We start from the raw sequence: 72,089 nt of genomic DNA, 5'->3' as shown, positions 1-72,089 counted from the left end.
GTCATGCAAGAAAATAGAGTGGTAGTTGAAGCCACGTGATATGCATCTTGGGTTAACTTGTAAATAGAATCTTACTACTCTTGCGTAACTCCAAAAGCGGCCACCGAAGATCTTTATTGGATTTGTTTTTCATCACCAGCACGTCGAGGTGAAAGATGTGCAGGTTCAGTGGGTCCTCTTGCGTTTTCACTAACATGTGGGACCGCATATGAGCAAACAGACGATGGGCTCCGCGCGTCTGCTGGCTGGCTGAGAAGAGAGATAGAGGAGGGCTGAGCACGGACTCCAGGAAATTTGTTCTACGTAACCAGCACCTCGATATAGTGGGGTGGCATGGGCCATAACTAGCATTCATGTCTAGCAGTACGGCACACACCACCCACACGAGTCCCATCCGACACCAATTTTCTTGGAGTCCGTGCTACAACCATCTCTTCTCCCTCCTGTTTTCTCAGCCATCGCGCGGTGGGCGGGGTGGGGGTTTGCCGATAGTCGGTTTGCTCAACTGCAGTCCCACTTGTAAGTGAAAATGCAACACAGCACGCATTCCCCCTTGAGCACCTTGCTGGACAAACCGTGTGGGGGTGCGACGCGAACACGACAGGCTTTTCCTTTTGAACTTGTAACTTGTAAAATTTGGTTCCGCTCCATGGCGCGACCGATAGATAGAAATAACGATTTTCCCTAGAGTAATGAGAAGTTTGGTTTTGGCGCGGTTAATGCATGGAGTACGTAGGAAAATTATGAAGTTGATGCGAAAGGTAAGATAATTACTAGTAGTACCATATACTACTACATGGATTTGACGGAAAGATAAAGATACATATGAATCCATCAACGACATCCTCGTGCCCTAGTGCACTGGGTCACCAACCGACGTGTGAGGAGCAGCGGCGTTGGCGGCAAGCTCAACGTGCTTCTGAACAATGCCGTCCAAGGTTGCCCTGCGGTCCAAGAAGGCCAGCGTCCTATCGTCCTCCTCTTGCATGTAGTAGTCCTTGTGGACGATTTGCGCGTAGACGTGGGTGATTATGTCGATGGTGTCTTGCTGCGCCAGGCGCTGCGTGGTGAGCGCGACCTCGAGGTGGACATTCTCCGGTGTGACGGCGGGCAGTCGCAGGGCCACCAGTGCGTCGAAGAGGTTGTCACCATAGAGGCTGTTGAGGGTGGCAGGCATTGCAGAGCCTGGGCGCGTGGGCTGGAGGCGTACGTCAAGGTCGTCCGCGAGCTTCTTGACGACAGTGAACTTGTCGAGGAAGCCGACGAGGACCTCGTCGAACAAGGATACGAAGCTGTCGTCCAAGCGGCCCCTCGCCCTGGCGGCCTCAAGCACTACCTGGAGACGTTCCTTGGTGTCGGGCCGCAGGCCGACGTTGTGGACCATCTGGCACAGCCGGCTGATTCTCGCGCTGATCGCCTCCATGGGTCTAGCTTCTAGTCAACCGATCTTGCGATTGGAGTGATCACTCTTGCCCTTGGGTGCGTAGGTGCGTAGGATTTCGTAGATTGGACTGGTGGGAGCCTTTATATGAGAAGTGCAGACTGCGTTGAATTCACGTGCGTGTTGGCCATCTACTCCTCGCCCCTCTACTGCACCTGCCTTTGGCTGTATGACAGGTTGGCCAGCCACCCGTTGGGCCCACGTGTCATACACCCAAAGGCAGGTGCAGTAAGTCAATGAAGCTGCGTCCCCCTCTGTGCCCGTGCATGCTTTCAATGACTTGAGACTACCAAACATCACATGCAGTGGTTAGTTCATTGCATGTAATCCTATTAAGTAGCAAAAAGACATTAAGTTATCTCACCGATAGGAATAAAACAATACACCATGTATTTATTTACAGAGGGAGTAGTACATTTTTTGTGACATGCATGAATAGATATTGCTAGTCAAATACTAATTCCAGATGGACGTGGTAGTACTACTAAATCCATACGGTGGTGCTAGTAGTAGTAGTAGTACTACTACTACCAATGTAGTAGCACTATACTACCCGTTGGTCAAATTATTACGTGCTGCTCCTCACAGTGAAGTGACAAGACCCTACGCCGGAGATGACACCTGAGTATAGGCGCCGTGTTTGGCATACCATAGTCAGCCTCACCGTCTGCAGTCACTATCATCATGGATGTAGACCTAGCCTGCTTACAACTAGCCGTGTTCGGCATAATTTCCCGTGCGTAGATGCCCGTGCATTGCACGGAACACCAAGATTGGGGGGTGGACGGCGCGGGCAGTGGCCATCGCGCCAGATTTTTCCATGGCCTTCTAGAGCCCAGTTCTTTTGCCAGAATCTGGGGATTCTCCCAGAATTCGACCCATTCCCAGCTTCTCCCAGAATGTTTAAGTCCCATTTGTTTTACAATCCAATCTAATTAGATCCTAACTAGATAGGATTGTAAAACAAATGGGGCTCAAAGATTCTGGGAGAAGCTGGGTAGGGGCCGGATTCTGGGAGAATCCCCAGATTCTGGCAAAAGAACTGGGCCTAGATGTGGTGGGGAGGAGATAAGGCTGATTGTGAGAGACAAGGAGTTGTTTGTAAATAGGGAACAAGTGCGGGCATCTTTTTGCAAAACTGGAGAAGTTTGGTTTGTATGCGTCAGATCTAGATCCGACGGCTATTGGTGAAAGATGGCAGGCACAACATCATCACCAACTTAGGACCTGTTTGATTCGCAGGATTTTGAAAACGCAGGAATAGGACACGGCAATATTACAAGTTTCAAACTGATATTACAAATGTTAGGAGTAATGCTGCACCTACGAAGAGGGAATTACTAGGAAGTTTACGTAAGAACTTTCATTACTTTAGGTGGATGCAGCATTATCGTACAAACTAAAATCCACCGCCCTAACAAGTCACTAATGGGCAAATAAGTTTTCGAGTCTCTGGCCACTTGATGTTTCAAAAACAAATTTAGCTTCTGCGGAGACTTTGTCATTTAGGCTGTGACGCTTGCGGTGATCAGCACGCCATTCATTGTTGCACCAGAGAACGCCAAACCTCATTACCTTGAGCACACTTGCCTCCAGAACAAAGAACCTGGCCAATTTAATCTCATATGTGCTCCCTAGGTAGTCGATCAAATCAATTTCTGTAAGATGGAGATCAAGGCATTCGATGAGATTGTTATAGTGCAGCACATTTTTCACTTTCGGGTCTTTGTTTATCTGCAAAAGAAGAGAACATATTAGAGCAGCTGGCTGTATAAGATTGCCGTGTCATCAAGAGGTACCAATATCATTCGCTCATACGATAGGGTTGGCTGGCTAGTGATATTTTTTCACTCTCTCTCTCTCTCTTTCTCTTTCCTCTCATTTACCTAGGAGTACGTGAAGAGCTTGGGCATTTGTTGCCTTCCACTATGTGGCCGATGCCATAATACGCATCGATGTCAAATCAAAAGATTTTGGCACCGCTCTCGCGATGTGAGAGAGTTGGCACCACTGTGCACACAGACCCACATGTATAAACAAATCAATCAAACCAACTACACCAGCCTCTCACTCTCCCAAACAAGTGTTTTTTTATTTCCTCAGTCCTCTCTCTCTCTCTCCCACGCAAGTGTTTTTTCATTGCGTGAGTTAATTTGGCACCGAAGCAAAGTAGGTGATCCAGATTGGGGCACCAAGTGAGCAATGGAGGGGCATCGATGCCAAATGCATCACAAGTGAATTTGGCACGTGTTTTGGCCTACATAGTGGAGGGCCATTATAGCCCACTTTTGTACTACCTCTTATTTAGTATAAAATTTTGACCATATATTTATGTAAGAAAATGCCAATGCATGTCACTAAAAATTACACCATTTGAAATTATGTTCAAATACGAATCCAAGGATATAGTTCTTAGTGACATGCATTAAAATTTTGTGAGTTAAATCTATGGTCAAATTTTGATACTACAAAATAGGAAGAGTAAACCAGGACGGAGGTAGTACTTGCTCTTAGGGTAACCATAGAGTTACTGGAGTAGTCTAAGTTACTTTCCACTATGACTAGCCTAGGCTACTATAGTAGTACAACAACAAAACGATGCAGGTGATCACGTGAGAAAAAATACTAAAAACATTTCTTTCGGTGCAGTGCGTAGATGCAGTTTTGAACACTACACTTGTCATCGTAATTTGGGAAAATTACGAAAAATTTGAGCTACGTTGTGATTACCGTTTACTAATAGGAAAGAAGTTTCACCTCGATGAGTAGCTTCTCCATGCACGGAAAGCATGTAAGGAATCCAATAACTTGATCCAGATTGGGGCCGATAGATTTTATTGCCAAGATCTTCACTGTGCGCATAGACTGGGTCAAGCTTGTGGGAATCATTTTCTCGAAGACGGTCGTAAATACATCAAGAAGAAATTTAAAAATGTGAATTTCAAGAAGACGGAGAAGAAGATGAGTGTTGTACCTGAACGATTACGGATCCAATAAAGAGTTCGGAGAATTTGGCAGACGAGTGCACCAACGCTGTCAATTTCGGCGCATCAATGATGCTGATTTTTGTTGGACCTTCTAGATCCGATACAAGCAATCTCTCAAGGAAAGGCGCATTCTCAATGACCATAACGTGGAACAGCTGGAGTGATCTCTTCCCAATTGATGTCTTGTTGCGGGGCCAGCAAGACACATAAATCCATCGGAGATTCGTCGAGGCGATGTGGAGGCTAATGAACCTGTGGATCTGCTCAAGACGAAGGTACTCGAGCGCAGTACAGCTGCAGAGCAGGTGCTCCATAGCCTTCTTCGAGATGACAACGTCGAAGAGGTCGAGCTGCTTGAGTTGAGGGAGAAGAAGGGCGTGCGCGGCATTAATCTGGGGAAGATAGCAGGAGCTGAAGCTGGCGCGGCGCAGCGTTGGCGTGAGGCGGAGTGCGGACGGCGGCAGAGAGCGACATCGTCCAGCTTCAAAGCTGAGCTCCTCGAGCTGATCTAGGGCAGGGGATTAGAACCACTCGTCGAACTTGGGTTGGACCTTGCAGTTGGTACTGAACATGCGGATGTCAAGGCGTCTGGCTGGCCCAGGGTGCGATGAAAGGATCTTGGAGACTGCGGCCATGCGTTTGCAATCCCCGTCGCAGAGGCAGCTGTCGGCGATGAGGTTGAGGGGGACGCGGTGCCAGAGGGGGCGCCACCGCCGGGAGAGTAGGGCGGTCCGCACGGCAGATTTGGTGGGGAGGAGGCCGATGATGACGAGCAGCATGCGTCGGGGAGGCTGCTGATGAAGTCCAGGCTCGCCGAATGCGGTTTTGGCTCGAGCCGCCTCCGCTTGTTTGCTGCCTCGCCGTCCATCTCAACCGGCGGCGACGCCTGTGTACACGTGTGCTGGTGTGTGTTGTGTGCTGGGTGTGCGCGAGTGCATCCTTCTATGCATGCCGCCGCACAGTGGTGAATTGTGCGCGAGTGCGTCCTCCACGCGGAAGAAGTGTGTCCTCAATGCGCCCTCAATTTACTAGCGTGCGGGGTGCTACCCCGAGTGGTTTCAACTTTGTTTACTTCACCGCGTGTCAGATGGGCCTCTAGTTACTTATTTTCACCCACTGCCACATGGGCCAGACACGAAGATACAGAACACGAGCTGACAAGGCAGCATGTGGACTGGTTGACTGGTCAACTAAACAATATACGGAGCTATACGCTGACACAGTGAGCATATAATCCGTCGGTATAGAGTGTTCGTGTGAGAGGGGAGGCCCGTGAGAGATAGCAGAGAGAGAGAGAGAAAGAGCTACTCCCTCCGTTCGATAATGTAGTTCCAACATTTTTTTAATGTCAAACTTTTGAAACTTTGACCAAGTTTATAAAGAAATTACTTATATCTACAACACCAAAGATAAATGATAGTATGAAGTAAGTACATGTTGTGATGAATCTAATGATCTTTCCAGATGTAAATGTTTTTCTCCACATATACCTGGTCAAACTTTTTGAGGTTTGACTTTTCAAAACATCCATATGCTTATGGACGTGAGAGAGTCCCTAACTAGAGAGAGAGAGAGAGAGAGAGAGGGAGAGTGAAATAGAAAGAGTGAGTGAAAAAAGTGTGTGTGCATGTGTGAAAGAGACATGGACAACTCTCGATAAAAGTCGAGAAAAAACGTGTGTGTCTTATGCAAACATATCACACATGCATCTTCGACAACGGAAGCAAGGTGAGGAGATAGTGTGTGGTTGTTTGCAACCGAGAGAGCAAGACCCCTAGCACGTGGCCAAGAGGGGTCTGACAAACAAGGGAGAGAGGTCGAGAGAGATGTACTGAGAAAATGCAGACATGGGGAGGAGAGAGTGTATGTTTGTCATAGAGAGATCCCCTGGAGATCGTGATGGGACTACATGGGTGGGAGATCGAGTGACAAGGTGTGTGCGCGATAGAAGATACCCGAGAGATATCGAGATAGACGTATGGATGGAAGGAGACAATACGTGTGTTCCTGATGGCTAGTGAGAGATAATCATACTTAGGGGGGGGAGTGCTTGCGCCTATGATGGAGTGAGGGATTATGGTACTTATTAGGGGGTGCGTATCACATAGAGAGAGAACAAGGGCGGAGAGTGTTGGATGGGTCTATATGTATAGCGCGAGCGAGACATGTGTATGTGTGAACCAGGGAGATATAAAGTTTGAGAGAGATTGAGGAGCCCCGATAAGGCTGAGTGGTGCATCAGATAGCTGAGAGGGGGAAAGAGATATTCCATCCGCTCGATAATGCAGTGCATGTAATTTTTTTAGAAGTCAAACTTTGGAAACTTTGATCAGGTTTACACAAATGTTATTTATATCTTCAATACCAAAGATACATCATACGAAACTACATCTCATGGTGAATCTAATGGTATATGTTTGTCGTTCCAGATGTAGTTGTTTTTCTCCACGTACATGGTCAAACTTTGTGATGTTTGACTTTTCAATAAATCAATATGCTATGGACCGAGGAGAGTGCCTAAGTCGAGAGGGATCAAGTGCGTGTGAAGGTTAATGAGTAAGTGTGCAAAAAGAGTATGTGTGTGAAAGAGAAAGTGACAACAAATGACAAATTAGAGAGAGAGTGTGTGTTTTTTCGTTTCTTAGGCGAACAATCACGCATGCATCTCCGAGATAGAAAAGCGAGGCGAGGAGATACACGAAGATAGCTAGTGTGTGATTGTTTGCAACGGAGAGAGACACCCCTATAGCACATGTCCAATAGAGGTCTGGCCAACAAGGAACAAAGGTCGAGAGGGACACATGGAGAACATGGACGCATGGGGAGGGCGAGAGGGTGTGTTTGTGATAGAGAGACCCCCTCGAGATCCTGAGGGGACTATATGGGTGGGAGATCGAGGTTGGTGCGTGCGCGATAGAAAGATGCCCCGAGAGAAATTGAGATAGACCATGCACATGTTTGTGATGGAGACTAAGATTAGCTAGTCATATACATATAGGGGGGACTGCGTGTGCCTACAATTGAGTGAGAGACCATCATACTTGGCTAGCTAGGCATGAGATTGTGTATGTGTGCGTGTGAGATGGAGAGAGAACGAGGGAGAGAGATAGAGTTTTAGATGGGCCTATTGAGTGCGAGTGAGATATGCATGTGTATGTGTGACCCGGGTGGATGGAGAGTTTGAGAGAGAGGGGGAAGAGCTCTGAGACGACAGAGTGGTGCGTGAGAGAGTTACGGGCAACGAGCCAAGGAATTTGTGTGCGTACGATGAGTGCACCCAAGATATCTAGCTTGGACTAGAGAATCATACATAGTGTGCGAGAGAGACCTATAGATGGAGTATATATGCATGCGAACTAGAAAGACCCCCCCACGCACACACACAAAGAGAGAGAGAGATGGAGATGGAGAGAGAGAGGACCAAGAAGGTTTGTGTGTTCGATGCGTGCGACAGAATTGAGGATTGTCGGCGAGAGAGAGAGAGAGCAGGAGTCCGAGAGAGGGGGAGGTCGTATTTTATGCATCAAAGACTGATATAAACCATGTTTCAATATAAACTTGCATTCAAATATTTAAATTGGAGAACATGCTGTCTGCAATCCACACATGAATGGATATATGCGTATATCAAACAAGTTCATTAATTTGACTTTCAACATGTTCATGGAGTACTATAATACTGTACAACATGCTATTCGATTGAGGTGTTCAATTTTGGATTTAGTTCAGTATTTTGACCTGGTGAACGAGCTATTTCATTGAATCGAGATATTTCATTTTGGGTTTGATTCCCGTTTTTGAGTGGGCCAACTATTTGTCATATAGTAAATCGCTAGCAACGAGCATGTAAAAACACATTACTCCCGAGCATCATCTCTCCATCTAAAAAAGAAGTGGCAAGCGAATATTTCTAAATTTGATTCGAATCGACTTGGTAAGGTAGACGTGGATGCTCGTTCTCCCAAATTTTGAACGAACCGTTAAACATCCTCTGCTCGGTGGAATTCGCCCGAGCAAATAAATGGGAGACGCAAAATTACCGTCCTATGTGGGAGACGCATTAATTGGCCCGTTGTGCATCCAGGGTAGGTTCGTAACTTCATCCAAGTGCGCCTTCTCCTCGGGCGAAATGACATGTGCCGAATAATTCATAAACCATGGTCGGAAAAACACGCTCTCCTCGCCCGAAATAGCTCGCGCCCACTATTTCAAAACACGCTCTCCTCGCCCGAAATCGCTCGCGCCCACTATATTTCAAAACACGCCCTCCTCGCGCGAAATCGCTCCCGCCCACTATTTGGGGAGAAGCAAAGTTACTCTACTATCCCCGACCCTCAGTACACAGACCCAAGCCGAGAAGCCTAAAGGCAGGGGTAGAACTGTAACTCCCCCTCACATTTCAGACAAATGCGTCCATAAAACATGGTTCCACTCGCCTCCCAATTCCCCCCCTCCATTCATACCTCGTGGGCGCCAAATCACCTTCTCCCGAGCCGCGAAACCTCAGCCCCTCCTCCATGGCGCCCCCACCGCACCAATTTCATAGCCGCCCTCCTCCCTAATGCCGGAGACCCTGTCCATTTGCCGTAGTGCACTGGGCCGTGTGCCTCTTACTCCGTGCTGCTGGAGCTGCCTCGATGACGGCCACGTGAACCGTACCGGAGCCGATTCACCCCCGCCGTTGTTCACAGCGCCGGAGCGGCTCCAACTTCGGATCCGTCCAGAGTCCCGGCGCTGCTTCCCCGTTGCCGTCGACCGTCGCGACATCGCTGTTTCCCTGCCGCCGGTGGCCACCGCAACCGCGCCGGCCTCACCGACTCGGCAGCTGGACCTGCCTACTTCACCATGCCGCCAGATAGGTCGCACCCTCATCTCAAATCACTTTATTTAGGCGTCAGTTGTCTGAATTTTTATTCTGGGCCAATCGATTCCCAATGGGAAGCAGCACCCCTCGAGGCGGCGGAGCTCCTAGGCTGCCGGTTGGCTGGTGTCTAACATAAGGGTGTGGGGCCGCAAGTTCGCCGCGGAAGCAGCGCTTAGATGGCTATCTTAGAGTTGTCTGGGTTCAAGGTACTGCCGCCGCCGGATCTGGATGACGGGGAGTCTTTGTGGATTGGCCCGGGAGCGGCGCAACCACGGCAGTGCGGTGGGGCAGGGAGCGGGGTTTTGGCCGGGGCCACGGACGGCGGAGGCAAGCTGCTCTGCCGTTGGTCGCTGGCTCTTCGGGGAAGATTCCTAACAGTGTTAGCCGGGAGGCACAAGACAGCCATCAAGCCATCCGGCGTAGATCGGATAGTACCAAAATAAAATAAAATCGTGTGACCCCAATTTATCTCAGTCAACAGACGTGTGACCACTCTCGTACCTTGCTGTTGATCTCTTAGTGTATTTCTTCAGATCAAAGAGATGTGTCGTTCTTGACATTATGCGTTATCTGCATCTTCAGCCACACCGTCTTCCGACTCACCGCAGCTGCTCCAACAAGGGAAGCATACACCAGAAGGTAGCTATAGTCCCCACTCAACAGTTCCCTGCATCGAATGCGCGTTCCCGACATGGACAGCCACAACAACTGCAGGGCCATCGACAAGTCAGCACATGATGCTCACTCCTATGGATGGCGGCCAGATAGGTTGTACCCTCATCTTACTTGTGTGCAACATTTATGGCTTTGTTATTCATCTAAGCATGGAAAATAGATTATCACATTTCACTGTATATTCATGCTGATCTCTTACGGGTCTTGTTCCGGAGTTAACACTGTTCCATAGTTCAGCTAAGATACTTGTTCTTTAGGTAACGTTGTTCCATAGTTATCATCCATCAGCCAATGCTATCCCACAGGCTGGTGATTATAGTATTATACCACTTCTAGTATTACCTATGTTGTTCTTTAATACTTTTGTGTGCCATCTAGTTAATCTCGAGTACAAACGATACATATTCTGTAGCTTTCATCTGTGTTCTCCCTTTAGTTTTTGAGACCTGTTGCTGCTAGTTAACCCCAGTCCTACTATTTATGTCGTCTCCTACATGCACTCATTACATAATCTAACTACTAGTTGTCTTCCATGCATGTCAGATATAATTGCACACACTGATATATCCACAAGAACCTCACGGAGCAATGTAAAGGCCAATAAACTTGATGTCAATGATACCCAATATGATGGAACATGTAAAGGCAGTTCTTCAGAAGACTTGCAGAAAGATGTTGAATCCTCTTCACCCCACAAGGTCCTTGCTCTATCGCAATGCCATCTGCTTAATTTGGACATCATGCTTCTGAATATCTTATGCATTGTTATTCATCAGTATGTACTTCATCTGTCTACCATACCAATACATTGAAGTGCTGTTCTAGTGCTCTGTTGCAATGCCATCTTAGTTTCCCAATCATACACGTGTATGTTGCCTTAGTTTTTTCTGTACGTATTCCGCTAGCATACAGTTTTACATTCAACTAGTGTTTTTTTACTGTGTTGTCCTATCGTATCCCTAGCTCTTAGACCATACTCCCTCCATCCGGATTACATGTTGCCGAAATGGATAAAAAAGGATGTATCTAGAACTGAAATACGCCTAGACCCATCCATTTTTTTCCGGATGACTGGGACACCAAGGATGCAAATATGGCAAGCTATCGTTTCCTCGTCCAGCAAATCAGTGGATACTTCAAGGGGTGCAAGTTCCTCCACGTGCCAAGTGCCGACAATGAGCAAGCAGATGCCTTGGCACGAATCGGCTCCACCCGGCAAGCAATACCAGCCGGTGTCTCCCTTCAGCGCCTCCTCAAGCCGTCAATCAAGCCTTCCCCAGAATCTGAGTCCATCTTTGTGCCGGCTCCTCCTGAAGCAGTCATATCCGACTCGAGGGTTGTAGCAGCCGGCTCGCGGACCTCAGCAGGCGGCGCGGGGGCTGTGGCAGTCACACCCGGCCCGGGGACTTCACAACCCGGCTCGGGGACTGCAACAGTCGGCCCAGGGACTTCACCAAGCGGCTCGGGGACTTCACCAAGCAGTTTAGGGACTACAGCAGTCGCACCCGGCCCGGGGACTGCGGCGGTCAGCCCAGGGACTTCAGCCACGCAGCAAGCAGCAATCAACACTGACCCGCCGCCTCCCGGCCCAACCGCCCTCGTACAAGTGGTTGTAGTGGCAGTAGAAGAGATTCAAGCACCATCATGGGCAGAGCTCATCCTCAAGTTTCTGGTGAATAGAGAATTGCCGGCTGATGAGATCGCGGTCCAGCAAGTACAACGCCGAGCAGGAGCCTACATGATAGTGAACAGAGAGCTCGTCAAATGCAGCGTGACTGGAGTTTTCCAGCGCTGCGTAGAAGTAGAGAAGGGCCAAGCAATCCTCAAAGATATCCACCAAGGCGAGTGCGGCCACCACGCGGCTTCCAGATCACTCGTGGCCAAATCTTTCCGCCACGGTTTCTTCTGGCCGACTGCTTTGGAGGATGCCAAGGATCTAGTCAAGCATTGCAAAGGGTGTCAGAAGTTCAGCTCGCAGCAACATCTACCGGCTTTTGCACTCAAGACCATTCCCCTAGCATGGCCCTTTGCCGTCTGGGGCTTGGATATGGTGGGACCATTCAAGACAGCACGCAACGGCTTGACCCATTTGCTTGTCGCCGTGGACAAGTTCACCAAGTGGATCGAAGCAAAACCAATCAAGAAGTTGAATGGGCCGACTGCTGTGACTTTCATTGCAGACATCACCACTCGGTACGGAGTACCACACAGCATCATCACTGATAATGGCACAAATTTTGCCAAAGGAGCCTTGGCCCGTTTCTGCGCGACGCAGGGCATCCGACTGGACCTAGCGTCCGTTGCCCATCCGCAGTCAAACGGCCAAGTTGAGCGAGAAAACGGCCTCATCCTTTCCGGCATCAAGCCCCGACTGGTCGAGCCTTTGGAGCAGTCGGCCGGCTGCTGGATCGACGAGCTGTCGGCCGTCCTTTGGAGCCTCCGCACCACTCCGAACAAGTCAACCGGCTTCACCCCATTCTTCCTCATGTACGGTGCCGAGGCCGTCATCCCAACTGACATTGAGTTTGACTCACCTCGCGTCACCATGTACACTGAGGCAGAAGCGCGAGAAGACGGCTTTGATCTACTCGAGGAGGGTCGGCTATTAGCACTCAGCCGGTCCGCCATCTACCAATAGAGTCTACGCCGCTACCACAATCGGAAGGTCAAGCCAAGATCCTTCTAGGAGGGAGACCTTGTGCTCCGGCTGATCCAGCGAACAGCCAGCCAGCACAAGCTCTCGGCCCCTTGGGAAGGTCCCTTTATCATCAGCAAAGCGTTGGGGAACGACTCCTACTACCTCATCGACGCACAGAAGCCCAGAGCACGCAAGAGAGATGACTTGGGCAAGGAATCGGAGCGCCCGTGGAATGCAAACCTCTGTCGGTGTCAAAACCGGCAGATCTTGGGTAGGGGGTCCCGAACTGTGCGTCTAGGATCGATGGTAACAGGAGACGGCGGACACGATGTTTACCCAGGTTCGGGCCCTCTCTATGGAGGTAATACCCTACTTCCTGCTTGATTGATCTTGATGAATATGAGTATTACAAGAGTTGATCTACCACGAGATCGTAATGCTAAAACCCTAGAGGCCTAGCCCGTATGACTATGGTAATGAGTATCCGCCTATCCGGACTACGCTCTCCGGTTTATATAGACACCAGAGAGATCTAGGGTTACATGGAGTCGGTTACATAGAAAGGAATCTTCATAATTGGTCGCCAAGCTTGCCTTCCACGCCAAGTAGAGTCCAACCCGGTCACGGGTACAGTCTTCGGCCTTCATATCTTCACAGCCCATCAGTCCGGCCCACTGATAATAGGCCGGATGCCCGAGGACCCCTTAGTCCAGGACTCCCTCGGTAGCCCCCGAACCAGTCTTCAATAATGAAGTGTTCGACACACAGATTGTCTTCGGCATTGCAAGGCGGGTTCCTCCTCCGATGACTTCCAAGTAATATATTCGGCTATTGATTCAAAGTCGCTTCCCTCGGCTTCTGTGCGTTAATACCTTCGTCTTCCATGTGTCGAGAGAATGTGGAAGGTCAGGGTGTTTTTGCAAATAACACCCCGTCCATGAAGGCCGGGTGCCTATTTAAAGAGACTGGATCTTAGATCCATTCGATGCTACGCCGAGAAAATCCCAGTAGACTGCTAGGAGAGACCATTCCAACATGGCTAGCATTCCCAGCTCCTCCTCCTGTTCCGGCCCAGAGAAAGGCGGGTGGGTGAAGTGCTCTGTGTCCCACAACCAACTGACGAAGTTGCAAACGCAGGGATTTCTTCCTCCCGTGGATCTGGTCCCTGTTCGAGCAGGACTGGCCTCTTTTAATGGCGAGACTCAGTCGGAGGATTTCCCCGACCCATCTGGGGGAGAGCGAGTGTGTTTCGTCCCCTTCCTGCTAAGAGGCGTCGGATTCCCAATCCATCCGTTCCTCCGAGGGCTTCTGGAATATTATAGCCTCCAACTGCACAACTTCACCCCTGCCTCCATTCTGCACATTGCGGGTTATGTTGCTTTATGCGAATTGTTTCTGGGCGTCGAGGCCCATTTTGAGCTGTGGAGGAAGTTGTTCTGCCTTGTCCCGCGTAATCACAAGGGGTCAATATTTGAAGTGGGTGGAGCCGAAGTGTGGCATATTGCCGATACCGGATATCTGTCCAGCACACCAAGGAAGGCGTCTGACGAATGGCCTTCCGAATGGTTCTATATTGAGGGCGTTGCACTTCCTGACCCAGTTCAAAAGGGTCTTCCCGAGTTTGCGAGCGTTCCGCTGAAGAAACACCATAGTTGGCGTCCCCGGAGTCGCGAAGAGGATGACAGTGCGGAAGTTCGTCAGCTCATGTGCAAGATAAAGACGCTCGCTCAGTCCGGACTCACAATAATCGAGGTAATGGCGACCTCCATAGTGCGAGGGGTTCAGCCGCTACAATATAGAGGGCTGCCAATGTGGCACTACAATGGGGAGGATGACGCCTCCCACTATGGCCGGAAAGGTCCGTATACTCCCGCCGCTCTAGCCAAGATATTGGCCGAGCTATTTAAAGGGGAGGAAGAGGAATTTCTTCACATTAAGCGCAGAGATGGGTATTCTATGTATGATCCTCCCAGTTGGGTAAGCTTCCACCCCTCTATTTTCATTCCTTCCCTTGCCGGATTCCTATTGATAAATTTCAAATCCGTTTGTTATGACAGCACTGGCGAAAGGCCACCGAAGGACTTCATAGTCCCGCCCCACAGCCGGAAAACCACAACCGGGAGCTTGATCCTGGGTTTGAGGAGGATCCGGATATATTCGTGGTGCTCGCCGAGGGAGTGTTTTACCAGACGAGCTATGATGGCACAGAAGTGGCCATCATCACCGACTATCCTGGCCTTCTTCCTGCTTCAAAAGTAAGTAATCAAGAGACACTTTCTCTAAAAGAGTGCTTTTATTCTGCCTCACCCACCGCACTGTCTCGCGCTCCATAGGGGAGGCGTTCGACGATTCCGAAGAGATCGGTTCCTGTGCCGGGCAGGCCTTCGAAGAGGAAGGCCGGTGAAGACACAACCAGGCCTTCATCGAGGAGGTATGGGTAAATATGCTTTGTCAGCGGCCGCATCCAACTGTGACCTGTGCGTTTGTTTGATTACAGGAAAAAGGTTCGCCGAACTGTGTCCGGGGGCCCGGCCGGTCGTGCTCCCGACAACCAGGATTTAGATCCAGTCGGAGAGACGGGGGCCAGTGTGGGAACAATGCCGGACTGTCCATCGGCCGAGGTTTCGGAAAATAAGTCCATTACCAACTCGGAGGTAGAGAGCGCCATGAATCATCGGCGCTGTAGGGCGGTCTTACGGGACCCCAAGTTCTCGGAGGAGGCATTCGATGCCTTTAGCTCGGGTGACGCATACATCCGAGCTGCTCGAGATGGGCTTAGAAGAGCCACGAAGCAATATTTGGCGGATGTGCGGGTAAGTTTTCTTTCTCCAAAAAAGGATGACCATATGCCCGTAGCCCCCGAGACTGAAAGCAGTTGGCACAACTGATTTAAGGATCGTTGTATGACCAGGTCCTTACAGAGAAGAATGGCTTGCTAGCTCAAGAGCTGGAGGAGTGTCGGGCGCAGCTAAATTCTGCTACCGCCGAACTAGAAAACTTCAAGAAGCCGTCCTCTGGTAACGTTCCCCTCCATCGAGGAACAATAATTATATACCAACTGTGCTAATACTGCCACTGATCGCATAATAGGGTCGCCTGATCAACTTGAAAAGAAGTTGAAGATCGCCCAAGAGGGAGAAAGAGAGGCAAAGAGGCAACACGCCGCAGACGAGCGTGTGCTGACCCGCGTCAGGGATGAGAAAAACAAGCTACAGGATTCCAACACTGCGTTGGGTGAAGAGTTGAAAGATGTGCGGGCCCAGCTAGCCAACTCCGTGAAGGAGAACAAGAAGCTGCGGGGCGGCATATTCAGTATGTATCCGAACTTTTTTTTAAGTAGTTCGGAGATAAATGGAACTGATATAGCTATGTTTGCAGGTATATTGACGGGCTGTCCTGAAGAGGAGGTGTCCGGATCATCAAGTGATCTGCTGCAAAGACGGTCGCAAGTGCACGAGCATGCTCGGCTGGCCATGCGGAGTGTTGCCAAGGCCTTATGGCCATCCGCCTCCCCTCCAGGAAGTATGGAGGAGCATGTAGAGCTGTTCAAGGGAGCGCGGCGGCGTATCCGATTATGGAAGATATCGGCCTGCCGAGAGGGTGCGCGAGAGGCCTGGGCCATGGTGAAAACGCGATATACCAAGCTGAATCCTAATCACATGGCCCGGGTTGGACCGCTAGGGCCAAATGGGGAAGAAATTCCCGTTACTTTAGTATATGACCAAGTAGAGGTGGCCGCCAAATATTCCCAACAGGATTGTAAGTTAGACTGCCTGTTAGATGGTATAGAGGAGGAAGTGTTTGAGTCCAAGTGACTATGTACTTTCCTCACCATGTGGAATTCTAGCTGAATTGTATATCATTTGTCATGGCAGACCTTTTCGCTTCAACCTCTGGACCCGAAGGTGTGGAGTGTTTCCGAATACCGTCACGGCCGAATAGGCCGGGGTATGCGTGGAAAACTAAGCGTAGGGGTCATAGTTGCTTGAACAGACAAGTTGTATCCGGCTAGTTATGTTATATTACATTGAGATTGTAAGAAACATCTTCCAGGGAGAATAGTTTCGTTAAGGGTTCCATTCCCTGGGTGTGCATGCATTAGTAGACATGTCCGAATTGTGATGTGAAAATCACAATGTGTATAGCTTCTAGGGGTTCACAATAGAGTGAGTGCAAAAAACATTTTTCATCCACTGACCAAATTAGCTTTCGGCTTCACCCAGTCTGAGGTACACATCCGGATGACCCGGCAGTAACAATCGCAGAGGTGCTCCCTTTACCACCTAGCCAAACAATCAGGAACGTAGGGGTAAGCACAGGAGCCAGGCAACCCAGCTTGGCCAAAACTTAAGTCATATCGATGCATATAATGTTGAATAAAATACATACGGGAAAAACGCGTATGTGTGATGAGCTTGACGCTCGGAAAATAATATTAACAAGCTTCTGTTAAAGAAGCCCCCAGGTATAATGGACGTACATATGTAAATATGTGTACGTCAGCAGTGTTCGGTCGAGCCGTATGAGAGCTTTAAAGCGAAAAATATAGGTGGAAAAGAGAGAAAAAGTAATGGAAACTACAAGGGAGAAGGGGACGAACAAAGAATTCGGCGCTAGGCATAAAACCTTCGGAGTCTGGCCGCGTTCCAGGGGTTCGGCTCTAGGCGATTGTCTGATGCATCACGAAGACGGTACGCTCCGCCGGTAAGAACTTCGTCGATTATGAAGGGACCCTCCCATTTGGGCTTGAGTTTGTCCTTTTTCTTCTCCGGAAGCGTAGAACAAGTTCGCGAACGTTGTAAGTCTTGGCCCGTACTTCTCTGCTTTGATATCTTCGAGCCTGTTGTTGATAAAATGCTGAACGGGCTTTGGCGACGTCGCGCTCCTCCTCCAGGGCATCTAGGCTGTCCTGCCGATCCTAACTTGGCCTCTTTCTCTTCGTACATACGCACTCGAGGTGAGTCATGTATAATATCACAGGGCAACACAGCCTCTGCACCATACACCATGAAGAAAGGTGTGTATCCGGTAGTACGGTTGGGCGTGGTCCGCAGCCCCCAGAGTACGGAGTCGAGCTCCTCAACCCAGTGCTTGTATGATTCTTCCAAAGACCGCACTAGCCTGGGTTTGATGACGCTCATAATAAGACCATTAGCCCGTTCTACTTGACCATTTGTTTGCGGGTGATAGACAGAGGCGTAATCGAGCTTGATGCCCAGATTGGTGCACCAATTTTTCACCTTGTCGGCTGTAAAGTTGGAGCCATTGTCGGTGATGATGCTATGTGGAACACCATAACGGTGTACGACGCCAGATATAAAGTCTATCACCGGTCCGGCTTCGGCCGTTTTAACTGGTTTGGCTTCTATCCATTTGGTGAATTTATCCACCATGACCAGCAGATATTTTTTTCTTATGGCTGCCTCCTTTAAGGGGTCCGACCATGTCCAGCCCCCAAATCGCAAAAGGCCAAGTGATGGGGATTGTTTGTGGGGCAGTTGGGGGCAAATGGCTTTGGTTGGAGAAAAGTTGGCATCCGACGCAGCGTTGGACAAGGTCCTGCGCGTCTGCTCGGGCCGTCGGCCAATAAAACCCTGTACGGAAGGCCTTGCTAACAAGGGCCCGGGCTGCGGCGTAGTGTCCGACTAGACCAGCATGAATTTCCGCCAAACGCTGCCGCCCCTCTTCCTCGGAGATACATCTTTGAAGTACTCCGGTAGTACTTTTCTTGTAGAGCTCTCCGTCATGAACCTTGTAGGCCTTCAAATGCCGGACAATGCGGTGGGCCTCATTCTGGTCTTCGGGAAGCTCCTTCCTATTAATGTAGGCCAAGAAGGGTTCGGTCCATGGGGCAATGACTACCATAATGAGATGGGCCGACGGTGTTATTTCGGTGGCTGAGCCCCCGATGATATCGGTGTGTTCGGAATCTGGGGTTATGTTCGGATCTGGACTGTTGGTGTCGCCCTCCCCGTGCCACACCACGGATGGCTTAAAGAGCCTTTCCAAGAAAATGTTAGGTGGGACGGGGTCGCGCCTAGCGCCAATGCGAGCAAGGACGTCTGCCGCCTGGTTACTTTCTCGGGCGACATGATGAAATTCAAGCCCCTCGAACCGAGCCGGCATTTTTACGACAACGTTACGATAAGCTGCCATCTTCGGATCTTTGGCATCAAAGTCTCCGTTTATTTGAGATATTGCGAGGTTTGAGTCCCCGCGCACCTCCAGGCGTTGAATGCCCATGGATACGGCCATCCGGAGACCATGTAATAAGGCTTCGTATTCGGTTGCGTTGTTTGAGTCTGTGTATAATATTTGGAGTACATACTGAACTACGTCTCCGGTGGGGGATGTTAACACGACACCCGCTCCTAACCCTGCCAGAATTTGGAACCATCGAAATACATAACCAAGTTGGAATAAGTGTCGTACTCTTTAGGGAGTTCGGTTTCTGTCCATTCGGCGACAAAGTCAGCCAGTACTTGGGATTTAATGGCCCGACGCGGTTTGTATGTTATGTCAAATGGAAGGAGCTCAATGGCCCATTTGGCAATCCGGCCCATAGCATCGCGTTTGTTTATTATGTCGTTGAGTGGCACTTCGGAAGCCACCGTGATTGAACACTCCTGAAAGTAGTGTCGCAGCTTCCGGGATGCCATAAAGACCGCGTATGCTATCTTTTGATAATGAGGGTACCGGGATTTGCATGGTGTGAGGATAGTGGACACGTAGTATACTGGCTTCTGAAGTGGGAATTTGTGTCCGTCCTGTTCTCGCTCGACGACGAGCACGGCGCTCACCACCTGGTGTGTTGCCGATATGTATAATAACATGGGTTCGCCGACGTTCGGCGTGGCCAGGATTGGGTTGTTTGCCAGGAGGGCCTTTATTTCCTTGAGCCCGGCCATTGCCGCGTCCGTCCACTCGAAGTGGTCGGTACGTCGAAGAAGGCGGTAGAGTGGCAAGGCTTTTTCTCCCAATCTGGAGATAAAGCGTCTTAACGCTGCCACGCATCCCGCGAGCTTTTGGACCTGTTTAAGGTCTGTTGGCGTGGCCAACTATGACAGAGCTTGGATTTTGGCTGGATTTTCCTCAATTCCTCTGTTGGAAACGATGAAGCCCAGTAATTTTCCAGCGGGGACACCGAAAACACATTTTCCGGATTGAGCTTGATGTCATACGCATGGAGGTTGTCGAATGTGAGGCGTAAATCATCTATTAGCGACTCGACATGCCTAGTTTTGATGAGGACGTCATCCACAGATGCTTCGACTGTCTTGCTGATCTGTTTCTCCAAGCATGTTTGAATCATGCGTTGGTAAGTGGCGCCGGCGTTTTTGAGCCCGAAGGGCATAGTGTTGAAGGAGAAGGGCCTGTATGGGGTGATGAATGCCGTTGCGGCCTGATCGGACTCCTTCATTTTGATCTGATGGTATCCAGAGTATGCGTCGAGGAAGCATAATGAGTCATGTCCTGCGGTAGCGTCAATGATCTGGTCGATGCGGGGTAAGGGGAAGGGATCCTTAGGGCAGGCCTTGTTGAGGTCTTTAAAATTGACGCACAGGCGCCATGATTTATCCTTCTTTGGCACCATCACCAGGTTTGCTAGCCAGTCTGGGTGTTTTATTTCTCTAATGAATCCGGCTTCGATTAGCTTTGCTAGCTCCTCCCCCATAGCTAGACGTTTAGGTTCGGAAAAATGCCGTAGTGTTTGCTTGACCGGTTTATATCCCTTCAATATATTGAGGCTGTGTTCCGCCAATTCGCGTGGGATTCCTGGCATATCAGAAGGGTGCCAGGCGAATATATCCCAGTTCTCGCGCAGGAACTCTCGTAGCGCGGCGTCGACCGTTGAGTCTAGTTGTGCTCCAATGGACGCTGTCTTCTTGGGGTCCGTTGGGTGGACTTGGAATTTGACTATTTCTTCTGCCGGTTTGAAGGAGGTGGATTTGGGTCGTTTGTCTAGGATCACGTCGTCCCTGTCCACCGTGGAGCGCAGTGCGGTTAATTCTTTGGCCGCGTGGGCCTCAGATAATGCCTCGAGGGCTAGGGATGCGGTTTTGTTTTCGGCACAGAGTGCTATGTCTGGATCACTGGCGAGAGTGATTATGCCATTGGGCCCGGGCATCTTGAGTTTCATGTACCCGTAATAAGGTATAGCTTGGAAGCGTGTAAATGCATCTCGCCCTAAGAGGGCGTGATATCCGCTGTTGAAAGGGGCCACTTGGAAGGTTATCTCTTCGGACCGATAATTCTCCGGCATGCCGAATACTACGTCAAGTATGATTTTTCCCGCACACCGCGCCTCCTGACTGGGAATGATTCCTCGGAAGGTCGTACTGCTTTTCTCGATGCGGCTCCTGTCTATTTCCATCTTGTGGAGAGTATCTTCATAGATGAGGTTTAGTCCACTGCCGCCGTCCATGAGAACCTTGGTGAGTCGAAAGCCGTCCATGATTGGGTTGAGGACCAAGGCGTCTGGTGCTCGGACTGTCCTGTATTTTGGTTCGTTACCGGCGTTGAAAGTTATGGCCGTGTCGTTCCAAGGGTTTATTGCTGCGATTTGGCAGACTTCGACGAGCTCGCGGAGTGCCCTTTTGCGCCTATTGTTTGAGGCGAATGTCTCGAAGACCGTCTGTACTTCGGGGTTGTCGTTTTCTGGGAGGTGTTGTTCTGGTGTATTCTTGGTGAGGATATCCTCGCTGCTCTTGGCCACTTGCTGAAGTATCCAACATGCTCTAAGGCTGTGGGTTGAAGCATTATCCGGTGTTGTGTGTATTTTGCATGGCCCATCGAGCCATCCTTCCAGAACGGTACCGCGCCCCATAATGGGTTTTGATTTCTTTGATGTTGGGTCAGATGTCGCGAGAGGGTGCGTCCTTTTTGTTCGGACGAGGGGCCGGGTAGCGGCCGGTGGTTCCCAACGAGCTGCCTGAGTTTTCCAGGCGCTTTCCATTGCACAGTACTTTTGTACGATGGTTGCTAAGTCAGCAAATTTCAGTATGCGGCGGCGATTGATGGCGTTAAGGATTCCTTCATCCGTGCAATTTTTGCAGAACGCTGATATTGCGTCCTCGTCATGGCAATCTTTTACCTTGTCCTTGACAAGGAGGAATCTGGCCCAGAAATGGTGGACCGTTTCATGAGAGTGCTGCTTTATGCTCATGAGAGCGTCTATGTCCGGGTGGGTGGGTGGAATTAAATCCGAACCCTGACCTGACCGATTATCCGGAGTCTGGAGATCCTCCAGACTCAACAGTTCGGGCCCCGGAGTATCTTCTGATTGTTTAGGACTGCCGTCCGATTCTATGTTCGGGAGGCTGGCCGCATCCTTTCGCTTGTGGGTATCCGGTTCTTCCTGATCGGCGATCTGGATATAGTATATCTTCGACATAGAAGAAGACTCGCCGTCCTGCTCCTCGACTACCGCTATCTGATGGGTGACCGGTGGAGTTTTGATTTCTCCTTGATCGGTTTTAGGCCCGATCCAATCGTAATGTGGCGATTCCCAAAGCAATGATGTGATCCAGGAGCTCGTTTAAGGACGAAAACTCTGCCAGATCCATCTGCTTGGAGTGTTCGGGGTTGATGCGAAGGGGGGTTTCGACGGCCCAAGAGGTCATTGTCGGCTCGACGGCCAAACGGGCGATCATGGTGAAGCTGCCCAGCCGGAGGATCTGGATTGGGGCCAGAACTCCCCCAGAGGTGATGTCGTCTTTAAGGACAAGGCGAGCCATCGAACCTTTCATTAGCGGCACAGTGGAATTCTCAATGAAAGCACCAATGTCGGTGTCAAAACCGGCAGATCTCGGGTAGGGGGTCCCGAACTATGCGTCTAGGATCGATGGTAACAGGAGACGGCGGACACGATGTTTACCCAGGTTCGGGCCCTCTCTATGGAGGTAATACCCTACTTCCTGCTTGATTGATCTTGATGAATATGAGTATTACAAGAGTTGATCTACCACGAGATCGTAATGCTAAAACCCTAGAGGCCTAGCCCGTATGACTATGGTAATGAGTATCCACCTATCCGGACTACGCTCTCCGGTTTATATAGACACCAGAGAGATCTAGGGTTACATGGAGTCGGTTACATAGAAAGGAATCTTCATAATTGGTCGCCAAGCTTGCCTTCCACGCCAAGTAGAGTCCAACCCGGTCACGGGTACAGTCTTCGGCCTTCATATCTTCACAGCCCATCAGTCCGGCCCACTGATAATAGGCCGGATGCCCGAGGACCCCTTAGTCCAGGACTCCCTCAACCTCCTCCGAAGATTTTACAGTTGATTCAGTATGTATCATGCTGGATTTTGTACTAAAGCACTAAGACATCGGGGCCCTTGAGGAGCACTCAAGGGCTACCTCCATTATCTATACGACAAATTTTACGCCTATGGAAGCGTTATTTTTCTAGTCTGCCTTGCATCAGGTTCGACCAGTCGGCCCGGGGGCTTGCCGCCTTGTACTATTCCAATGTTACCTGTAGTCTGACAAGTAGTGTGCCGACACCTAAAGCCCTCTCTTGCCACAAGCCGCAGCTCGCAGAGCGGCTGTCCGACCGGCAAGAGATGAAGGCAGGAAACGGTGCCCACACGAAAAAATGGCTAAGGACTGAAACATTTTGCATAGGCCAAGACGGCTCCTCTCTCGCCGACCGGCTGCTGAGTAGCCGGCCGGCCGATTTCTAACTTAAATTGCTACATTCTACCAAATGGCTGAAGTACTTGTTCTTCCCAAGCGGCCAAGTACTTGACCCAGTCACAGACCGCAGAGTGGCTGTCCGACTGGCAAGACGACAACTAAGGGAAGGCGGCAAAGGAAAAAGCTAAAGAAGTAGAAAAGCAAGACAAGTCAGAAATTGGCAAAAGATTACTTTTTTTACAACAAAAGGCCCTTGGCCAGCATTCAACGGAGTTTGAATACACCCCCAGCGGGTGGAATTGCGTAAACTTAACAAATTTTGTTCGAGAATTACAAAACAGGGAAAAGAAAGATAACTTGGCCACCTAGGCCAAAGGAGCAGCAGCCGAATCGGAGAGGCCGGCGGAGGCTGAGGCTTCGGGTGGTGGAGCGGCCGCCTGATGGGTCTCGGTCTGGTCAGCGCCGGCAGCAGTCGGCTCGCCGACATCTTGCCCGTTGGTCGAGACCTGGTCGGGCTGAGGCTGACCGTCATCTTCACCACCCGGCGTGTCGCCTTCGCCGCCCTCATCCTCATCCTCCTCTTCTTCGCCTTCATCACTACAGGCGATCTCCTCCACCGAGTCTTCGCCGCCTTCTGGGTTCAGCCTGAACCAGTTGGGCGGCACTTCGGTGCGCGCTTCATCCAGCTCAAGGAGGAAGACGCTGGTGTCCGTATTTTCGGTGATCGCCGTGGCACGATGATGACGCTTACCCCCCAGGGGTACAATGATAATCCGGCCGGGTGTAGGCCCGAGCCGTCAGTGTCTTTGGTCGCCGGCTTCTCCGCTGGCCGGTGGGGCCAGCCGTCTGGTGGGTCCCGCCGTCTGTCCGGTACTTGGCTGACAGGCCGTACCCATCGCTTGCGGGTCCTGCCGGCTACTCGATACTGTAGCAATGTGGCTAATGATGCGTGCTTTGTCGGGGGAGGCGTGGCTACAGTACCGCCGCCTGGTGGGCGTTCACTGTAGCCATCACCCATCTCATCTGATTAATGGCGCACCGGTCCCCAAAAAGGGGAGGGCCGCCTGGTCATCTGCCGGCCTCTACTGAGCCGACTGGCCAGGGACGGCCGCCTTCCGGTCCTCTTGTTGTCAAGTGGGGCCCGCCGCCTGCGGGCCGTACCAACAGCTCGTCGTGGGGCGCAGCCCCCTCTAACAGGGGTGACATCAGGGTCAGCGTGGCAACAGTGCCGCGCCAAACGGAAGAGCCCGCTTAGTACGGCGCACTGTGACCTTGCTATGCCCTAGGCTAGGGGTGGCGAGGCGCGCTGTAGCCTTGCCCCGTCCCGTTGTATTTATGAGGGTGTAGATTCTGAGAGTGCTTGGGGCCGCCTGCTGGGAGCCGGCCTCTCTAGAGGCCTCCTACCAGGAGTCGGCCCCTCTTGAGGCCGCCCTCTGGGCTATGCCGCCTTCTAGCAGCCGGCCGCTTGGACCAGCCGGCGGCGAGAAGGCGGCGCTTTGGTCTTGGATTCTTGAGGGGCGCAGTCGGCCCCGATGTCTTGAAATGCCATGGGGAGCTGATGAGGCTACCCGTGGCCAATTACTCCGACAGCAGTCCCCAGAGCTGGTGGGGCGCCGCGGCTGAAAGTGACGTGGGGCCGCAGCAGCTTCCTACCATGAGTAATCTGTTGATCTTGCTTCATCCGACTTCTGAAGCGCCGACTGCCAGGAGTCAGACACAACCAGGCGGCCGCCTAGGGGTTTTCGAAACGTCGAGGCGGGAACCAAGCGGCGCACTAGCCTAGCCCTAGGCCAGCCGCCAGCTATTCGCGCGCCACATGGCACCAGCAGGCCAAGGGTCCTGCCAGCCCACACGCGCGATGGGATGTGGCCGTAGGCCAGGGCCCACCACTATCGGGCCTCAGCCTGCGTGCAGATCCGCTGTGGCCGAGGTAGACGGTTGGGCTTCTGGAGCGCATTTACCCCGCGCCTTTTACTGCGCGGTTACTGCGGGGACGTGGGGTGGTGGGCGCAGTTAGTCTCACGAACCCCACGCCCCGCCCCCTTGGCTTCGCAGCCCGGGGCTACAAATAGGGCGAGGGGGACGGCACTAGCACGCGTGCCCACCTCCTCCTTCTCTTTGCTCTTCTTCTTTCTCTCTGCCGCCACTGCACCCCTGCAGTCTCGCCGGAGCGTCGTCGTGGCCTCTCGTGGCCAAGTCCTTCTCCCCCGCGGCGTTGTTGCTCCGCCGCGGATCCGCTCCTCTTCCACCATGCCGCGCCTCCATCAAGCCTTCGACATCCATGGCGCACGACAAGGCGAACTCCGGTGCATGGGACGGCTCTAACGTCCAGCAGGACCACCTCGACTTCTTGCGCGACACAAGGCGGCTGCCCGGCGCGGGCTATGTTGAGGCACGTGTCCCGTCGGCGACAGAAATCGCGCCGGCGTCGAGGGACGGTGAGCGCGTCATGTTTCGGACGCACTTCCTCCACGCCTTCAGCTTGCCGATCTGCGGTTTTCTTCGCTCCTTCCTCGAGTTCTACAACCTCCAGCCGCACCACCTCACGCCCAACACGGTGGTGCTGCTGTCGGCCTTCGTCACGATGTGCGAAGGCTACCTCGGCATTCTCCCCACACTCGAGCTGTGGGGGAGTGTTTCTACACCAAGCTTGGAGTCGCCGCCAAGGACGAGCCGGCCGAGTGCGGCGCCCAGGAGCCGGCAACCGCTTTCCCCCCATCACTCTGATCCAGTCTGCCAAGCTCTGGCAGAAATCATACTTCTACGTGAAGAACGTCGACCCAGCGCTGGACTTCCTCAACTTGCCGCCCTACGAAGCCGGCCCGCCGGCTGAACCGCGCGCCAGCTGGACATACAAGCCGAAGCACCTGTCGGCCGCCGGTGCTGCCACTGTCGCCAGGCTTGAGGAGATGACGGACCTAGAGGGCCTCCAGGCGGCCAACTTGCTGACGGCTTTCGTGACGCGCCGGGTTCTCCCCCTCCAGGGCCGGCCTCACATGATTTGTCAGATGAGTGGTCACCGGGACCCATGCCGGCTATCCACCCGCGAGATGTCGGCGCGGAGGTGGCCCACATGGTGACCGAGATCGCGAACCTCAAGCTCACGGCGGACTGGCGGTTCGGGAAGCCGCCATACTCCCGCGCCAACCCGCCTCCTGCCGTAAGTTCTCGATTCTTCTCTCTTTTTTGATCTTTATTCCCTCCGCCAAGTTCTGGCTTGCCGACTGATCCGTCGGACGTGTTGCAGCTCCTCACGACCCAGCCGGCAGCCGACGCCTTGGCGCAAGGCCAGGAGTTCCTGCCGGACCGAGCGGTGAGCGACGTGGACGACCCCGACTTGGGGGCGGCCGCCTTGGAAGACAACGCCACAGGCGGTGGCGACGGGGCAGGCGGCTCCGGTGGTGGAGGCGGCATCAAAGCATGGTCGGATGACGACGCAGAAGAGGCCGGGCGGCGCCGCCAGCCGGCCGGCAACAGGGCGAGGGCGAGCTCCTCAGCGGCGCCATCCGCACCAGGCGGCGCGCCGAAGCGCCGAGCCGGCACGCAGCTGCATGGTGCCCGGCCGAAGAAGCCCAAGGGCTTGGCTGCGGCGACTAGACAAGAGGAGGCCACCGTGAAGGCCGTCTGGTTCCAAAGGACCACGAAGCAGCCGCCGATGGTGCATGCGTGAGTGCTCACTCCTCTTCATGCTTTCTCTTCTTTCTTGTAAACTTCTACTGAATTCTCTTCAACTCGCGCGAATCAGGGCACCGCTCTCTCTTGAGCGGTGGACCTCCGCCTCCATCGTCGGAGGGCCGAAGGGCTCTACCAACACCCGCCGCATGGACCCGCGCCGAGCTCTAGGCGGCAACGGAGCGGAATGCGCGGGAGGCGCGCGAGGAGCAGGAGAGGGCGAATCAGGCGAAGGCGGACGCCGCTAGGGCAGCGCAGGAGGAGGCGGACATGGCGGCCAGGGCCCTGGCCGATGCCTCAGCAAAGGCCCACGTGAAGAAGGCGGCCAGGACCCAGGCGGACGCGGCCGTCGGGGCGCAAGTGGGGGCGGCCATAGATGGCCAGGCCCCACTGATGATCATTCCACTGCGCTCCATGGCACCAGCGATGGAGGTCCTGGTGCCGACTGGAGGGGCCGGCATCGACCAGCCGGCCATGGAGAGGGAAGGGGGAGACGCCATCGTCCCAGGGCTGCAGGCGCCCCAGCAGACGCCGGCTGCCGAGGCCCCAGACGGCCGGCCCAACGCGATGTCGGTGTCTCAAGGCGGTGGCGAGCTGGTGGTAGGGGCGACTTCTGCCGTTGGGACCCCGACACGCCGGCGCGCGGCAAAGGCGGCCTCGGCTCCGCGGCCCCAAGAGATTGGAGCCTCGAGCTCGTCGGTGCCTGACGCCGAAGCCACCAGCTCTGCGCCGACGGAGTGGTTGCACGGGGGCGGGACAAGCACACTGATTAAGGCGGCGCAGGACGTCCATGCCGACTTCAGGGCCGAAGCCGCCGCCCTTCAGCAATGTATGAAGGCATTCGTGAAGACCCGGGCCACCGTTCGGGTATGTAACTTGCTTCTTGTTTTTGATTCTTGGAGTCTTTGGCGGGGGCGCGCCAGCGCACCCGCTGGGTGTAGCCCCCGAGTTCCGGTCTGACTGCTGAGCAGTCGGGCGGGAACTTCTTAGTGGGTTCTAAGTTCTGGCTCCCCTTTCTTTCTGTTGCTTCGTTGTAGGACTACCACAATGTCCGCGCAGCCACCTTCAATGCCTAGACAAAGGGGCTGGACAAGCGGGCCGCGGACCTGGTTGCAAGCCGGAGTAAGCACTCCATCCTCTTGCTTCTCGAGGGAGTGCAGCAGCGCACCCGCTGGGTGTAGTCCCCGAGATTCGGGCCGACTGCTGAGCAGTCGGGTCGGATCTTCCGGCAACCACCTTTTCTTGCTTCTTTGTTGAGTTGTTAAATCCGTCGCGGGGGCGCGTCAGCGCACCCGCGGGGTGTAGTCCCCGAGATTCGGGTCGACTGTTGAGCAGTCGGGCCGGATCTTTCCGGCATTTGCTTTGTCTTTGTTGATCATTGATTGCTTTTTCTTCTTTGCCTTCGTAGGCGCCAATGCCACCTTGCAGCAGCAATTCGGCTAGGCTCAAACCGCGCTACGTGCCAAGGAGGCGGTGTGCCTCCAGGCGGAGCAGGAGCGTGACCGCCTGGCCAAGTAGCTGGCTGACCAGGCGGACACCCATAAGGCGGAGCTGCAGAAGCTCAAGGACGGGGAGGAGGCACTCTAGGCCGAGTTCGAGAGTCAGCGCTCGAACTGGGTTGACACTCAGAAAGCCGTGGAGGCCGGCTACGTCGAGATCGAGGATCTGCTCGACGGTACGCTGCTCTTTCCTTGTTCTGCCTGCCGACTTGTCCTGCGTGCCTGCTTCCGCCTTCTCATTTCTTTCTTCTTTTTCTGATCAGAGTACTTCCCCGGCTACTCCGTTGCCACCAACCAGGCCGTCGAGGCCCTCCGCGATGAACGGAGGCAGGCTGGCGTGATGGTTGCGCCCAATGCCCCTCGAACTCTTGCCGAGGAGATGGTCGCCATCGAGGCTCGTCTCCAGCCAGCGCATCGGGCTCTTCACGGTCTTCAGCGTGCTGGAGCTCAAGTGATCTCCGCCCTTTGGTCGGGCACTCCTATTCTGCGCACCGCCAGCCGGACCTCCGACTGGTTGGAGGTGGCCATCGGTCGCATCGAGGCGTGGAAGGGCTCCTCCGCTCGGGCAGGTGCGCGCCGAGCTTTGGAGTTTGTCAAGGGGTGGTACCCTGGGCTGAGTTTGGACCAGCTCGCCACCCTTCGCGCCGAAGTCGGCGCGGAGCTGGAGGCGGTGGCGCCTCAGCTTCGTCATCGTGCCGCGGCGATCACCGAATGTACGGACACCGGCGTCTTCCTCCCTGAGCTGGACGAAGCGGGCGCCGAAGTGCCGCCCAACTGGTTCGGGCTGAACCCAGAAGGCGGCGAAGACTCGATGGAGGAGATCGCCTCTAGCGATGAAGGCGAAGAAGAGGAGGATGAGGACGATGGTGGTGAAGGCGATGCGCCGGGTGGTTAGATGACGGCCAGCCTAAGCCCAACCAGGTCTCGACCAACGGGCGAGATGTCGGCGAGCCGACTGCTGCCGGCGCTGACCAGACCGAGACCCATTAGGCGGCCGCTCCACCACCCGAAGCCTCAGCCTCCGCCGGCCTCTCCGATCTGGCTGCTGCTCCTTTGGCCTAGGTGGCCAAGTTATCTTTCTTTTCCCTGTTTTGTAATTCTCATACAAAATTTGTTAAGTTTATGCAATTCCACCCGCTGGGGGTGTATTCAAACTCCGTTGAATGCTGGCCAAGGGCCTTTTGTTGTAAAAAAGTAATCTTTTGCCGATTTCTGACTTGTCTTGCTTTTCTACTTCTTTAGCTTTTTCCTTTGCCACCTTCCCTTAGCTGCCGTCTTGCCAGTCGGACAGCCGCTCTGCGGTCTGTGACTGGGTCAAGTACTTGGCCGTTTGGGAAGAACAAGTACTTCAGCCGTTTGGTAGAATGTAGCAATTTAAGTTATAAATCGGCCGGCGGCTGCTCAGCAGCCGGTCGGCGAGAGAGGAGCCGTCTTGGCCTATGCGAAATGTTTTAGTCCTTAGCCATTTTTTCGTGTGGGCACTGTTTCCTGCCTTCATCTCTTGCCGGTCGGACAGCCACTCTGCGAGCTGCGGCTTGTGGCAAGAGAGGGCTTTAGGTGCCGGCACACTACTTGTCCGACTACAGGTAACATTGGCATAGTCCAAGGCGGCAAGCCCCCGGGCCGACTGGTCGAACCCGGTGCAAGGCAGACTAGAGAAATAACACATCCATAGGCGTAAAACTTGTCGTATAGATAGAGGAGGTAGCCCTTGAGTGCTCCTCAAGGGCCCCGATGTCTTAGTGCTTTAGTACAAAAGGCAGCGTGATACATACTGAATCAACTGTAAAATCTTTGGAGGAGGTTTGCATTCCACGGGCACTCCAATTCCTTGCCCGAGTCATCTCTCTTGTGTGCTCTGGGCTTCTGTGTGTCGATGAGGTGGTACGAGTCGTTCCCCAATGCTTTCCTGATGATAAAGGGGCCTTCCCAAGGGGCCGAGAGCTTGTGCTGGCTGGCTATTCGCTGGATCAGCCGGAGCACAAGGTCTCCCTCCTGGAAGGATCTTGGCTTGACCTTCCGACTGTGGTAGCGGCGTAGAATCTGTTGGTAGATGGCGGACCGGCTGAGTGCTAACAGCCGGCCCTCCTCCAGCAGATCGACGTCGTCTTCTCGCGCTTCCGCCTCAGTGTACATAGTGACGCGAGGTGAGTCAAAGTCAATGTCAGTTGGGATGACGGCCTCGGCACCGTACACGAGGAAGAATGGGGTGAAGCCGGTTGACTTATTCGGAGTGGTGCGGAGGCTCCAAAGGACGGCCGGCAGCTCGTCGATCCAGCAGCCGGCCGACTGCTCCAAAGGCTCGACCAGTCGGGGCTTGATGCCGGAAAGGATGAGGCCGTTTTCTCGCTCAACTTGGCCGTTTGACTGCGGATGGGCAACGGATGCTAGGTCCAGTCGGATGCCCTGCGTCGCGCAGAAACGGGCCAAGGCTCCTTTGGCAAAATTTGTGCCATTATCAGTGATGATGCTGTGTGGTACTCTGTACCGAGTGGTGATGTCTGCAATGAAAGTCACAACGGTCGGCTCATTCAACTTCTTAATTGGTTTTGCTTCGATCCACTTGGTGAACTTGTCCACGGCGACAACCAGATGGGTCATGCCGTCGCGTGTTGTCTTGAATGGTCCCACCATATCCAAGCCCCAGACAGCAAAGGGCCATGCTAGGGGAACGGTCTTGAGTGCAGAAGCCGGTAGATGTTGCTGCGAGCTGAACTTCTGACACCCTTTGCAATGCTTGACTAGATCCTTGGCATCCTCCAAAGCAGTCGGCCAGAAGAAATCGTGGCGGAAAGCTTTGGCCACGAGTGATCTACGCAGCGCTGGAAAACTCCAGTCACGCTGCGTCTGACGAGCTCTCTGTTCACTATCGTGTAGGCTCCTGCTCGACGCTATACTTGTCGGGCCGCGATCTCATCAGCCGGCAATTCTCTATTCACCAGAAACTTGAGGATGAGCTCTGCCCATGATGGTGCTTGAATCTCTTCTACTGCCACTACAACCACTTGTACGAGGGCGGTTGGGCCGGGAGGCGGCGGGTCAGTGTTGATTGCTGCTTGCTGTGTGGCTGAAGTCCCCGGGCTGACTGTCGCAGTCCCCGGGCCGGGTGCGACTGCTGCAGTCCCTGAACCGCTTGGTGAGTCCCCGAGCCGCTTGGTGAAGTCCCTGGGCTGACTGTTGCAGTCCCCGAGCCGGGTTGTGAAGTCCCCGGGCCGGGTACGACTGCCACAGTCCCCGCGCCGCCTGCTGAGGTCCGCGAGCCGGCTACTGCAGCCCTCGAGTCAGATCCGACTGCTTCAGGAGGAGCCGGCACAAAGATGGACTCAGATTCTGGGGAAGGCTTGATTGACGGCTTGAGGAGGCGCTGAAGGGAGACACCGGCTGGTATTGCTTGCCGGGTGGAGCCGATTCGTGCCAAGGCATCTGCTTGCTCATTGTCGGCTCTTGGCACATGGAGGAACTCGCACCCCTCGAAGTATCCACTGATTTGCTGGACGAGGAAACGATAGCTTGCCATATCTTCAGTACAAGGACTGGGTTGGCAAGCCATTCTGGGAAGAAAACTTCCATGATGAAGCCGGCTGCCAACAGACAGGCGATCTCTTCTCCAACAATTCTTCTCTTATCCTCCGACAATCGGCGGAGGGGTTGTTTGACTGGCTAGGCATTTTCTCTGACATGAAGCTTGTGCTCGGCGAAATCCGTCGGAACACCCGGCATATCCTTGGGGGACCATGCGAAGAAGTCTCGATTCTCATGGAGGAAATCGACGAGCTTGCTTTCCTATTTGCTGTCGAGGTTTGCACCTATGACAGCGTACCTCTCCGGGTGCTCTGGGTCCTATGGTATCTTCTTCGTCTCCTTGGCCGGCTTGAAGGATCCTTCAGCTTTTGACTCCTTGGGATCAGGGGACATGTTTGACTGCTTGCCGGCCATGGCCACCACTCAGTCAAGGAGCCGCTTCTCGACTGCGTTCACAAGGGACTCGGCCAGCCGGCTGTCAGCGGCCGCACAGTCGGACGACTTCTGGTAATCTCCGGAGATGGTGATAACCCCCTTGGTGCTTGGCATTTTCATCTTGAGGTAGGCATAGTGTGGCACCGCCATGAACTTGGCTAAGGCAGGTCGGCCAAGCAGTGCGCGGTACGGACTTTCCAAGTCGACTACCTCAAACCAGATGGGCTCTCGGCGGAAATGGTCTTTGTCCCCAAAGAGGACATCTATCTTGATCTTGCCGATTGGTGAGTGTGAAAGGCCTAGAACTATGTCATGGAAGACAGTCCGACTGGGCAGGAGGTGCTTGGGTTTGATCTTCAATTTCTCCATGGTGTCGCGGTACAAGATGCTGATGCTACTGCCGCCATCTATCAGGACTCGGGAGAAACGAGCAGCTCGCATCTCCGTTGCAAAGGTTGCTTCCAACACCAGAGCGTAAGAACCCGGAGATGGCATTACTTCCGGGTGGTCAGCTCGGCTCCAATTGATTGGCTTCTCTGACCAGTGCATGAACTCTGGGGCTTCAGTGGCTACGGCGTTCACCTCTCAGGACTGTTGGCGCCGGCTGCGCCTGTCATCGGCCACACTGGTGAAAACAACTTATGCTCCGTGCTCTTCTAGGAATTCATCTTGGACGGTGCCGACTGCTGGGCGGGCCGCCCGCTGCCGAGGAGGCGGAGGCGGCTGGCCAGCAGGCGGCGGAAGTAGCAGTCATTCACCCTTGGAAATTCGCGTGAGCCAGTGACACTTCCGAGTGGTGTGGTTGGATGGCTTCACGCCGCTATGGAATTTGCAGGGAGCATCAAGGGTTTGCTCATAGGAGAAGGCAGGCAGCCAATTTAGCTTGCCTCCCTTCTGACGCTTGGGAGCAGGCTGCCCTTCCGGCTGCTGGTCTTTGACTGTCGCCACCTGTCGGCTGGTGGAAGCCGGCCGTGGTGCTTTGCGCTTGTTGTCATTCTATTGCTACCGTCGACTGGTGTCACCAGCCGTAGTCCGAGGAGCTTGAGGAGCCACCTTGCCGGATGCATCAACTTGAATCTCCGTCTTCATGGAGGAGTCGGCCGTGACGTACTTGTCTGCTATGATCAGCAGCTCGTCGAGGGTTGGCGGCTCGTCGCAGAGAAGTCGATGCTTGAGCAGGGTGCCTTCTCTGCACCCGGCTGTGAAGTACTCAATAGCCTGCACCTCGTGCACGCCTTCGCAAGAGTTGCGCAGCTCGGCCCAATGCGTGAGGTAGTCGCAAGTCGATTCGTTGGGGCCTTGAACGCACAAGGAGAGTTGGCGAGGCTTGGGAGGCCGCTTGTGCGTGCTGGTGAAGTTGCGGACGAAAGCTTTGGTGAAGTCTACCCAGCTGTTGATGCTGCGGGCTTCAGGCTGTTCAGCCATGTCCGGGCAGTGCCCTGGAGCATGAGTGGAACATACTTCACGGCAACACGCTTGTTGCCGTTTGCTATGATGACGGCCGTGGAGTAGTCGACCGGCCAGTCTTCCGGCTTCACGGAGCCGGTATACTTGGGCGTATCTCTTGGAAGCGTGAACCCTTTGGGGAAGGGCTCATCGCGGATGCGGGGGCCGAAACAGGGCAGGCCCAGTGCGTCTTCTTCTTCTAGCGCCAGGGATCGGTTGAGGCGGTCGATCCGGTGACGGGCATCGTTCTCTCCGACTCCTTCTCGGCGGCCAAGGCGGTCGCCGAGTGTCGGGTGGTCGACAGGCGGAGGGGAAGTGCGCCTCTCCCTGCAGGGAGGAGGGGGAGGTGGACAGTCGTCCCATCGTGCCACTACTCTTGGGCGGCCGTCCTGGTCGCGCTCGATGGTGATGCAAGTCCGACTGCGGCTAGCTGCCGGCTCCTTGTCTCTTCTGTCGCGGATACCACCAGTCGACGTCCGGGATGTCGCGCCTTGATCTCGGCGAGGAGGTGGGTCGTCATTCCGCCGGTTGGGTGCTTCAGTGCGGCAGCCGGCTTCTTGCTGCTCGGCATTCGCGTCAATGAGCCGCTGGACACGCTCCGTCATGTGGCGACGCTCGTCACCCTCGAGCTTGTCTAGCTTGTCTACTGCCGCCTGGGTAGCTCGTATGTTCTCTGCTGGTGTGGCATAGATAGGGCGGTCTACCTCGAACAGGCTGGCAATAGCCGCGCCGTGCTGCCGGACCGTACCGATGTGGCTGGGCCCGCCAGGAGCCGGCGGGCCACCAACGGCGCGGTCCATCTCGCGCTGGTAAGCCTCTGAGAGGCGTCTCATGCTGGCCAGCTTCTTGGCACTCTCGACGAGCTGGATGCGGCGTGCCTCTAGCGTCTTGGCGTCGGCGTCTTCTGCGATGGGTGCAGACAGGTCTTGCAGCGTTGCCTCGAGTGGGTCTCGGGCACCGTCACCGGAAACTCCATCATGGCTGATGACGAGCACCTCCATGACGGTGCCGCCACCACTGTCGGCACGGGGGAGAGGATCATCAGCGACCACCACGTTGGTGGGGAATGCGTTGAGCGACGCCGTGTCGGAGTCGACGAGCATCGGGTCGGTGGAGCCAACCGACTCTAAGTCGACGGCCGGCTCGTTGGCGATGTGGAGCTAGTCGAGGAGGCTGACGAGGTGGCTCTCGGGGCCGTCAGCGCCTGCGTCAGACGCAGGCTCATCGGAGAGGCGGATCTCGCCAACAAGGTCGGCGAGGTAGCTCGCCGCGCAGGCGACCTCCGCGCCATGCAGCGCGTTGGCGCAGACGTCGTCTGGCGTGCCGGGCTGGCTGCGCTCGGGGGGAAGGAAGAGGGTTCCCATCCAAAACAGATCTCCGAACGACGGTGCACCTAGCCCCATGGTGGGCGCCAAATGTCGGGGGTTTGGTGCGACATATGCCAAAGGATGGCTTATCATGATGGGGGCTAGTAAGACGTCGTCGGTGCCAGGAAGTGGGATGAGGCGAAGACATGCACGCCGGCAGATCTTACCCAGGTTCGGGGCTCTCCGTGGAGATAACACCCCTAGTCCTGCTCTGCGGGGTCTCCGCGTGATCACTCAAGCAACAATGGTGGCTACAAGCTTGCTCCTTGAGCTGTTTCTCTAGAGGGAGAAGAAGAGCAAGTCTAGCCCTAGCTTCCTCTCTCTATATGGGTACGTGGGTGAACAAGAGGCTGAACCCTTTGCATGGGTGCCCTGGGTGTTTATATAGGCCTACCCCCTAGGGGTACAATGGTAATCCGGCCGGGTGTAGGCCCGAGCCGTCAGTGTCTTTGGTCACCGGCTTCTCTACTGGCCGGTGGGGCCAGCCACCTGGTGGGTCCCGCCGTCTGTGGTACTTGGCCGACAGGCCGTACCCGTCGCTTGCGGGTCCTGCCGGCTGCTCGATACTGTAGTAATGCAGCTAATGATGCGTGCATTGTCGGGGGAGGCATGGCTACAGTACCGCCGGCTGGTGGGCGTTCACTGTAGCCATCCTCCGTCTCATATGATTAATGGCGCACCAGTACCAAAAAGGGGGAGGGCCGCCTGGTCATCTGTCGGCCTCTACTGAGCCGACTGGCCAGGGACGGTCGCCTTCCTGTCCTCTTGTCGTCAAGTGGGGCCCGCCGCCTGCGGGCCGTACCGACAGCCCGTCGTGGGGCGCAACCCCCTCTGACAGGGTTAACACAGGGTCAGCATGGCAACAGTGCCGCGCCGAATGGAAGAGCCCGCTTAGTACGATGCACTGTGACCTTGCTATGCCCTAGGCTAGGGGTGGCGAGGCGCGCTGTAGCCACGCCCCGTCCCGTCGTATTTATGAGGGTGTAGATTCTGAGTGTGCTTGGGGCCGCCTGCTGGGAGCCGACCTCTCTAGAGGCCGCCTACCAGGAGTCAGCCCATCTTGAGGCCGCCCTCTGGGCTATGCCGCCTTCTAGTAGCCGGCCGCTTGGACCAGCCGGCAGCGAGAAGGCGGCGCTTTGGTCTTGGATTCTTGAGGGGCGCAGTCGACCCCGATGTCTTGAAATGCCATGGGGAGCTGATGAGGCTACCCGTGGCAAATTACTCCGACAAGAAACTTCTAGCATCTTGCAGCATTAGAAGAGTGCAGATTAGCATAAGATAAAGTAGTAAGTATGTTGTAGTAATGCCCAAATATTATTCCTCGACTCCCTGCGGGCAAGCAATCCCGGAGCCACATATCCATTTCACATCTCCTTTATCCAATTCTAATTGTATCGGTCGGGATACAACTCCGAGCGTCCGTTACCGTGGACACAACTATTTGAATAGATTAAACTTCCCTGCAGGGGTGCACAAACTTACCCAACACGCTCAATTAACTTCGGTCAAACACACTTTCCTTGGTCATGCCCGGCCTCGGCAGATCGACACGCTGTAGTCCTACCTAGGTTCAACGGAGAGGCAAGCATGCCGGTCTACCACCTAAGCGCTCAGGGGTCTTGGGCCCATCGCCCTTTGCACTCCTGCGCATTGCGTGGGCGGCCGGGATCAGTCCTGACTACCTCCTTATACAAGGCAGGTGCTTACACAAACCACCCGGGCGCGTGCCACTCAATCGCTGACGTCCGAAGAGCTTTCGGAGAAACGTACGATGTAGAGTTCCCATACTTATCCCCGCATGGTGGTCAGTGCGAAAAGGCCAGAGGCCTACTCGGATCACATATCCAAACCATTAGTGTCTTGGGAGCGCGCGGTAACGATCAATGATCCACGATATGTGGTCCCGTCGCCCTGTCTCACGGACTTACGGCTGATGACCCACAAGTATAGGGGATCTATCGTAGTCCTTTCGATAAGTAAGAGTGTCGAACCCAACGAGGAGCAGAAGGAAATGACAAGCGGTTTTCAGCAAGGTATTCTCTGCAAGCACTGAAATTATCGGTAACAGATAGTTGTGTGATAAGATAATTCGTAACGTTAACAAGTAACAAAAGTAAACAAGGTGCAGCAAGGTGGCCTAATCCTTTTTGTAGCAAAGGACAAGCCTGGGCGAACTCTTGTATAAAGCAAAGCGCTCCCGAGGACACATGGGAATTGTTGTCAAGCTAGTTTTCATCATGCTCATATGATTCGCGTTCGTTACTTTGATAATTTGATATATGGGTGGACCGGTGCTTCGGTGCTGCCCTTCCTTGGACAAGCCTCCCACTTATGATTAACCCCTCTCGCAAGCATCCGCAACTACAAAGATGTATTAAGGTTAATTGAAAGTGCAACTATCCCTGGGTGGTTTTGGTAATTCCTAACAACATATAGCTCATTGAGCTAATGCTATTTCAAGATAGATATTTCAGGAAAGCTCAATGATTGGCATGGCATGGATTAGGAAGTGGACCCTTCAAAATGCTAAGGACAAAAGATTGGCTCAAGCTCAAAGCACAAGACTCTAGATTTTCTATTTTAGTGATCCAAGATCACATTGAGTCTATAGGAAAAGCCAATACTATTAAGAAGGGATGAGGTGTTGCTTAATGAGGTGCTTGCTCAAAATGCTTAGTGATATGCTCCAAAACCCTCCACTACTTTCTCATATCCACATATGTCCCAAACCACAAGTCCAACTCGGCCCCACCGAAATTTCATATCCGGAGCCACCGAGTTCAGTTGACATAGCCACTGCCAGAAACCCTAGTCTTTTCAGTCTCACCGATAGGGATCTCGGTCTCACCGAGATGGGATTGTAATCTCTCTATTTCCCTTCGTAACGTTTCGGTCAAACCGATATGAGTGATCGGTCCCACCGAGATTGCAATGCAAACTCTCTGTTTCCTTTTCGTAACGTTTCGGTCGCACCGAGATGAGCGAAAACCAACTCTCTGTTAGTCTATTACCAAAATTGGTCCCACTGAGTTTGTGTAATCGGTCTCACCGAGATTACGTTATGCCCTAACCCTAATGATATCGGTCCCACCGAGTTGACATGTCGGTCCCACCGAAACACCTAACGGTCACATTATGAACCAAATCAGTCTGACCGAGTTCTCTGAATCGGTCCCACCGAGTTTGGTGATTTGTGTGTAATGGTTAGATTTTGTGTGGAGGCTATATATACCCCTCCACCCACTCTTCATTCGTGGAGAGAGCCATCAGAACATGCCTACACTTCCAATACCTATTTTCTGAGAGAGAACCACCTACACTTGTGTTGAGGTCAAGATATTCCATTCCAACCACATAAATCTTGATCTCTAGCCTTCCCCAAGTTGCTTTCCACTCAAATCTTCTTTCCACCAAATCCAATCCTATGAGAGAGAGTTGAGTGTTGGGGAGACTATCATTTGAAGCACAAGAGCAAGGAGTTCATCATCAACACACCATTTTTCACTTCTTGGAGAGTGGTGTCTCCTAGATTGGCTAGGTGTCACTTGGGAGCCTCCGACAAGATTGTGGAGTTGAATCAAGGAGTTTGTAAGGGCAAGGAGATCGCCTACTTCATGAAGATCTACCCTAGTGAGGCAAGTCCTTCGTGGGCGACGACCATGGTGGGATAGACAAAGTTGCTTCTTCGTGGACCCTTCGTGGGTGGAGCCCTCCGTGGACTCGCGCAACCGTTACCCTTCGTGGGTTGAAGTCTCCATCAATGTGGATGTACGATAGCACCACCTATCGGAACCACGGATAAAAAATCTCCGTGTCAACATTGCGTTTGCTCCCTCAAACTCCTCCCTTTACCTTCATATGCAATTATTTTACATTCCGCTACTATACTCTTAGAATTGCATGTGTAGGTTGATTGCTTGACTTGTTCTAAGTTGCTAAAATCTGCCAAGAACTAAAATTGGGAAAAGGCTAGATTTTTATTTGGTCAAGTAGTCTAATCACCCCCCTCTAGACATACTTTCGATCCTACAAGTGGTATCAGAGCTTTGGTCTCCATTTGCTTTGATTTCCATATCGTTTGGTGGTCATAGCCTTGGTTTCACAACCTAGGAGAGTATGGCGTCTAGCGAGGGAAATTACCACCGTAGAGGTCCTTACTTTGATGGTACAAATTTTGCTAGTTGGAAGCATAAGATGAAAATGCATATTCTTGGACATAACCCCGCCGTTTGGGCTATTGTGTGTATTGGCTTGCAAGGTGAATTCTTCGATGGGAAAGATCCTAACCGTGAAGCTACCACGAAAGAGTTGAAGATGCTACAATACAATGCTCAAGCTTGTGATATTCTCTTCAATGGATTGTGCCCCGAAGAATTCAACAAGATCAGCCGTCTTGAGAATGCAAAGGAAATTTGGGATACTTTGATTTATATGCACGAAGGTACCGACTCCGTCAAGAAATCCAAATTGGATGTGCTTCAAAGTCAACTTGACAAGTTCAAAATGAAGGATGGTGAAGGTGTCGCTGAAATGTACTCTAGGTTTGCTCTCATCACAAATGGGATTGCCGGCTTAGGAAGTGAAGAGATGACCGACAAATTCATCATCAAGGAGATCCTAAGAGCCTTGGATGGAAAATATGACACCGTGTGCACATTGATCCAAATGATGCCCAATTACAAAGATCTCAAGCCAACGGAAGTCATTGGAAGAATTGTTGCCCATGAGATGTCACTCAAGGATAAGGAAGAGCTTCACAACAAGTCTATTGGTGCTTACAAAGCCTCGTGTGATCCTCCCACATCATCAAGTGAGAAACAAACCTTCAATGAAGAATTGAGCCTAATGGTGAAGAACTTCAACAAGTTCTACAAGAGTAGAAGCAAAGAAAGAAGTTCCAAGTCAAGGTCCTACAATGATAAAAGATCTTCTAGTCGTGAGCGTAATTGCTACAATTGTGGAAGGCCCGGACACTACTCAAATGAGTGTACGGCACCCTACAAAAGAAGAGAAGATTCTCCCAAAAGAAGAAGTAGAAGAGAAGAATCACCACCAAGAGAAAGGAGGAGTAGAGATGATCGTTATGAACGAAGACCCTCTCGGAGAAGCAAGGACTCGGAAAGGAAGGAAAAGTCATCAAGGAGCTACACAAAAAGAAGACATCAAGCTCATGCTGGTGAATGGGTATCCGGCTCCGACTCCGACAATCACTCCGAAAGAAGTTATCACTCCGACTCCGAATATACTCAAGATGAAGGTGTTGCTGGTCTAGCACTTGTGTCAACCAACTCCTACGACATATTTGACTCACCAAATGAAGGAATTGGAAGATGCTTCATGGCCAAAGGTCCAAAGGTAACACATCCCGAGTATGTTGATTTCAATAGTGATGAAGATGACTTGCTAGGTGATGATGATTTACTTGTTGACAACTTTAGTGATGAAAACTATGATGAAACGTCAATTAATCATGCTAATCAAGATAAAACGAATGATGATGATAAGAAGGAGATTGAGCGTCTAACTAAAGAACTAAACACTCTTAAGTTAGCTCATGAAACTACCTTGGAAAATCATCGAGAACTTTTAAAGACTCATGATAAGCTATGCGTTGAAAAGCTCAACCTTGAGCAAGAGCATGAGTTTTTAAAGGCAATCAATGATGATCTTCACAAGAAAAGTTCTTCTTACATTGCCAAGCGTTTACTCTTGTCTACTTACATGCCACAAGTTAAATCTAGTAACAAGAACAAGAAAGATGCTTCATCTAGTAGTAACAACAACCATGCTAAATCCAATGTTGTTGCTTCTAGTAGTTCTCTTGATTCCACTAATGATTCTCTTAGCCAAGTTACACTTGAGCAAGAAAATAGATTATGAAGGGAATTATAGAGAAAGGTGTTTACAAGAGCCTTGCCGGAAGTAAGCAATTTGAGGAAATTGTGCGCAAGCAAGGAAGACACCGGAAGAATCAAGGTGTTGGTTTTGAACGAAAGTTCAATGCCAATGGAGTTGAGTGGGAAGAAGATCAATACACCAAGACGAAGTTTTTCCTCAACAAGAGAAGTATGATCCTACTTCTTTCAAAGGGACACAAGCTCAAGATGATCTTCCACCACAAGACCACAAGCAAAGAGGCAAGGACAAGCTTCAAGAGGAAATTGATGCATTTGAAGAAGCACCTAAGGCCTTGGTCAAGTGGGTTCCCAAGACTACATCAAGTTCTACTTCATCAAGTACAACTGCAACTCCAAGGATTCCCATCAAGATGGTGTGGATCCAGAAGAAGAAGAACTAGAGAGTTCTTGAGGGTGACTCCGCCAACATACTTCACTCTTATCATTTTGGCAAGAACAAGTGCAAACAACTTCCATATCTTGCACTAGTTCAAGGAGTCACAAACCCTCTTGTTGGTAAGACAAGGGACAAGGTAACCTAATGCTTTCATGGACATCATCTTGTGTATGCATCACTCTATGTCTATGGATATCCTTGTTTGTTCCTTGTGGGACTAACCCATGTAGGTATTGAAAGTGCAAGTCACTCCAAAGGATTGCTCCAAATGATCTACATTAACATTGAGCATCTACATCTTCAACACCTACATGAAGTCATCATCGACAAAACCCAAGGTTAGTTCATCCCTCTAAGGGGGGATATCACATCTAGGGGGAGCTTTACTCTAATCAATTGAGTCAAAGCAACTCTAATGGTGTGAACACATCAATGCTTTATGTAAAAGTGGTAACCCCACTTGTGCTTAAACGATGAGTATGACCTATGATCAAATGTTCTCATTTGACTCCTATGTCAATATACTCATATATGGATGACCTAGTCATCGCCAAATTGCTTGATAGATGCTAGAGTGTTTGTGCATGCTTTGTCACATATTTTATTTGCCATTTTATTGTGTGAGCATGTTGGTTGCATATTTCACTCATTCGAGGACATCCATTTGTTGTTTTGATTGTTTGGCTCTTTCTCTTTTGCCAAATGCATGGACAAGAATGCCTAAGAACTCCCTCTAGCTATCTATGCTTTTCTCGTCTCAAACTCTATTCATGCTACATCACAAAGTTTGATCAAGTCAGATTCGAACCACTCTATGTGAGGAGCACTCGGAGTCCCGATTCGTCATAGACTTAAACCTACAAAACCTCTTTGTGCATCTCGGTCTGACCGATTCATCCTTTTTGGTTCTACCGAGATCACTAAGTTGATCTAGGGTTTTCAATCTCGGTGCAACCGATTAGAACTTTTCGGTCACATCGAGTTGCAGTAACTGCTTGCAGTTTTGCATCTCGGTGCCACCGAGTCGTTCCACTCGGTCACACCGACAGGGTCAGGTTATATATACCGACGGGCCAAATTTTGGAAATTTTTCTGAACCTCCTCGCCCGCGCATAACCTACTCTGCCTCTTCGGGTCTCCGGATCGTCCTCTCGTCGCCAGCGACCTCCCGCCGCTGGTCTCCGCCGCCGTCAATGGAAATCTTCACCGCCGTTGCCGCCGTAGCAAGTTCGTCGCTGAACTAGGGTACGAACTTGACCTTTGTGCTAATCCCTAACTCTGATTCTTAGCACATTGCTTTGCCATGATCTTTGCCACAATTGAAATCATCCTGTCCAGCGAAAACATCCCGTAGGTTAGTTTTGATTTGAAAATTTAGGGTTAGGTCTCCGCCGAATTCATCTCGGACCGACCGAGTTGTAGAAATCGGTCTCACCGATTTTGGCTTAGGCCAAAGCACACGCGTTTTCGGTCTGACCGAAAACTGCAAATCGGTGTGACCGAGTTCGATTCTTTGTGAAACCCTAGCAGTCTCGGTACCACCAAACTGTGACTCGGTCTGACCGAGTTCACTAGTTTAGGTTCCAAAAGATGCTTCGGTATCATCGAGTTTACAAATTGGTAGATCCGAAATGCTTTCTGTGAAGAACTAAAACTAAGTTTTGAAGTCATCCTTTTTGCAAAACTCTTGTACTTTGTGATGATCATCTACTCTACCTCATCTATAACCTATTCACAGGGTCTGCTGTCAGAGTATTTGCAGAGATGTCTGACCAAAGTGACAGCCAGAACAAGTCAGAAGAGCAGGTTCAGTTGAGTGAGGGCACTAGTCCCTCAGGCAGCTATGATGAAGGCAGCAGGAGCACTCCAAGCAATCTGCCAAAGGCTGCCACCAGGACAACGAAGAAGAGGAATTCTGACTCTGAGGATGAAGATTATGTGGCTGTTGAGGATGAAGCCACTTCAAAGAAAAAGGTGCTGAAGAAAGAGTATGGCACAGCTGCTGCAACAAATACTGGACTGAAACAAAGGCTCCAGCAAGAAGAGTTCCAATGTCAAAAGCCAGAGCCTCCACTCAAGAAACAATGGAGTTCACTCTTGAACCCAAGGAAACTGGAGATGGCAAGAAGAGAAAACAAAGGGTCAAGAAGACCATTGCCAGAGTTATTGGGAAGCCAACAATGATGAGAGATTCAGAAGAAGAGGAAGAGGAAGAGGATGCTGCACCAGTACCCAAAGCACAAAAGCTTATGGGAGATGCAATTAAATCAGGGGCTGCTCCATCAAAGCCCAAAGCTGCTCCCAAGGCTGCTGCTCCAGCTCCAAAGCCAAAACCCAAGAGAAGCACTAGGAACATACCTGCTGAAGAGAAGAACAAGGCCCCAGTGCCTCAAGCTGCTGAAGAAGAAGATGATGATTCTGTTGTGTTGAGAAAGCTGAAGCCCAAGATCCCTGACCACACTGATGCACACCCAGTTGCAGAGAATATGAAAATCAGGAAGGATGCAGGATTGAGACTATGGAGAGAGTCTGATCCCTATGCTATCAGGAGAAGGACTGCTGTGGACTACAGATTCCACACTAAGGAACAACAGGACTTCTATGAGACTATTGTGTGTGACATGAGATGGGTTGACTGGGAGTTCATCAAGGAAAATGAAGATCACTTCCCTGGTGTGCTTGATAGCTTCAAGGCATGTGGAGTGGACACTTTTGTTGCCCAAAAGCTCACTAAGTGGAATAATGAGCTCATCATGCAGTTTTACTCCACTGCCCACTTCTATCCAGATGGAAGAATAGTGTGGATGTCTGAAGGTACTAGGTACCAATCTACAGTTGATGAGTGGGCCAAGCTCATAAATGCTCCTAAGGAACATGAGGATGACTTGGACATTTATGCAGAGAAGAAGAAAGGCCACAACAGTATGGCCAACATGTACAAAGAGATCCCAGATGCTGCTTTGGATACACACAAGTTTGGATCTGTACACTATCTGTTGTCTGGTCTGCCAACTATTAACTAGATCTTAAGGAACACACTGCTACCCAAGTCAGGTGATCATAAAATGATCAGAGGACATGCCATCAACTTGCTGCACATATTTGATGTCCCACAGAAGTTCAAAGTCATGAGCCTGATTGTTGAAACAATCAAGAGGACTTCAGCTGATCAGAAGAGAAGTTGTGGGTATGCCCCACACATTCAGGAGCTGATCAACTCAAAGATGGGCAAAGGCAAGTACATCTTGGATAAGGAGCACCTGCCCATCTATCCTGAATTTGAAGATAACACAGTAGTGATGAATGAGAACGAACCATCTTCAGCTCAAGCACATGAAAAGAGAGAGAAGGCTAAGGCAGAGAAGGCTGCAAAGATGCCAACTGTGGAAGAGGCATCTCAGGTATTCTTGAAGAGCAAGCAAGACCAGCTTGGATATCTGATCCAATCCACCCTGAGGATTGAGAAGGGCTTGGCCACCCTGACCAAGAACCAGGAGAGCTTGGAAAGGATTATTGAGACAAAATTCTATGACCTTGATGTCAAGGTAACAGAAATCCAAACTGCAGTTGAGCAGCTTCAGGAGGAAGCAGAGGAGAAGAAGGGCAAGTCTACCACAGATGCTTTTGCCAGAGTGCCCAGAGGACAGAGATCTGCTGCAGTGCCAGTGACAGACACTAGAGCCACAGCATCAGCACCAGCAGCTACAGCTCCAGTTTCACCTCCAGCAGCTACTCCACCAGCTCCAGCTACTTCATCAGAAGCCTTCGTCCTTGGAGTTCTCTAAACACCTCCTACCGAAGATCAAGCCTGAGAGTCGTTTAGCACTATGCATTTTCGAACTTTTTGGTAACTTGTTGCCAAAGGGGGAGAAAAATGTATAGATCATAGGCTTCAAGAGAGAGAGTGTTAGTTTTTATCTCTCTTTGCACTTATTTGGTTTGGTTTGCAACTTTATTGTGTGCTTGTGATGCTACTTTATGTCCTTGTGATATACTTGTTGATCATGTGTTTGATCATATGCTACCCTTAAAGCTTGTTGGATGATATTATCTCTTATATCCTCTTATGATCATTCACTTTGCTTTGTGATGAGTGCATGTGTTTTTAATTTCTATCATTTGAGCGCTCCACCAAGATGTATGTGACATGGAAAAGTAACCCATGATCCTAATCGATTGTGCATTTGCATTCAAAAGCAAATTTTAAATAATGCACAAATTTAGGGGGAGCTCTTGCTTATCACATACTTCTCAAAGCGACGATGTTTTTCAATTTTATCATTTGTCGAAGCTTTGATCTATATGTTGTCATCAATTACCAAAAAGGGGGAGATTGAAAGTGCAACTATCCCTGGGTGGTTTTGGTAATTCCTAACAACATATAGCTCATTGAGCTAATGCTATTTCAAGATAGATATTTCAGGAAAGCTCAATGATTGGCATGGCATGGATTAGGAAGTGGACCCTTCAAAATGCTAAGGACAAAAGATTGGCTCAAGCTCAAAGCACAAGACTCTACATTTTCTATTTAGTGATCCAAGATCACATTGAGTCTATAGGAATAGCCAATACTATTAAGAAGGGATGAGGTGTTGCTTAATGAGGTGCTTGCTCAAAATGCTTAGTGATATGCTCAAAAACCCTCCACTACTTTCTCATATCCACATATGTCCCAAACCACAAGTCCAACTCGGCCCCACCAAAATTTCATATCCGGAGCCACCGAGTTCAGTTGACATAGCCACTGCCAGAAACCCTAGTCTTTTCGGTCTCACCGAGATGGGATTGTAATCTCTCTGTTTCCCTTCGTAACGTTTCGGTCAAACCGATATGAGCGATCTGTCCCACCGAGATTGCAATGCAAACTCTTTGTTTCCTTTTGTAACGTTTCGGTCCCACCGAGATGAGCGAAAACCAACTCTCTGTTAGTCTATTACCAAAATCGGTCCCACCGAGTTTGTGTAATCGGTCTCACCGAGATTACGTTATGCCCTAACCCTAATGATATCGGTCCCACCGAGTTGACATGTCGGTCCCACCGAAACACCTAACGGTCACATTATGAACCAAATCGGTCTGACCGAGTTCTCTGAATCGGTCCCACCGAGTTTGGTGATTTGTGTGTAACGGTTAGATTTTGTGTGGAGGCTATATATACCCCTCCACCCACTCTTCATTCGTGGAGAGAGCCATCAGAACATGCCTACACTTCCAATACCTATTTTCTGAGGTCAAGACATTCCATTCCAACCACATAAATCTTGATCTCTAGCCTTCCCCAAGTTGCTTTCCACTCAAATCTTCTTTCCACCAAATCCAATCCTATGAGAGAGAGTTGAGTGTTGGGGAGACTATCATTTGAAGCACAAGAGCAAGGAGTTCATCATCAACACACCATTTGTTACTTCTTGGAGAGTGGTGTTTCCTAGATTGGCTAGGTGTCACTTGGGAGCCTCCGATAAGATTGTGGAGTTGAACCAAGGAGTTTCTAAGGGCAAGGAGATCGCCTACTTCGTGAAGATCTACCCTAGTGAGGCAAGTCCTTCGTGGGCGGCGGCCATGGTGGGATAGACAAGGTTGCTTCTTCGTGGACCCTTCGTGGTTGGAACCCTCCGTGGACTCGCGCAACCGTTACCCTTCGTGGGTTGAAGTCTCCATCAACGTGGATGTACGATAGCACCACCTATCGGAACCACGGATAAAAAATCTCCGTGTCAACATTGCGTTTGCTCCCTCAAACTCCTCCCTTTACCTTCATATGCAATTGTTTTACATTCCGCTGCTATACTCTTAGAATTGCATGTGTAGGTTGATTGCTTGACTTGTTCTAAGTTGCTAAAATCTGCCAAGAACTAAAGTTGGGAAAAGTCTAGATTTTTATTTGGTCAAGTAGTCTAATCACCCCCCCCCCTCTAGACATACTTTTGATCCTACATTAATCTAAGCATAGCATGAAACATATGGATCCAAATCAACCCCATACGAAGCAACGCATAAACTAGGGTTTAAGCTTCTGTCACTCTAGAAACCCATCATCTACTTATTACTTCCCAATGTCTTCCCCTAGGCCCAAATAATGGTGAAGTGTGATGTAGTCGACGTTCACATAACACCACTAGAGGAGAGACAACATACATCTCATCAAAATATCGAACAAATACCAAATTCACATGATTACTTATAACAAGACTTCTCCCATGTCCTCAGGAACAAACGTAACTACTCACAAATCATATTCATAATCAAGATCAAAGGAGTATTAATTATCATTAAGGATATGAACATATAATCTTCCATCGAATAAACCAACTAGCATCAACTACAAGGAGTAATCAACACTACTAGCAACTGATGTCGCTTGAAGCTACGTCGGGATTTCCATAAAGAGGAAGGGATGATGCAGCACAACGGCGGTAGGTATTTCCCTCAGATATGAAACAAAGGTTATCGAACCAGCAGGAGAACCAAGAAACACAACGTAAACAACCCCTGCACACAGATAACAAATCCTCGCAACCCGACGTGTTAAAGGAGTTGTCAATCCCTTCCGGGTACGGCGCCTCAAGATAAGCAAACGGACGTGAGATAAATTGCAGTAGATTGATAGATCGAACGCCAAACAAAACAAATAAGAAGAAATTGTGGCAAGGTATTTTTGTATTTTTGGTTTAATAGATCTGAAAAATAAATGCAAATAAAAAGTAGATCGCAAAGGCAAATATATGAAAAAGAGACCCGGGGGCCGTAGGTTTCACTAGTGGCTTCTCTCGAGAAAAATAGCAAACGATGGGTGAACAAATTACTGTTGGGCAATTGATAGAACTTCAAATAATCATGACGATATCCAGGCAATGATCATTACATAGGCATCATGTCCAAGATTAGTAGACCGACTCCTGCCTGCATCTACTACTATTACTCCACACATCGACCGCTATCTAGCATGCACCTAGTGTATTAAGTTCATGGAGAAATGGAGTAATGCAATAAGAATGATGACATGATGTAGACAAGATCTATCTATGTAGAGATAGACGCCATCATTTTATCCTTAGTAGCAACGATACATACGTGTCGGTTCCCCTTCTGTCAGTAGGATCAAGCACCGTAAGATCGAACCCACTACAAAGCACCTCTTCCCATTGCAAGATAAATAGATCAAGTTGGCCAAACAAAACCCAAATATCGGAGAAGAAATACGAGGCTATAAGAGATCATGCATAAAAGAGATCAAAGAAACTCAAATTCATCAGATCCCAACAAACACACCGCAAAAGAGTTACATCATATGGATCTCCAAGAGACCATTGTATTGAAAATTCAGCGAGAGAGAGAGAGAGAGGAAGCCATCTAGCTACTAACTACAGACCCGAAGGTCTACAAAGAACTACTCATGCATCATCGATGAGGCGCCAATGGAGGTGGTGAACCCCATCCGAGATGGTGTCTAGATTGGATCTGGTGGTTCTGGACTCTGCGGCGGCAGGATCAATATTTCGTCGATTCCCCTAGGGTTTTGGGAATATTTGGGTATTTATAGAGCAAAGAGGCGGTCCGGGGGGCACCCGAGGTGGGCACAACCCACCAGGGCGCGCCTGGTCCTCCTAGCGCGCCCTGGTGGGTTGTGCTCTCCTCGGAGCACCCCCCAGGCGCAGCCAGGGCCCATTATGTGTCTTCTGGTCCATAAAAACTCTCCACGAAGTTTCGTTGCATTTGTACTCCATCTGATATTGATTTCCTGCGATGTAAAAAACATGCAGAAAACAACAACTGGACTATAAAATGATGTCAATAGGTTAGTACCAAAAAATGATATAAAATAACTATAAAATGATTATAAAACATCCAAGATTGATAATATAATAGCATGGAACAATAAAAAATTATAGATACATTGGAGACGTATCAGCATCCCCAAGCGTAACTCCTACTCGTCCTCGAGTAGGTAAGTGATAAAAACAGAATTTTTGATGTGGACTGCTGCCTAACATGTCATATCATATTCTTTTCTTTATAGCATGGACATTTGGACTTTTATGTGATTCAAAGCAATAGTCTAGTTTTGACATGATAATTTAAATACTCAAGCATATCAACAAGCAACCATGTCTTTCAAAATATCAATGCTAAAACAAGTTATCCCTAGCCCATCATGCTCAATCATTGATCCATTCATGAAACACACTCGCATTGTGACGCCCCTGATTTGACCGCACACTAATCATACACGCATATGTGTACGATCAAGATCAAGGACTCACGGGAAGATATCACAACACAACTCTAGACACAAATTAAAATAATACAAGCTTTATATTACAAGCCAGGGCCCTCGAGGGCTCGGATATATAAGCTCGAATACACAAGAGTCAGCGGAATCAATAATATCTGAGTACAGACATAAGTTAAACAAGATTGCCTTAAGAAGGCTAGCACAAAAGTAGAAACGATAAAAAAGGAAAGGCCTCCTACCTGGGACCTCCTAACTACTCCTCGAAGTTGAACTCCACGTAGAATCATCCTCTGGATGCTCTGGCTCCTGGACTCCAGCATCTGGTTGCAACAACCAGGTATAGAAAGGGGGAAAAGGGGGAGCAAAGCAACCGTGAGTACTCATCCAAAGTACTCGCAAAGCAAGGATCTACACTACATATGCATTGTTATCAATGAAATGGGTAATATCTGTGGACTGAATTGCAGAATGCCAGAATAACAGGGGGGTAGCTAGTCCTATCGAAGACTACACTTCTGGCAGCCTCCATCTTGAAGCATATAGAAGAGAGTAGATGGTAAGTTCACCAAGTATCATCGTATAGCATAATCCTACCCAGTGAACCTCTCCTCGTCACCCTATGAGAGAACGATCACCGGGTTGTATGTGGCAAGGGTGTGTATTTATTAAGTATCCGGTTCTAGTTGTCATAAGGTCGAGGTACAACTCTAGGTCGTCCTTTTACCGAGGGATACGGCTATTCGAATAGATAAACTTCCCTGCAGAGGTGCACCACATTGCCCAACATGCTTGATCCCTCTGGCCGGACACACTTTCATGGGTCATGCCTGGCCTCGGAAGATCAACACGTCGCAGCCCCACCTAGACTCAACAGAGAGGTCAGCACGCCGGTCTAAATCCTAAGCGCGCAGGGGTCTGGGCCCATCGCCCATTGCACTCCTGCATGTTGCGAGGGAGGCAGGAAGCAGACTGTCGGATCACGGGTTCCGGCAAAACCCTCAAGGTTCGAACACTGGGGTGCGCGCGAAGATTTCCTCCCTACCGATCCACGCCCTAGCTCGCTAAGATCTCGCGGATGAACTCGACGAACTCACAACGCAAAGACACAAGATTTATACTGGTTCGGGCCACCGTTGTGGTGTAATACCCTACTCCGGTGTGGTGGTGGTGGATTGCCTCTTGGGCTGATGAAGAACAGTACAAGGGGAAGAACAACCTCCTGAGGTTGAGGTGTTCTTGTGCTTGACGAACTTGTGTGGGTGAGGATTGCTCAAGATGATCTCTCCCTACTGTGGTGGCTAGTCCTATTTATAGAGGCCCTGGTCCTCTTCCCAAATATTGAGCGGGAAGGGAGCCAACAACGGCCAATTTGAAAGGGGACAGCTAGTACATATTATCCTGACAAAAGCGGTCTTCGCCTGCGAAAGGCTTTGGTGGTGACGCCGTCTTGGGCTCCATGGTGACCTCCGTCTTGCCGTCCTGCTGGTCTTGGTCTCGTTGCATCGATATGGAAACCTTTCCTTGATGCCTCGGTACTCCGTGCCTGCGCTAGCCCCCTTGGCACCAAAGAGGAAACAAGGACGCTGCGCGCGCTGGCGCCCGCCTGGTCTCGGTCATCATGGCTCACGTCACGAGAGCCTCGCGAGGTTTGCCCTGCCTTGATTTCTCCGCCCCTCATGAGCCTGCCTGGCGAGGCCGCTCCTGAGGAGGTCTTGCGTCATCCGCCCCGCGAGGCTTGGCCCTTCGCGAGGGTCTTGAATATCTCGCCGATGAAGATGGGCCGTACAGGCCTGTAGCGCAGCCACGCCATGGGCCGCAGGCAGGCAAGTCTGGGGACCCCCGTTCCCAGAACGCGGACAGTAGCCCCCGGGCCCAAGGCGCGCTCGGGCTTGGCTTCGAGGTGAAGCCAAAGGTCAAGCGCGGAGCGCCGCGGGCCCCAAAAGCCTGCGGCCTTGGTCGACGCGTGGCGGTTGATTGGACGTGGGCGTCTCCGCTTCCCCACGCTGCCTCGGCAACTGCTCGACTTGACAAGTCCCTGCAACATGCAAGGAAAAGCATCATTACCTGCGATCGTGGGAGGCGCCGATTGGCCTTCTTCCGCTATAAATGAGGAGGGGGCAGAGCCCCCGTCACCCATCTCTTCCTTGCTCGCTTGCTTCTTTCCTCCTCTGCTCCATTGCTAGTAGCAGCTCCGATGGCGCTGATCCGAAGGGGTTCTCCGCCGTGGAGAAGGGCAAGGCCCCCCGCGATGATCCAGGGCCGCTCCCACCGAAGAAGAGGTCGGTTCATCATCGTGATGAAGTGGTGATGCAGGTGGTGACGAGGCCTTGGTGCGAGTGGCCTCCTCCAGGGTATCCGCTACCCTTGTACGCCCAAGCCGAGGGCTCAGGAGGGCGAAGCGACGAGCAGCGCCGCCCGCGCCGCGTCCGTGGTCGCCGTGCGATGGCGACACGCGCTGTTGCCCCTGGAATCCACGTCACGGATTCCTCGCGCGAGCTTGTGCTATGGGCGCCGATGCCTCCAAGCTCTTGGATCCGCTTTCCGCGGTTCTTCTCTGACGTGATGCCGCTGAGGGGGGCCCTCGAGCTCTGGCTGCAGCATGCTGACTGCGATGCTCCGACAACCGGAGCAGAGGTCGAAGCGGTCCCCACCGGCAAGATCTTCATGACCCGTGGCTGGGGCGAGGTCGCACGGGTCTGCCATGCAAAGGGCGCCCTCGCGATCCACTTTGAGTATGACGGCGCCTCCACGCTTTTCTTCAAGGTCTTCGATGTGGAGGGTCGCCGCTTGGAGTGTTGCCCTAGTGGGGAGTGCCAGGATGACGCGCGCTCCGCTCGTGGGTACTCCAGCAGCAGCGACCCATGGGAGTCCAGCGGTTCTCCTGAGCTCTACGAGACTCCGGAGATGAGCGACGACAGCTACGTGCCCCCTAGCTCTCGCCACACCCGAAGCAGGGCCGCAAAGCCCGGCCGCCGCCATCGCTGATCTGGATGGGGTTGGCGCCGGCCTCCCGCGGCCCACTGTTGATGATGGCGTCAGCCGCGGGAGGGTGTAGATAGGATTCCCCTAGGTTCTCATCTCATGTTCCCTGCGAGGAACCAAGAAGTGCCCCGTGGGGGCATGTAAGGGTCTGTGATGTCTTTTGTGTATATCTTTCTTATTATGAAAATCTGTGAACGCATGTCCTGTTAAGGCTCGGTCTCCCCTTTCCAACCTCGCGATAGCTTGTTGCTCTACGCTGACAAGTCCCGGTCCCCAGGCAGGCTGCAGCCGTCGCTGGTATGCCAGGTCGCGTGCCGTGGTCAAGGCCAGGAGGTGAGCGGCCCGAGGTCCAGTAAGAGCCCCTGAGGCGCGATGCTCAGGAGGTCCCCTTTAGCGCTCAAGCAGCTATGGCAAGGCAAGAAAGGGTGGCGTCGTGGCCGCAACAGGGCCGCGGTGAGTGTAAACCCTAGGCTCCGACAATTAGTTAGCCCGAGCGCGGGAGTTATCTTGATGGTTTGGGGCCGAGTCCTTGTGATGCGCCAGGCCCGTGCGCAAGGTTCCGCAGCATAGCTAGGTTGGGCCCGTACGAGTCTCCCTTCTCTCATGTTCTCCTTAGTGCTCTACATCCTCAGGTCCCCACCCTCGAGCGAGCTCAGCCGCAGCTGGTATGCCAGGTCGCGTGCCATGGTCAAGGCCAAGGGGTGAGGGCTGGAGAGCCAGTAAGAGCTCCTGAGTCGCGATGCTCAGGAGCCCCCCTTTTAACGCGCAAGCGGATTGCACGGGAGAAGAGGAAGCTCGCGGTGCCACCTGCTATCCTCCTCATGAGATCCCTGCGAACCAGCACAAGGAGAAACATGATTTGCCATTATGGTTGCCAGCCTGCCGCTGGTTGCTCCGCGAGGGGGGGAAGGCACTGAGGGCCCAGTGAGGTGACATGCACGGGGCGTGCCGCAAGCCAGAGCTCGACCGCTCAGGTTTTTCGATGTGGCAGGGACGGACCCATGCACCAGCGCCGTGCCGGCGTGAGGAGGCCCCATGGGAGGCGACGATCGAGCAGGCAGTAATCATAGGCAGGTTAAACATGAAGCAGCAGGCTTAAGTAAATGCATGGAAGATACACGCCACTGGGTCAGGCCCGAGCGGCTTGGGGATGATGCAGCCCGAGGGGTGCTCCCAACAAGGTAAGCTAAAGACATAAAAAGGGATACATGCCACAGGGACGGACCCACGCGGCCTGGGAATGATGTAGCCCGAGGGGCGCTCCCAGCTAAATGAACTTGGGAAATGTCACCTAGTTATGTTGATGAAGGAGAGTTGGGGCAGCTCAAGGTGCGCAGTGAAGGGGTTGCTCCTCACGAGCCACCGGGGCCCTGAGCCTCAGGAGGCTCTGGGGGCTCAGGTGGTTCCTTGAGGACCGTCTCCATCTTCGCCAGGACGGTGTGCTGCCTGGCCTCCTGAGCCGCTAGGATGCGCTGCAAGTTGCGCTGGTAGGCTGACGACACGCTCGGCAGGCCAAAAGGCATGCGAACGTAGCTGTACGGTGGACCCTCGCAGCGTCCCATGCGCGAAGGTCAGAAAAGCTCCTGAGAAGCGGCCCTGTTGAACCCTGGGACGTCGTTGCAGACACGCAGCCCGGCATCCTCGCCTGGATGGGGAGCCGCGCCTCGTGAGCGGCGGTCGCCGCGCATGGCCCTTGGACGACTCGGGCTGGTCTCTGCCTCACTTGGTGTCCGGCTCCGCTGCGAGCACGGCTGCTCCCTTGTGCTTCACATCCTTGGCCTTGGCTTTCTTCTCCTCTAGGTCCGCAGCCGGCAGCTCGAGGAGGGAGAGGCGCCCTTCCTCAGCTCTTGCGGACTTGGTCGCCAGGTTGAACAGCTCCTGAGATGTGCACAACTCCTTGTGGATAGCGAGCTCTTCCTTCATCTTGATGTCGCGGACGCCATCAGAGAACGCGGAGATGATGGCCTTGTCCGTCACCTTGGGGATCTTGAGACGAATGTTGTTGAAGCGCTGGATGAACTTCTGGAGGGTCTCTTCTGGTTGTTGCTTGACGCGGCGCAGGTCACCCGCGGCCAGGGGGCGGTCGTGAGTGCCCTGGAAGTTGGCGACGAAGCGGTCGCGCATCTCGTCCCAGGAGGAGATCGAGACTGGAGGCAGGTTCAGGAGCCATGAACGGGCGCCGTCTTTGAGTGCCATAGGGAACCAGTTCTCCTTGACTTTCTCGTCGCCGTTGGCCGCTCGATGCTCAGCTCGTAGAGCTGCAGGAACTCCGCGGGGTCGGGGGTGCCGTCGTAGTGAGGAGGCAGATCTGGCTTGAACTTGCCCGGCCAGGTGACGCTACGCAGCTCCGGGGTGAAGGCACGGCAGCCGGCCGTGGTCGCCGGGGCCCGTCTTGGAGGTGGAGCTTGGTCAGCCCACGTGCCGCCACAGCAAGCGGCGCGGGGCCCTGCCGCGGCAGACGATCCTGGCGCGGCGGTGCGAGGAGTGGCGGAGCGTTCTCTTGCCGCGGAGGGACTTCTTGACAGCTTCTTTCTTCGCGCGCGGGCGCGGGACGCGGCGGGTCGCGGCGTGGAGCCGCGCGCCTTGGCACTGTCTTGGGGCAGAGGTGGTGGAGGCGCTCCGTGAGCTACGTCGCCCGTAGCTGGCGGAGGGTGAGGCGGAGAGAGGGACAGCGCAGGGGAGCCCCCTGCGGCGCGGACGAGCTCGACGATGCGGTCGAGCCAGTCCTCGTAGAGGTCGTCGACCGGGCGGTAGCGCAGGAGCTCGTGCGCCATGAGGAGCGCGGCCCGTGCGTCCATGGGAGCGCGACGAGTGTGGGACGAGGAACCGGCCGGGGTCAGCGATGGAGTGGCGATGCGGTCGTCCCGCCGCACCGGGGGGGTGCAGCGAGGACGCTTGCTGCTCGTTCCCTGCCGGGTCGGTTGCGGTGTTGGCGGCAGGAGATGGAGAACGGCGAGGTGGCCCACCGACGGGAGCCGTCTGAGCGACGCGGGTGGCTAGGGCAGCCCGGCGCTCAGCACGAGCACGGCGAGCGTCCGCCATGGAGGCGACGGAGCAACTGGATGCGAGACGATGGAAAGGAAGCTTCGGCGCACCCCTACCTGGCGCGCCAAATGTCGGATCACGGGTTTCGGCAAAACCCTCAAGGTTTGAACACTGGGGTGAGCGCGAAGATTTCCTCCCTACCGATCCACGCCCTAGCTCGCTAAGATCTCGCAGACGAACTCGACGAACTCACAACGCAAAGACACAAGATTTATACTGGTTCGGGCCACCGTTGTGGTGTAATACCCTACTCCAGTGTGGTGGTGGTGGATTGCCTCTTGGGCTGATGAAGAACAGTACAAGGGGAAGAACAGCCTCTTGAGGTTGAGGTGTTCTTGTGCTTGATGAACTTGTGTGGGTGAGGATTGCTCAAGATGATCTCTCCCTACTGTGGTGGCTAGTCCTATTTATAGAGGCCCTGGTCCCCTTCCCAAATATTGAGCGGGAAGGGAGCCAACAACGGCCAATTTGAAAGGGGACAGCTAGTACAGCTTATCCTGACAAAAGCGGTCTTCGCCTGCGAAAGGCTCTGGTGGTGACGCCGTCTTGGGCTCCATGGTGACCTCCATCTTGCCGTCCTGCTAGTCTTGGTCTCGTTGCACCGATACAGAAACATTTGCTTGATGCCTCGGTACTCCGTGCCTGCGCTTGCCCCCTTGGCACCAAAGAGGAAACAAGGATGCTGCGCGTGCTGGCGCCCACCTAGCGCCCGCCTGGTCTCGGTCGTCATGGCTCACGTCACGAGAGCCTCACGAGGTTTGCCATGCCTTGATTTCTCCGCCCCTCGTGAGCCTGCCTGGCGAGGCCGCTCCTGAGGAGGTCTTGCGTCGTCCGCCCCGCGAGGCTTGGCCCCTCGTGAGGGTCTTGAATGTCTCGCTGATGAAGATGGGCCGTACAGGCCTGCAGCGCAGCCACGCCATGGGCCGCAGGCAGACAAGTCTGGGGACCCCCGTTCCCAGAACGCCGACATAGACCTAACCCCCTTAATACAAGCGCAGGCTAACGGTCCAATCATGTGCGCACCGCTCCGTCGCTGACGTCAAAAGAGCTTCGGTTGATACCATGACGTCGAGAGCCCATAACTGTTCCCACGTAGTTGGTTAGTGCGTATAGGCTTTCATAAGTACGATGGAGATCCCGAAGAAAGGATGTCGATTTCATCATAATGACCTGAAACAGAGAAATGAAGACATCAACGTAAGGGATCAACTTGTTCGAGAAGAGCACCCAAGGATGAGAAGATCCATTAGAATTTCGTAACTAGAAACTTCCCCCTTTACCCCGCCTCTTAAATCTCGGGACGAGATTTCTTGTAGTGGAGAAGAATTGTAACGCCTGGATAATTAAGCTACTGTAACCCTCTACTAATGATGCCACATCACCATAATTAATGTTGATAATCTCACGATGATTCAAATCCCGTTCGGATTCAAATTTAAAATAAATACAAACGTTAAAAGTTTTCAAACATTATAACTGAAATGTACTAAATGTGACAAATAAATCATAAGTAGTAATGGTGGAGAGACCACATTGTAATAAATATTTAAATGCACAAGTATAAATAAAACAGTGGCTAAACTAATTAATTAAATGCCTTTTATAAATTATAAAATATTAAACTATTTTTTAAGTGTAGAATTATTGTGGAAGTAGTATATTTAAGGAACTAGGTTGGTATTTTATTTAAACTAAAATATTGTGTAACTAAAGAAAAACAGTAAAGAATGAATTAAAACAGAAAGGAAAAACAAAACAAATAGGGGGAAGGGGGCAGACCCCTCCTGGGCCGCTTGGACCACTTTCCCCACCAGCCCAGCCGGCCTGGCTGGCCGCCAGCGCCCCTCCCACCTCCTCTGTTCACAGGGGAGGCGTGGACGCCGTCGATGGCGGCCACGGCCAAGGCCGTCGCCGTGGCGCCCATCCACGACCCCCCGGCCTATAAATCGCGCCGGCGAGCTCCCCTCGTCGAAAACCCTAGACCTATCCCCTCCCCTCGCGCCCCCAACTCCTCCTCTCGCTCTCCCCGCGGCGGGTCGAGACGCGCCCGTCGCCTCTGCCTCGACCTCGTCACCGGTCGCCACTGCCCGACGCCGTTCGTCGCTTCCCCGACGCGTCCTCGACGGCGCCACCGAGCCTCCCCCGAGCCTCCCCCGAGCCCACTAACCTACTGGTCGACCACGCTGTGAGCTGCTTCCCTTTTCCCCTCTTACTCCCGCAAGTATTTGATGTCGCAGCTCCTCCCCGCCGTAGACCGAACTCGCCGCCGCCATTACTAAGCTCGTTGTCACCTTACTCCGTACGAATCCACCCGAGAGCTCCACCGAGATCCTGGAGCTCTGTAGAACTTAACGCGCGCGCCTGCTTGCTCCATCTTGAGCTACAGCGCCGTGGCCCTCGCACCCGTGCATCGGCCGCCGCCCAGCTTTTCGCTGCGGTCAACTCCGGCCAGCCTAGCCCGTCCCGCCACCACCACTTTGCTCACCACGTTTCCCGCATCTCGTAGAAGCAAGCCCCGGTCCAAATAGTCGTCGTGGCCGCCGCCCCATCCCCTGCCCGGAGCTTCGCCCGCCACGCTCCCTGGCCGCGACAGGCCGTGCCTCCGCGCGCGCCCGCCTGCGCGTGGCCACGCCCCGCTCGCTTGCCCATGCTCCCTGCCCTGAAACCGGCGCCTGCCGGCCGCGCCCTTGCCCAGCCACCCGTGCTCTGCCGCTGCTAGCGCTGCCGCCACTACAGCTACCTGCTGCTTTTCCTAGTCGCGCTGCCGCTGCCTACTGCTACTGCCTCTGCTACCTGCTACTCTTGGCCCTGCTTTGCTCTGCTGCTAGCAGCCGTGCTGCTCTGCTTGCTGCTGTTGCCGTTGCTCTGGTGCTGCCGCTTGCTGCTGCTATCTGCGGCTGCCGCTGCTCCCTACTGTTGCTGCTTGTGCGCTGCTGCTGTTGGCCATGGCCGCCATGGTTTTGTGCCTCGTGCGAGCTAGCTATGGCAAGCAGCCAAGCACATCCGAGGCATAATGTGCCACTGCTAGTGGCCGGCTCAATTAGTAGGCCTTTTTAGTTTAGGCTATAATTTAGGAGTTAATTAGTCTAAGCCTATTACATGTGGCCCCCACTAGGTAAATTGTTTAAGTAAGATAATTTTAACACATGTTGCACTTACATGTGGGTCCACTGACCCTGTTGACTGGTCAACCATTGACCTGGTCAACAGTCAACCAAACCCCCCTGACCCCACTGTCATAAATTAGGCCAGGCAACCCCTGGGTACTCACAGCAACTTCACCTTTTAAATTTGAATTAATAATATTCCTGAAAATTCAGAAAATGCTTTATACTTTGAAAAATCATATAAAATAATCCGTAATTCGGATGAAAATAGTTTGTAGATGAAAGTTGCTCAGAACGACGATACGAATCCGAATACGCAGTCCGCTCGTCCGCCACACGTCCCTAGCATAGTGAACATGCAACCGCCCCCTCCATCTCATTTGTCCGAAAGTACCAAACTTCGGGAAAACATTCTCGGATGTTTCCCCCTTCACCAGTAGCACCTAGTACTGCGTTAGGTCATCCCTAGCACTGCGTATTGCCATGTTATGCTATGTGATGCTTTGATTGCTCTGTTATTTATTGTGTTCCCCTGCGTTACTTCTTTCCGGTAGACCCCGAGACTGCTGCCGATACCTCTGTGATCGACTACATCGACGACGACCCCTCCTTCTTGCCAGAGCAGCCAGGCAAGCCCCCCCCCTTGATCAACCCGATATCGCCTATTCCTTCTCTTTACTGCTTGCATTAGAGTAGTGTAGCATGTTACTGCTTTCGGTTAATCCTATCTGCTGCATAGCGTGTCATTGTTGCTACTGTTGTTACCTTTACTTGCAATCCTAAATGCTTAGTATAGGATGCTAGTATTCCATCAGTGGCCCTACATTCTTGTCCGTCTGCTATGCTATATTATCGGGTCGTGGTCACTTCGGGAGGTGATCACGGGTATATACATACTACACTTTTATACATGATACATTGTGGTGACTAAAGTCGGGTCGGCTCGTAGAGTACCCGCAAGAGATTTCGATGTGGGGGCTGAAAGGACAGGTGGTTCCATCCCGGTAGTGGTGGGCCTGAGTTCCCGACGACCCCGACTGTTACTTTGTGGCGGAGCGACAGGACGGGTTGAGACCACCTAGGTGAGAGGTGGTCCTGGCCCCTGGTCGGCGTTCGCGGTTACTTCAAAATAACACGCTTAACGAGATCTTGGTATTTGATCTGACTCTGGCCACTGGCCTATACGCACTAATCAACTACGTGGGAACAGTTATGGGCTCTCGGCGTCGTGGTATCAGCCGAAGCTCTTTTGACATCAGTGACGAAGCGGCGCATGTCGGATTGGACCGTAAGCCTGCGCTTGTATTAAGGGGGCTAGGTCTGTTTCCGGCCGCCCTCGCAACGTGCAGGAGTGCAATGGGTGATGGGCCCAGACCCCTGCGCGCTTAGGATTTAGACCGGCGTGCTGACCTCTCTGTTGAGTCTAGGTGGGGCTGCGACGTGTTGATCTTCCGAGGCCGGGCATGACCCAGGAAAGTGTGTCCGGCCAGAGGGATCAAGCGTGTTGGGCAATGTGGTGCATCCCTGCAGGGAAGTTTATCTATTTGAATAGCCGTATCCCTCGGTAAAAGGACGACCCGGAGTTGTACCTTGACCTTATGACAACCAGAACCGGATACTTAATAAAACACACCCTTCCCAGTGCCAGATACAACCCGGTGATCGTTCTCTCACAGGGCGACGAGGACAGGATCGCCAGGTAGGATTATGTTATACGATGATACTTGGTGAACTTACCATCTACTCTCTTCTATATGCTTCAAGATGGAGGCTGCCAGAAGCGTAGTCTTTGATAGGACTAGCTATCTCCCTCTTATTCTGGCATTCTACAGTTCAGTCCACAGATACTACCCATTTCATTGATAACAATGCATATGTAGTGTAGATCCTTGCTTGTGAGTACTTTGGATGAGTATTCATGGTTGCTTTGCTCCCCATTTTCCCCCTTTCTATACCTGGTTGTCGCAACCAAATGCTGGAGTCCAGGAGCCAGAGGATCCCGATGATGATTCTACGTGGAGTTCGACTTCGAGGAATAGTTAGGAGGCCCAGGTAGGAGGCCGTGCCTTTTCGATCGTTGCTACTTTTGTGCTAGCCTTCTTAAGGCAATCTTGTTTAACTTATGTCTGTACTCAGATATTATTACTTCCGCTGACTCTTGTATATTCGAGCTTATGTATTCGAGCCCTCGAGGCCTCTGGCTTGTAATATAAAGCTTGTATTATTTTAATTTGTGTCTAGAGTTATGTTGTGATATCTTCCCGTGAGTCCTTGATCTTGATTGTACACATTTGCATGTATGATTAGTGTACGGTCAAATCGGGGGCGTCACACGCATATTAGCTACACCCAATACTCAAATACGATCATATTGCCTCCTAGTTGGTCCTTTTTTAAGAGAAGATGGAGACTCAAATTCGAAATAAAAATTGCATAAAGTAAAAGAAAGGCCCTTCGCAGAGGAAAGTAGGGATTTGTAGAGGTGCCAGAGCTCAAAGCGAAAAACATAGAGATAAAAACATTTTAGGAGGTGTATCCATCACACCAACGAAAACGACTTAGAGTTCCCAACACTTCTCATGCTAGATATATCATAGGCGGTTCCCAAGTAGAAAATAAAGTTTATTCCCTTTTCAACCATACTTTCATTTTCCATGGCTAACTGTATCCACGGGTGCCTTCCATACCAACACTTCCCAAGGAATTTATTATTTGACAACATAAAGTAAATTCATTTTTCATTTCGGGACTGGGCATCCCTAATACCTTTGCCTTACTCTCGTGCAATGACACGTGAATAAACACTCATCGTGAGAATAACACATCTAGCATGGAAAATATTAGCGGCCCCTCACCGCTTCGCGAGCGAAGCGAACACACAAAAGAGAAGTTTATTTTGAAAATTAGAGACGGCACATACAAATTTGCTTAGAACGGCAAAAGAATACCGCATATAGGTAGATATAGTGGACTCACGTGGCGAAACTGGTTTAAAGGTTTTTGGATGCACAAGTAGAGACCATACTTAGTGCAAAATGAAGGCTAGCAAAAGATTGAGAAGCGACCAACAAGGAGACGAATAATCTCATAAGCGAGCATTAAGCATAATTAACACTGAATAATGCACCACAAGTAGGATATAATTTCATTGCATGACTATTGATTTTTGTGCTTGCATAGGGAATCACAAACCTTAACACCAATATTCTTACTAAAGCATAATTACTCATCAACATAACTCATATATCACATCATCATATCTCAAAACTATTATGAAGAATCAAGTTTACTTTGTCCAATGATCTTCATGAAAGTTTTTATTATATCCTTCTTGGATATCTATCACTTTGGAACTAATTCTCATGTGTTCATTTTTATAAGCTCAAACAAATATAAGTGAAGATCATGAGCATAAAAAAAAATTATTTTCTCTCAAATTAATTTAAGTGAAGCAGGAGAGAATTTCTTGAAAATTTTACTAACTCTCAAATAAATCTAGGTGAAGCAAGAGAGCATTTCTTCAAAAATACTAAGCACACCGTGCTAAAAAAGATATAAGTGAAGCACTAGAGCAAGTCCATAGCTCATAAAAATTTAAGTGAAGCATAGAGAGCAATTCTAACAAGTCATGACATAATTTTGGCTCTCCCAAACAGGTGTGTCCAGGAAGGGATCGAGACTTAAAACACAAAATAAAACAAGCAAAGACTCATATCATACAAGACGCTCCAAGCAAAACACATAGTATGTGACGAATAAAAATATAGCTTCGAGTAAAATACCGATGGTCGTTAGAAGAAAGAGGGGATGCCACTCGGGGGCATCCCCAAGCTTAGTTGGTTGCTCATTTTTGGATAATAGCTTGGGATGCCGGGGCATCCCAAACTTAGGCTCTTCTACTCCTTATTCTTTCATCCATCGTAAGATAACCCAAAACTTGAAAACTTCAATCACACAAAACTCAACAAAACCTTCGTGAGATCTGTTAGTGTAAGAAAAATAGATCACTACTATAAGTATTGTACCAACCCAATTCATATTTTGTTTTTGCATTATATCTACTGTATTCCAACTTTTCTATGGCGAAAACTCATCAAAGAAAACCATAAAGCCATCAAAATAAGCACACAACGCAAAGAAAACAGAATCTGTCAAAACAGAACAGTCTGTACCAATTTGATTTGTTCGAGTGCTTCTGGAACTCCAAAAATTCTGAAAAACTAGGACGACCTGGGTAATTTGTATATTAATCTTCTGCAAAAATAATTGGCATTTTATCACACTCTGGTAAAAAATAAGAATTGTTTTCGTGAGCGCAAAAGTTTCTATTTTTTCAGGAAGATCAAACAACTATCACGCAAGAAGATCCAATCGGTTCTACTTGGCACAAACACTAATTAAACCACAAAAAACACAATCATAACAGTAGCATAATTGTGCTAACACTCAAGAACAGAAAGCAAAAAGCGAAAAGCAAAAATAAATTTTATTCATTGGGTTGCCTCCCAACAAGCGCTATAGTTTTACGCCCTTAGCTAGGCATAAAGCAAGGATCTAAGTTTTGTCATCCTTGTTCTTAATTTTCTTAGAGGTAGTTTCGTCATGGGGTTTTGTAAACACAACGTAAAACATATTATCCATCGAAACCTTAGCGTCCCCCTTTAAATTGGAAATATGATATGATTCCATAAGCCTATACCAGGCATCTTTCAAATTTTCTCCTTGTCTTTGCTTGAAGTAAAGAACTTCAAAATTTGGTGACAAAGGAGGAATAGGAACGCTAGCCATCATGGCTGGAAAGCAAGAGAACGGCAAACGAAAAAGAGAGGCGGATAAAACGGCAAGTTTTTGTGAAGTGGGGGAGAGGAAAACGAGAGGTAAATGTAAATGGCAAATAATGTAAATTGCGAGGATATGAGATTTGTGATTAGGAACCTGGTATATGTTGAAGATCCTCCCCGGCAACAGCGCCAGAAATTCCTTTTGATGTCGGTTGAAGCTACGTCGGTATTTCCCCAAAGAGGAAGGGATGATGCAGCACAACGACGATAGGTATTTCCCTCAGATATGAAACCAAGGTTATCGAACCAGTAGGAGAACCAAGCAACACATCGTAAACAGCCCCTGCACACAGATAACAAATCCTCGCAACCCGACGTGTTAAAAGGGTTGTCAATCCCTTCCGCGGCGCCTCAAGATAGGCAAACGGACGTGAGATAAATTGTAGTAGATTGATAGATCGAATGCCAAACAAAATAAATAAGAATAAATTGCAGCAAGGTACTTTTGTATTTTTGGTTTAATAGATCTGGAAATAAATGCAAAGGAAAAGTAGATCGCAAAGGCAAATATATGAAAAAGAGACCCGGGGGCCGTAGGTTTCACTAGTGGCTTCTCTCGAGAAAAATAGCAAACGGTGGGTGAACAAATTACTGTCGGGCAATTGATAGAACTTCAAATAATCATGACGATATCCAGGCAATGATCACTACATAGGCATCACGTCCAAGATTAGTAGACCGACTCCTGCCTGCATCTACTACTATTACTCCACACATCGACCGCTATCCAGCATTCATCTAGTGTATTAAGTTCATGGAGAAACGGAGTAATGCAATAAGAATGATGACATGATGTATACAAGATCTATCTATGTAGAGATAGACCCCATCATTTTATCCTTAGTAGCAACGATACATGCATGTCGGTTTCCCTTCTGTCACTGGGATCAAGCACCGTAAGATCGAACCCACTACAAAGCACCTCTTCCCATTGAAAGATAAATAGATCAAGTTGGCCAAACAAAACCCAAATATCGGAGAAGAAATACGAGGCTATAAGAGATCATGCATAAAAGAGATCAAAGAAACTCAAAAAAATTCATGGATATAAAAAGATATAACTGATCATAAACTCAGAGTTCATCAGATCCCAACAAACACACCGCAAAGAGTTACATCATATGGATCTCCAAGAGACCATTGTATTGAGAATTCAACGAGAGAGAAGAAGCCATCTAGCTACTAACTACAGACCCGAAGGTCTACAAAGAACTACTCACGCATCATCGGAGAGGCACCAATGGAGGTGGTGAACCCCATCCGAGATGGTGTCTAGATTGGATCTGGTGGTTCTGGACTCTGCGGCGGCTGGATCAATATTTTGTCAACTCCCCTAGGGTTTTAGGAATATTTGGGTATTTATAGAGCAAAGAGGCGGTCCGGGGGCACCCGAGGTGGGCACAACCCACCAGGGCGCGCCTAGGCCTCCTGGCGCGCCCTGGTGGGTTGTGCTCTCCTCGGAGCACCCCCGAGGTGCAGCCAGGGCCCATTATGTGTCTTCTGGTCCATACAAAATCTCCGCGAAGTTTTGTTGCATTTGAACTTTGTCTGATATTGATTTCCTGTGATGTAAAAAACATGCAGAAAACAACAACTGGCACTTGGCACTATGTCAATAGGTTAGTACCAAAAAATGATATAAAATGATTATAAAACATCCAAGATTGATAATATAACAACATGGAACAATAAAAAATAGATACGTTGGAGACGTATCAGCAACCCACAGGTACCAATCTGAGGTTTTGGAACCAAGATCGAATACAAGAGATGAACTAGGGTTTGAGAGGAGATGGTGCTGGTGAAGATGTTGATGGAGATTGACCCCCTCTCGATGAAAGGATCGATGGTGATGACGATGGCGATGATTTCCCCCTCTGGGAGGGATGTTTCCCTGGTAGAACAGCTCCGCCGGAGCCCTAGATTGGTTCTGCCCAGGTTCCGCATGGAGACAGCGGCGCTTCGTCCCGAAAGCTTCCTCTTGATTTTCTCCAGGGTGAAAGACACCATATAGCCAAAGATGGGCACCGGAGGCTTGCCAGGGGGCCCACAAGGTCGGGGGCGCGCCCAGGGGGTAGGGCGCGCCCTCCACCCTTGTGGCTGGCTGGTGGCCCCTCTCTGGTACTTTCTTCGCCCAATATTTTTTATATATTCCAAAAACATGCTCCGTGAAGTTTCAGGACTTTTGGAGTTGTGTAGAATAGGTCTCTAATATTTGCTCCTTTTCCAGCCCAGAATTCCAGCTGTCGACATTCTCCCTTTTCATGTAAACCTTGTAAAATAAGAGAGAGAAGGCATAAGTATTGTGATATAATGTGTAATAACAGCCCATAATGTAATAAATATCAATATAAAAGCATCATGCAACATGGACGTATCAACTCCCCCAAGCTTAGACCTCGCTTGTCCTCAAGCGAAAGCCGATATCGATAAATATGTCCACATGTTTAGAGATAGAGGTGTCGATAAAATAAAATACGGACATGAGGGCATCATGATTATCTTTAGAACAGCAACATATAATGCCATATAATTTCTTATGCTAAAAGTAACAATTCGTTCACAAGATAGAGTATGAATCAGAAACTTCATTGAAAACTAACAAACTATGATCTCAGTCATTGAAGCAATTGCAATTTATCATAACATCAGACAGAGTCAATATAAGAGCTTTTCAGCAAGTCTACATACTCAACTATCATATAATCTTTCACAATTGCTAACTCTCACGCGATACTTATGGGTACAAAGTTTCAATCGGACACAGAGAAAGATAGGGGCTTATAGTTTCGCTTCCCAACCTTTTACCTCAAGGGTAATGTCAACAATAATACTTTATAATAACCTACATCCGAGTGGATATATATATCCCGATCTCTCCAACACACAGAGCTTGCAAAAGGAAAAAGTATAAAAAAGAAGAGGTGATGATCACCATGACTCTTGTATAAGGGTAGAAGATAAAAGTAAAAGATAGGCCCTTCGCAGAGGGAAGCAGAGGTTGTCATGCACTTTTATGGTTGGATGCACAAAATCTTAATGCAAAAGAACGTCACTTTATATTGCCGCTTGTGATAAGGACCTTTATTATGCAGTCCGTCGCTTTTATTTCTTCCATATCACAAGTTCGTATAAAGCTTATTTTCTTCACACTAATAGATCATACATATTTAGAGAGCAATTTTTATTGCTTGCACCGATGACAACTTACTTGAGGGATCTTACTCAATCCATAGGTAGGTATGGTGGACTCTCATGACAAAACTGGGTTTAGGGTATTTGGAAGCACAAGTAGTATCTCTACTTGGTGCAAAGAGTTTGGCTAGCATTAGAGGGAAAGGCAGGCTCAACATGTTGGATGATCCATGACAATATAACTTCTATTCGGATATAAGAAAACATAACCTATTATGTTGTCTTCCTTGTCCAACATCAACTTCTTAGCATGTCATATTTTAATGAGTGCTCACAATTACAAAAGATGTCCAAGAGAGTATATTTATATGTGAAGCCTCTCTTTATCTATTACTTCCTATTAATTGCAACAATAACCAAAACTATGTTTGTCAACTCTCAATAGAAGTCATTACTCTCCATAAGATCAATATATGAACTTTTTATTTCGTTCATTTCATTTTATTTCCTCAAGATCATAGCAAGAAAGCAAGCCCTTTACTCAAAACTACTCTTTATTATATATCTCACGGACTCGATTACATAGAGGGAACATAAAGCAAAACTCAAAGCCAGATCATACTAAAACTTTATTCTACTAGATCAAGATATAACCAAAAGGATCGAACTAAGAAAAGCGATAAAGATAAAGATGTGATGGTGATATGATACCGGGGCACTCCCCCAAGCTTGGCAGTTGCCAAGGGGAGTGCCCATACCCATGTACTTAGATCTCTTTCTTCGGAAATGGTGATGAAGGAGTTGTTGATGAAGTCGTGTCATACATCGAGCGTAGGAGATTCTCCAATTTGCGAATAATGCCCTTGAGTGCGGTGATGTACTCTTGCAACAAAATATTTTCACAAGTGAGATACTTGTTTTGCACACGAACTATTTCAATGATCTTGAAAGCTTCAATTTCAGTAGGAGTAAGATGATCGTAGTGAGGTTGAAGGATGTCTTCTTCTTCTTCTGCCGGAACTTGATCTTCCATGGCCTTCTTGATTTTATCATCCTCGTTGATCTTCCCGATTTTCTCTCGCTTCATCTCTATCTTCATCAACCACGCATCATCGCCCGCATTGTTGGAGGAGGGGGCGACATGATGCCTGGCCTTGAAAACTCTAGCAGAAAACAGCTTGAAACAAAAAATAGGAGATATTTGCGTGGTGTGGTGGTCAAAACCTTTGGGAGATTATATAATGAATTTTTACCGACCATAAGAAGTATCGTGCAAGAAAACGGAGTCTGGAGGGCACACGAGGTGGCCACAAGGACGGGGGGCGATCCCAGGGGTAGGGCACGCCCTCCACCCTTGTGGATGCCTCGTGTCTCTTTCGGACTACTTTTAATTTTCCTATTTTTTTAAATATTCCAAAATGGAGAAAAATTATCATTGGAAACGTTTTGGAGTCGGTTTACTGACCGTACCATATACCTGTTCCTTCTCGTAGTCTGAAACATTCTGGAAAGTATCCCTTATGGACTCCTTCGGGGTTAAGGTATGAATTATATTGGTCTCAACATTTATGGGAGTACCTAAGATATAATGTCTTGAGTCTTTGACCGTTTACCACCTTTGGATTTTTACCTTCGGCGTTGTTGTTTTTTATGGCACCGGAACGATAGACCTCCTCGATGATGTAAGGGCCTTCCCATTTAGAGAGAAGCTTTCCTGCAAAAAATCTTAAACGAGAGTTGTATAGCAAAACATGATCGCCTACATTAAACTCGCGCTTTTGTATCCTCTTATCATGCCATCTTTTAACCTTTTCTTTAAACAACTTGGCATTCTCATAGGCTTGGGTTCTCCATTCATCAAGTGAGCTAATGTCAAATAACCTCTTCTCACCGGCAAGTTTGAAATCATAATTGAGCTCTTTAATTGCTCAATATGCCTTATGTTCTAGTTCAAGAGGTAAGAGACATGCTTTTCCATAAACCATTTGATACGGAGACATACCCATAGGATTCTTATAAGCAGTTCTATAAGCCCACAAAGCATCATCAAGTTTCTTAGACCAATTCTTTCTAGATCTATTAACGGTCTTTTGCAAAATTAATTTAATCTCTCTATTGCTCAATTCTACTTGACCACTAGACAAAGGATGATATGGAGATGCGATTCTATGATTAACATCAATATTTAGCAAGCATTTTACGGAAAGCACCATGAATAAAATGTGAACCACCATCAGTCATTAAATACCTAGGGACTCCAAACCTCGGAAAAATAACTTCTTTAAGCATCTTAATTGAAGTGTTATGATCAGCACTACTAGTAGGGATAGCTTCTACCCACTTAGTAACGTAATCAACAACAACTAAAATATGTGTATACCCATTAGAGGAAGGAAAAGGTCCCATATAATCAAAGCCCCAAACATCAAATGGTTCAATAACAAGTGAATAGTTCATTGGCATTTCCTAACGCCTACTAATATTACCAATCCTTTGGCATTCAGCACAAGACAAACTTATGGGCATCTTTAAAGAGAGTGGGCCAATAGAACCCGGATTGCAATACCTTATGTGTAGTTCTATCTCCAGCGTGGTGTCCTCCGTAAGACTCGGAGTGGCACTTGCGTAGGATCTGTTCCTGTTCATGCTCAGGTACACAACGTCTAATAACACCATCTACTCCTTCTTTATAAAGGTGTGGGTTATCCCAGAATTAATGTCTTAAATCATAGAAAAACCTTTTCTTTTGCTGGTATGTGAAACTAGGTGGTATAAATTTAGCAACAATATAATTCGCATAATCAGCATACCAAGGAGCATTACGAAAAGCATTTATGACATTTAATTGTTCATCAGGAAAGCTATCATCAATAGGTAGTGGGTCATCAAGAACATTTTCTAGCCTAGACAAGTTGTCTACAACGGGGTTCTCAGCTCCCTTTCTATCAATGATATGCAAATAAAATTCTTGTAGCAAGATAACCCATCTAATAATTATAGGTTTAGCATCTTTCTTTTCCATAAGATATTTAATAGCAGCATGATCAGTGTGAACAATTACTTTGGAATCAACAATATAAGGTCTGAACTTATCACATGCAAATACAACTGCTAAAAATTCTTTTTCAGTGGTAGCATAATTTCTCCGGGCACTGTCTAGAGTTTTACTAGCATACTGAATAACATTTAATTTCTTATCAACTCTTTGTCCTAGAACAGCACCAACAACATAATCACTAGCATCACACATAATTTCAAAGGGTAAATTCCAAGGTGGCTGAACAATAGGTGCAGAGATCAAGGCTTTCTTAAGTATTTCAAATGCTTCTAAACAATCATCATCAAAAACAAAAGGAACATCTTTTTGCAAGAGATTAGTGAGAGGCCTAGAAATTTTAGAGAAGTCTTTAATAAACCTCCTATAGAAACCAGCATGACCAAGGAAACTTCTTATACCTTTGATATCTTTAGTACACGACATCTTTTCAATAGCATCTACTTTAGCTTTATCAACTTCAATACCTCTTTCAGAAATTTTATGCCCCAAGACAATACCTTCATTAACCATAAAGTGGCACTTCTCCCAATTCAATACGAGATTAGTTTCTTCACATCTCTGCAGAACTCGATCAAGGTTGCTTAAGAAATCATCAAAAGAAGTTCCGTAAACGAAAAATCATCCATGAAAATCTCAATAATCTTTTCACAAAAGTCAGAGAATATAGCAGTCATACATCTTTGAAAGGTAGCAGGTGCATTATATAAACCAAAAGGCATACGTCTATAAGCAAAGGTATCGGAAGGGCAAGTAAAAGTGGTTTTCTCTTGATCCTCTTTTGACACATGTATTTGAGAGAAACCAGAATAACCATTTAGAAAGCAAAAATGTGTATGTTTGGATAATCTTTCTAGCATTTGATCAATAAAAGGTAGAGGATAATGATCTTTTCTAGTAGCTTTATTTAATTTGCGAAAATCAATTACCATTCTATAACCTGTAACAATTCTTTGAGGAATCAATTCATTCTTATCATTAGGGACAACAGTAATACCTCCTTTCTTAGGGACACAGTGAACAAGACTTACCCATTGACTATCACCACTAGGATAAATTATACCTGCCGCCAGAAGCTTTAGTATTTCATTTCTTACCACTTCTTTCATCTTAGGATTTAGCCGTCGTTGATGATCAACAACTGGCTTAGCATCTTTCTCCAGTTTAATTTTGTGCTGACATAGAGTGGGACTAATGCCCTTAAGGTCATCAAGAGTATATCCAATAGCGGCACGGTGCTTCTTCAGAGTTTTCAATAATTTCTTTTCTTCGTGCTCTGAAAGGTTAGCACTAATAATAATAGGATATATCTTCTTTTCATCAAGATAAGCATATCTCAGAGTATCAGGTAATTGTTTAAGCTCAAACACGGGATCACCCTTAGGTGGAGGAGGATCTCCAAGGATTTCAACAGGCAAATTGTGTTCCAAATAGGTCCCTGATTAAAGAATACTTCATCTATTTCCCTTCTTTCATTCATAAACATATCATTTCCGTGGTCTAGCAAACATTGTTCTAAAGGATCAGCAGGAGGCACGGCAATAGAAGCAAGACCAATAATTTCATCCTTACTAGGAAATTCTTTATCATGGGGTTGTCTACAGAATTTAGAGAAATTAAAATCATGAGAAATATCCCCCAAACAAACAGTAACAGTGTCTTTCTCACAGTCTATCTTAGCATTAACAGTATTCAAGATGGGTCTACCAAATATAATGGGACAAAAATTATCTTGTGGGGAAGCAAGAAAAAGAAAATCAATAGGATATTTTATCTTCCCACACAAGACTTCAACATCTCTAACAATCCCAAGTGGTGATATAGTATCTCTATTAGCAAGCTTAATAGTAACATCTATATCCTCTATCTCAGCAGGTGCAATATCATTCATAATTTCTTTATATAATGTGTAAGGAATTGCACTCACACTAGCACCCACATCACATAAGCCATGATAACAATGATCTCCTATTTTAAAAGAAACAACAAGCATGCCAACAATAGGTCTATGTTTATCTTTAGTATCAGGTTTAGCAATTCTTGCAGCTTCATCACAGTAATAAATAACATGCCCATCAATATTATCAACCAAGAGATCTTTAACCATAGCAATACTAGGTTCGACTTTAATTTTCTCAGAGGGTTCGGGTGTTCTAATATTACTTTTGTTGACCACAGTTGAAGCTTTAGCATGATCCTTTATTCTA

General features: G+C 50.1%; 1 long non-coding RNA gene across 1 annotated transcript; it reads left to right on the top strand.

The window, feature by feature from the left end:
- Nucleotides 1-57,539: 57,539 nt before the first annotated feature.
- On the top strand, nucleotides 57,540-61,113 carry LOC141021313 (uncharacterized). The gene is made up of 3 exons (XR_012182094.1): nucleotides 57,540-57,929; nucleotides 59,406-59,480; nucleotides 60,838-61,113. It is a non-coding gene; the product is annotated as an uncharacterized lncRNA (long non-coding RNA).
- The last annotated feature ends 10,976 nt before the right edge of the window (nucleotides 61,114-72,089 follow it).

Source organism: Aegilops tauschii, chromosome 4 (genome assembly GCF_002575655.3).
Source record: "Aegilops tauschii subsp. strangulata cultivar AL8/78 chromosome 4, Aet v6.0, whole genome shotgun sequence".
In the NCBI taxonomy this organism is placed as follows: domain Eukaryota; kingdom Viridiplantae; phylum Streptophyta; class Magnoliopsida; order Poales; family Poaceae; genus Aegilops; species Aegilops tauschii.
The sequence above is the reverse complement of the archived record's forward strand: the minus strand, read 5'-3'. Positions and strand labels throughout refer to the sequence as shown.